The sequence below is a fragment of the Sminthopsis crassicaudata genome, chromosome 3, assembly GCF_048593235.1.
Source record: "Sminthopsis crassicaudata isolate SCR6 chromosome 3, ASM4859323v1, whole genome shotgun sequence".
Taxonomy (NCBI): domain Eukaryota; kingdom Metazoa; phylum Chordata; class Mammalia; order Dasyuromorphia; family Dasyuridae; genus Sminthopsis; species Sminthopsis crassicaudata.
Window position 1 is genome coordinate 450,914,527 of NC_133619.1, and position 72,089 is coordinate 450,986,615.

Genomic DNA, 72,089 nt, shown 5'->3' on the forward strand with positions numbered 1-72,089 from the left:
AGTTTCAACCTGAAGGAATGAATCTGTAATAGTGGCATTTTTGGCTCTGTGAAGGAAAGCAGAGATAAACAGAGGCATTCCTGCATTATACTGTAGGTATTCTCTAAAGAGGCAATTGAATTCTCATACTCACTAAATAATTTGGATCTCTCTTCTGCATTAACTGTTTGGTAGTGTAGCAGTGTATTATACTGAATAGAGTGCTCACCTTGGAGCTAAGGTAATGTGGGTTCAAATCCTGCCTCAGGTACTGAGTTATGATACATGGGACAAATAATTTAATATCACAGATACTCAATTTTCCTTTTCTGCAAAATGAGGTTAGTAATAGCCCCTTCTTCACAGAGTATTTGTAAAGAATAAATAAATATGCTCAAAACACTTTGTAAATTGTACATTTTACTGTGTAATTTGAGCTTTCAATGATAGTAACACAGGAGAAAAATTATTAGATCTTTTGCCTCAAATACCTTATCTCTGTCTCTAATCCTCAGATCCTGCTTTTCAATTAAAGTTTACATTGAGAAAATTGAATCAGATAGTTTTAGCAATCCAGGTATTTTGATGAGGTTACTTCAAAGAGAAAAACATTACTACTATATAATTAACAATGCATATGTATATAAATATATGCATAAATACATATATAGGCTCTTATGAGGTAAATGTTATAACTCTTATAAATTGCTAATTTTATTTAGATGTGCTAAAAATCCTAAATTATTTTAAATTATTTATCACAAAACAACTAAATGCATTACTATTATAATGGAATACTTATATTTGTTTAATTTTCTGTATTTAGGTATTTTGATCTAATCCATTGAGAAGAGATGACATCATTGGTATTTGTCAATATAGTTAAATTTTACAAGAGCAAGTGGCAGAGTTACTGGAGAAAAGTTCTAGACCAGAGTCACTCAGTTTGACTAATCAATCCTACATTAGTCCATCTAGACAATAGATGTGTGATATTCTTTTTTCCCATAGTTGCTTTCTGCAGAGATTCAAGGTGAGATTAAGGCTCTATCCTGAATGAATTCTATTCCTTGAGCTCTTTCTAGTACAATTCAGTTAGTTTCCTTCCTATAAATTGCCCTTTCTTAAACATTTTTTAACATCTGAAACTAATCTAGTTTTTTCAGGGAATCAAACTGTTGTTTTGCATACTTAGTGTGATGAGGAAACAATGTTAATATTAAAGAAAATTAAACTTTTTGAGACTTGTACTTTTCCTTTTAGGGCAGAAGGCATGGTGCCCACTAAGAATTTGTTATTAGTCTTTTGCCATTCAGTCATCACAAACTTTACCTTACAATGATAAGTTTATGTGGAAAATATCAATTTATATTAATAGTGATTATTATTAATATAGTAGCAATAGAGTATGGAATAGAAGAAAGAACTATGAACTGGGTTCTAGTTCCAACCTTGCCTTTCACTATTTGGGTGATCTTGAGCCTCATTTTCCTGATACTCAAAATGAAGGAATTATACTAAATAATACCTGAAATTGCTTTCCTTTTAAAAAATTGGTAGTTTCTTTTTTTGAGACTCTCTATTTCAAACACAATTTACCTCCTTCCAATTACTCTTTATGATCTGTCTTCTCCTCAGGAATCAGGGAATAAGGTAATCACTCATACTACACAAAACATTATTTAGGGCTTGTTTCTGATTGTGATCTTTTTCACATTCCCATGAAGTCTGGTTTGTTAAACTACCATTGTTTTGTATCATTAGGTTGCCATAAGTTTTTATTTCCTGTGGACTTTTATCAGTAGTAGAAAAGATTCTTCTTGTTATGGTTACAATATAGAAAGAATCAAAATATCTTCTACTAGAGAATTAAATAAGATAAAATGTGTCCAAAAATAACTTACTTGCTTAACAGTTACTGGCATGTGAATTGTAATTCATGTGTAGCTCACATATAATTTTTATATAGTTTATTAATGTATGTATCAGTAAGTGGGATTTAAGGAAAATCCATTAAATTTTCAACCAATAGAAAAAAAATTAAAGGTGGTGAGTTGTAAGGGGAACTCCTATTCTTTGGAGGATTGTAGCTCTCTTAACAGTGGGTTTAGGGAGTTAGTTAGCAGTGTTAATTGTTAAAAGTGGGGGAAGGAAGAGAGGAAGAATCTGACAGGGAATCATGAATCTTTCTGGGATCTAGGAAAGGAAGCTTAGAAGAACCTGTCTAGAGAGAAGAACAGAGTTCAAAAGAGGTGAAATCAATAGGCAATGAGATGGGGGGGGGAAGAGAACTTTATTTTAATAAATAAATATTTATTAAGTGCCTACTATTTCCTGTGTCTACAAATGTAAAGAAAGGAGTTAAATTTCAAGTTGTTTGAGATGTGTTTGATTTGTCTTAAAGGAAAATAGGGAGCAGAGATAAAATGGGAGTGAAGTAGTGCATTTCAGTTATGTGGGATGTGAAATTTAAAGTCTTGGAAAGGGAACATATAAAGTGTTTCTTGGGAAGAACAAAAAGAAGGTTGGCTTACTGGATAGCAAGAGTGCAGAAGTAATAATAATGTCTAGTAAAGCTGGAAAGATAGGCTGGATTTTAAAATCTAAACAAAGGAGTTCATATTTTATATTATGAACATTAGAAAATCATTGGAGGTAATTGAGTAGGACAATGATTAGATCAGAGTTGTATTTAAATAAAATGATTTGGTGAAATGCATTGTAATAGAATTGAGTGGGGAGTTGAGCCAGAGAGAGAATTAAGAAGCTGTTAAATTGATTGAGGTGAGAAGCAATGAAGACTCGAACTAAACTGATAGCTGTATGAATGAAGAGAAGGGATAACAAGGGAGAGGTATTGTGAAGATAGAAACAAAATTTGGTACCTGAATGGATACATGGGATGACAGAGACTGGGTATCCAATGTTAAGTTCATGAATCTAGGAGTCTATAAGGATGGTGATATCTTTGAAAGATATAGGGAAGTTTAAAAATTAGGCCTAGGTTTAGGGGGAAGCCAATAGTTTGGTTTGGGGCATGCTGATCATGTTGATGGTGAACCAACAAATGACATGGAGAAGGAAAGTTCAAAGAGGAGAAAACCAGAGAGAGAGTAAAAACATAAAAAGCACAAAAACAAAAGCAAGAGAGTGTTTAGGAAAAGTCATGAGGCAGTTGATAAAGTAGGATTGATGCTCACAGGAGAGATTGGAGTTGAATAAACAGATCTTGGAGCTATCTGCATTGAAATAATAAATACACTTATGGGAACTGATGAGTTTATTGAGAGAGAATGAGTATAAAGAGAGGAAAGAAGAGGGTTCCAGACAGAACTTTGAGTTAAACCTACAATTAAGAGGCATGATGTGGATGATGAATTAAAAAATGACATGGAGAAGGAGAGAGCAAAGAGGAAAAAAACAGGGAGAGAATAATGGTACAAACACATAAAAACAAGAGAGTATATAGGTAAAAGGGTACTCTTCAGTGTTAAATCAAGTTATGAATTATAGCATTGCCATGAGTTATGGCCATTAACATACCACTGTAAATTGTGGAGAGAGTAGTTTCCATTGAGTGATGAAGTCAGAAATCAGATTCCAAATGAAAAGGAGAGAAGTGATTGTAGAGAGTGTAAACATTTTTCCTCTAGAAGTTTGACTGAGAAAGGAAGAGCATACATGAAATAAGAACCTGAGAATGGAGGGAGCTGGTGAAGGTTTTTGAAGGATGGAGATAAGTGGAAATTTTTGAAGATTGAAAAGATACTACCAGTAGATAAGGAGAAGTTGAAAATTTGAAAATGAACAGAGGCCTGGTTCAGGACATAATCTGCTGAAGAAGACAGGTAACAATAAGATCAAGTATACATGGGTGAAGAGAGTTGCTTCATTCAGGAAGAATGGCTACATCTTTGTCAGAAATCAGTGAAAGGAGAATTCAGTAGAAACTGCTGTCAAGGGGTTTTGATACAGAGACTGAGAAAAGTGGCAACTCCTATTGAATGACCTCACTTTTCCCACTTAATTAAGAGTCAGGATTGTCACCAGGAAAGAAGGGAAAAAGGAATTTTAGAAGGTTTAAGGAAAGGAAAAGAAGGTATGGAATAACTTCTATGGAAAGGGAGATAAGGAATTATTTCATAAGGAATGAAAGGACAGCTTACTTAGTGAAGGTCCAGTCAAGTTCAGAAATCACTAATGTGTAGCATATACAGTCCACATGGTTATAAGACATCTAAAACATAAATGTGATCAAAAGAGGTAGATCATGGGACTAATCCAGACCTGAAGTTTGATAAGAGATGAAAAATGGTCAAGGGATTCAAGAACAAAAATAGTACAGAGTTGAAATGGCTAGCTACTGGTTTGAGACAGAAGAGAGAGGAAAGTAATTTTGGAACAAAATTAATAAATGGTTTGAGAAAGTGCTGAGGTCTGGAAGGAATAGAAGTCTCAATGAGAGTGTAGGATGGTTTTATGAGAGATGTGAAGAACAAAGAAAGGTGAAATGATAAGAAATTATGGCCAGATATGGAAATATCCATTTCTAATTCAGAACACTTTTGATTCTGAGGTGAGGGATATTGTGTGTCTCTGCAGCTGAAATGGAGTGAAGGAGTAGACCATGGGATTTAAGGAAACAGGAATGAGAAGTCAGGGAGATTGAAGGAATATATGTGGGGATATTAAAGTCTCTAAATACATGAATAGGAATTGGAAAGGAAAGAAAAATGATGTCAGGTGCTGAACTCCTTGAGAATGATGAAAAAATAATCTGGGAGTCAGTATATTGTGCTCACTATAATTTGGATCAGAAAATTTTCACTGAGTTATCTTCCAAAGAGGAAAGATTAATATATTAAGGAAATAAAAGAGAGTCTTGCAGGAGTTATGGGTTCAAAGCAAAGCAATGAAATAACTATTTAGCATTTCCTATATGCCAGTCACTATGTTTGGTTCTGAGGGTACAAATACAGACAAAAAGGGAAAGAAATTTCCTGTCCTCAAAGAGTTCACATTTTAATGAATTGGAAGACTGCACACAAAAAGAAAGTGAATATTTTATTATGGCAAAGAACTAGAAATTGAGGAGATGCCCATTATTTAGGGAGTAGCTTAAGAAGCTATGATATGTAAATGTGATTGCACTTGTATAATCTCTATCAGATTACATGCTATCTTGAGCCGGGGTTGGGCAGGAGGAGAGAAGAAAATTTTGGCACTCACAATCTTATAAAAAGGGAATGTCGAAAAATTTAAATAGCACTTACATGAAAGCTATATTACATATATGTGTGTCAATTTCATTATCAATTTAGACATCCCTAGAAACTATACTGCAAAAGTCAGAGAACTTATCCATAGCATTCAAAAGTTCACCATTTGCTGTAACTGATGATTCCAAATATGGATGATGTCATGCTAGCTGATGAAGAACCTGTGTTTTCTTAGTGTTAATGGTTAGACCAACATTATCACAAGCAGCAGAGAATTGATCCGTACTTTCTTGCATCTCAGCTTCAGAGGCTGCATTGAGTCATCAGCAAACAAAAATCATGAACCAACATTCTCTCCACTTTAGTTTTGGCGTGTAGCCTTTTTGAATTGAAGAATTTACCAGTGTTTGGGAGACTCCAAAGGAAAGCATGGGAGAGAATAGGTATTAGTAGATTGACTACCAAAATGAAGGTCAACAAGCTGTTTTGCTTATCTCATTGGTGTATACCTATCAAACCTGGATAGTATACCAGTGTCATGCCAGAAATTTGAATCATTTCCATTTGAATTGACTCAGGACAGTCTGAAGATCATCTGGCATGATAAGGTATCAGACCTTTGAGGTTTTTTTTTTTTTTTTTTTTTTTTTGGTAACTAAACTGCCAAGCATTCTAACTCTACTGCAGAGAGCACAACTCTGTTGGGTTGGTCACATTGTTTGAATGCCAAATATAGGCTTGCCAAAAAGATTATTTTATAAGGAACTCACACATGGCAAGAGCTAACAAGGTGGTCAGAAAAAGCAATACGAGGACACTCTCAAGATCTCTTTTAAGAACTTTAGAATCAATTGTATGACATGAGACACCAGCATGAGACTGTCTAGCATGGCAAGCCCTCATCAGAGAAGGTGCTCTTTTCTAGAAGCAAAGCAGAATTGAATTAACTCAGAAGAAACATAAGATGTGCAAAAGTTAGAAAGTCTATTCCAAATGCTCATTGGGACTATCTGTGTCCGACCTGTGAGAGCATTCCCAGCTCATATTGGTCTGAGTAGCTGTAGTCAGATGTACTGTAACTCAGCTCTAAGATGGTGATGCTATTTTGGTTGTCTTTCAGAATTAAGGATAAAAACAACATTATGTATATATGTAAAAGTAAAGGTAAGCAGTACATACGAGGTGTGCACTATCATGTGCAATTCTCTTTTTTTCTATTCTATTTTGTTATGGAAATGCTTGTTTTATTCTTTAATTTCAGAATTAAAAAAAAAAAAAGAAAAAAAAAGAGCTAAAGTGAGGGTACTTATGAAAGAGGATGGCATCGAGACTAGAAAGTCACAAACAGACAAAAGAAGAGAATGAAAGTTGATTGTCATGGATCCTTTTCTAAAATTGAATTCCTGGGAGGAATTCATCATTAGGAGAAGTGGGACCAGCACTGAGAATGGATGCTATGTTGTAAGAAGACTTCAGATGCTGAGGAAAACTCCCTCCTAGTGGAGAAGGCAGCAGAGACATGATGTTGAAGTATACAAAGTCAGAAGCACAGCTAAGAAGAGAATGGGGAGTAAAGAATATTCTAATTATCCTTCCAAGACTATTGTGTTAGGGGTATCAAAATAGGTATAGACAATGCTAAAATGTCACTGTGATCAGAGGGGAACCAGAAGTCAGTGAAATTTAACAGATGGAAAGACTGTGACAGAAAGAGATCTAGCATAAAGGGGATTTGGTTCATTATGGATCAGGATTTCAGAGGGCACAGTGGAAGTGATGGGCAGGTTTGGAGTGAGACATTGTGGGGAAGGGTTAAAAGGGATAGGAATGACAATATGGAAAGAGGGGGCTGGTGACAGTTCTCTCTTAAGTGACTGGTGATTGATTAGTATAGAGTTAAGGAGAGAAACAAGAGAATCCATAGAAGTAATAGCAGGTGGTAGATGAATAGTGAAGCTTATAATTGCCAAGGGATGTTGCTGAAGAGTCTTGTTGACCATCCTTGGTCTGGGTCAGGCTCTAGCCTTCAGGGTATTATTGCTCCTGCTTCTCCTTGTTAGATGTGGCAGAATATAACTTGAAAAGAGACAAACATGATCAATAAACAGAACCTGAATCTCTGATTCTAGAATTTGGAAGGGATAACTTTAAGCAAGTCTCTTGATCTCTTTGTGCCTCAATTTCCTTATGTAATTGAGAGGATTGGATTAGTCTCTAAGGTCCCTTCTAACATTTACATAGGTATCTTTCCAGTAATTCATCTTTTAGAAGAGGACTTTTTATTATGATCTCAATAGTTGCCTGAGCTGAAATCCTTGTATTCTAACAGAGAATTCCTTTGACTTATATAGATTATGGGAAGCTAGTAATTGGAAAAAATTAAATGTTATTTTAATTTAAAGCAAAATCATATTGGCAAGTTATTATCATTCCATAGTCTTCTGTATCATGATGTTATTTTGGAGTTTAATTTAGACTCTTTTATCCTTCCTTCTCTTTGTGATATCTGTATCTTTACATATAGCTCAGTCTTCATAAAAACACAAATATATGTATATATCCATATACATATGTAATATATATACAAATGTGTGTACACACTATTAACAAATGATCTTGAGGCTCATAAAGAGACTTGAAATGGAACAGACTGATACACCAGTTAAATGAATTTATTGTCTGAGAAAAAGACCTGTAGGGAAGACAAGTACCTGCTATGTATCAGGCACTATAGTAAATTCTAGGAATAAAAATGTGGGAAAAAAGATAACACCTGCCTTTAAGGAACTTGAAAGACAACACATAAAAGAAATCCCAAAGGGGAGAATGAAGAGTAGAATCCACAAAGAAGTCAATCAAAGAAGTCTCAAGGTAATGTAGCCAAATGACTGATGAGGAGACATCTGAGCTGAATGCTCAGTAGGAAGGGAGAGTTTTCAATTCCTCGTAGAGGAGTAGAAAATGGGCAAAATATAGCTTCTAGTGATTTTTGCACAGGGATTGGAGGTTAAAGGGAAGGACATCTGTAGATAAAGAATTCCAGACAGCAGGATGTTTAGCAAGTCCTACAAGATCTTGAGTCTATAGCTTCTGCTCAGTCTCACCCTTGAGTTAATCAAGGTTTCTGGCAGCTATAAGCACCTCCAAATTTGAATAGAGTTCACTTGCAAAGGATCACTGGTATGTCAAGCAGTTCTGAACTTTAGAAATTATTCTTCTTGGCTGGATGTTGTGTAACTACATTGTCTTGTTTCCCTGTAAAGAAGGGAAGCTCCAACACACAACAAGCTATGCTCATTACAAAGCTCATGTTCAACACACACACATACACACACACACACACACACACACACACACACACACGGTAAGGATTCAAAATTAGGTTATTTGATTCCAAGTCCATCTTGTTTATTTTCCAAACATTACATAGCTATACTTATAATATAGAAAGATGTTATTTTGAAAAATATCTTTCTGTCTCATTCTTTCCCCACATGTGCTTTATGCTTTTCTCCTGATTTTCATAATGCAAAAGTCATTTAAGCATCCTGCTAGCTTCCCTTTTTTTGGCACCATCCAACCCATCAGAGTTACACTAGTGTCATACAATATGCATATGCAGATGTTGCCTGAAGCATGCGTCATTCTTTTGCTCTACTTTCCTGATATGACTTGCTCCTTATACTCTTCTATAGCTTTTATAGTTTATAGATGGGGTTCTTTATTAGAGTTGTGAGAAATAGAGGCGTCAAGGGCCATGATTCAAATAACCTGTTGCCCATCAAGCCTTCTACTCCTAGAGGGCTATAAATAATTGGGAATGGGATGGGGGATGAACACTATCTTGAAGTATCTAAAGGGCTTTCATGGTAAAGAGACTTTGTTTAACTTGTATCTAGAGAGCAGAACTAGGAGTAGTAGGTGGAAGTTTACTAAGAGGCCTTCACATCCAAACGAGAAGTTTCCTCTGTAGAACTAACCACTACTAACATTGAATGACTATACGGGTGTCTTCCCCTTTATCATACATTTGAGCAACCTGTATTCATTAAGTCCTAAACTAGAAAGGAAGGAATTGAACCCCCCCAAATTGACTTCAAGTCAACCCCACAACCTTTATGACTTTCTCAAAAGATATTAGTAATAATCATTATATAACTTTGCCATAGTTAAATTACAGGTTTAAGCCCTGTATATCTTATCATACCTTATCCTATACAACTGGGCTTTCAAGATGCTACTTCTCCCATCATAGAAGAACTAAGACTTGATATCAGGAACAATTTCCCAAGAGCTGTGGTTACATAAGAGAAGAATGAAATAATTCAGAAGAAGTGGATTCCTCTTTATTGGAGGTCTAAAAAAACCCAAGATGACCACTTATCATGTACATTGTAGTAAGGATTCCTTTTCAGGTATGAAATAGTCAAGAGGACCACTTAAATTCCCTTAAATGCTGAGATATAGTGAGTATAAAAGAATTCCTTTTTCTACAATATCTGTATAGTAGGTGAGGCTACTATCCAGAAATATAAATAATATAATATAAGATGAAAGCAACATGTTGTTTTAAGAGTTCAATAATGCTGGTAGTAGCATCTTCTGAACAAAGGAAAGATCACATAATTAATTGATATGGAAAGGATCATCAGGATAAAAATTACTAAATTAATCACCTGTGACCAGGATGTATTTGATATAGAATGGATAGAGGATAGTGTGAGTTAAGGGGGCCTAGTTTTAAATCTTACTTCTGACATACACTAGGCCAATGACCATTGGCAAAATTCATTTAACATTTTTGGAATCCAGGCAACTTTCCAAAACCTTAAACTGCTTCCATCAGTAGAATAAGTTTCTTCATTGAGAATTGCCCATAATAATGAAATCACAAGTCTGATTGCAATAAATAATGCATACTTATTCTGTGCACATGTGTATCTAAATACTTTTATTTTTATTTTTCATTCTGAAAATTTCAAATATTTCAAGAAAATTAAATTCATTTTTACTTCTTTAGCATCCTTCAAAAGCAAAAGGGAAAAAAATAAAGGGACAGTCTCTGTCTGGGTATAATAATTTTAAAAGATATGATTTGTATTGTTCTTAACTCTGCTTGACCAGGAGGAAAAGTGAATTCCAGGGATAGAAAAATTCCCTGAAGTTCAAACCTGGGAACTATTAGTAGAAGTGCTGATCTTAGCTGTCCTAAGGATTCAGAGGGAGTAAGGTGTTTCTCAAATGCTAAATATAGATTTGCAGAACCCCATCAAATGGTGACGTTCAGCAGGAGTAGAGACAGGAAGCAGATATCTGGGGGAGGAAAGTGAGAGTTGAGGGGAAGACATTGTGCAAATGGAAAACATGCATGGGGTAGATTTGTGCATGGTATGAGTATACCTGCATCTGGGAAAAATGAATTACCATACAGTGTTTGTTTCCCACTCAGCACAGCATATTCTTCTGATCCTGAGTCAATTGAGATATGTATGTGTGTATGTGTGTGTTCCTCTACTAACATCACAAGGAATGAAAATGTATAAATGCTTTATTACCTTATCAGTGCCTGAAGTGGATGGTGCCCATTGCTTCGCTCCCTTATTCTCTTCTCCACTTCCTCTGGTCTCTTCTTCTCCCTCCCCCCTCCTGAATTTATGATTCAGAAATTATTCAAACTGACTTCAAGTCCTGTTTTTTCTTCATGGGTGTTTTATGCCTGTCCCCTGATTTTCATCTTGTCAATGGATTTAGAAGTAGTGATATATCATTACATTCAAACACCTTCCTCACTGAGTCTGTCAACATTGTTAACTAACTACTGAGTAGCACAGACCAGGCAGAGTTCCTGAGTAATCTACTGAATGGGCTCTGGCAAATGTTACTTCTATAATTCTTAGTTCTTAGAAAAGAACAGATGCCTCAATTAGGGAAAGGCTAGACCACTAACTTTGGAACCATTTGATTATTATCTATTCTCATATGCTAAACTATTGGATTGAGGGATTATTTTTAGGCAACCACCTTCTTCTCACTTAAAGCTGTTGTTTAATGTATAATCTGAGTATTATTACTCAACAGTTTTTTTTTTCTTGTTGGAGATAATGTAGCATAGCAGATAATTCAGTGGACCACTGGACTTAGAATCTGGAGAGATTTGGTTTTGAATCCCACTTCTGACACTTACTGAATGATGATAGGCAAGACACTAAACTCTCCAGGCATCAGTTTTCTCATCTCTAAAATTGGAGTAATTATGTCTGTAGTATAGTTATCCCTATTACATCAAGGGAATTAGGGGCATGGTCCCCCTGCAATCTGAAAAATCCACATAAAACTTTTTTGGCTCTCCTTTTGTTCTGGGGAAGTCTAAATTATTATGAAATTAAAAAACAAAATGTGTTGATACTATACAATACATATTATTTTTGCATTTCAGGGTTTCTAAACTTTTTCTGTATCATCTGCAGCTTCCACAAAACTCCCAAAACATTCTTAAGGAAATTAAATAAGACATACTGCGATAGAGAAAGTCATAATATGGAAGAGATAACTATTTCTCAGCATTGTTGGGAAGGTCAAATGAGCTAATATATATAATGCTCTTTGCAAAGTTTAAATAATGCCAAGTTTGTTATCGCCTTATCCCTTGTCCACTCATATTGCTTTTTTGGGGGCAAATTATGGACGTAGAAGAAAGATTGCTCAGGATATACATATCAATGTCCCTGAATCTTTGATTTTTTTGTATTAACATCCATGTTAAAGGAGGGCATCTGGCTCATCCCTAAACATCTGGACATATTCAAGTCTTGCATATATTCCTTCCATTATCATTTGTCTAGGGTTCCTGCAGATTTTGAATGTACACTCTTAAAGATAACTGACTTTTCTGAAGATAGGGACAATGATGATTAGCCAGCTGTGCCACTCTCTATGTTGAGTTTCCTGGCTCAGGCATTGAATGAAAAGATGTTCCTGGAGTGGCTTAGTAAAACAGTTTGCATAATACAGGTGGATATTAGAATTGCCTTCAATGTACTGAGACAATGTGGAATCGGTCTTCAGTACCCTGACACTTGCATACATTTCTGTACACAATATCTCTGGGAATGCATTACATAAATCTGAATTCTAAGCATAACTACGCAGACTTGCAAGCCGTTCTTCTCCAAACTCTATTATTTATAAGATTAAAACCCCTGAGGTTTAAAATGGCAGATTTATTGTCAAGTACAATGTACTTTTCATTCTGAATGGACAAAAGCTTTTGTGCCTTCCAGAGTCTGCAAGAAAACCTTCCCAAACTGGCACTATACCTGTTGAGACCAAGTGTTTTCTTTAGGGTGCTCTGTAGGGGCTTTACATGACACATCTATACAAAACTTGGAGAGAAACGATTTCCTCTTAATATTTTGCGGAAGGCATCATCAGAATCTGGAGATGTTTCTTGAGATCATTGAGGATATGATAGGGATAACTAGCTAAGCTCAGAAATAATTGTTTCTAGATTTTATGTTTTAATTTAAATAATATATAATTATATGTATAGAAATATATGCATATTATATATGTATATATAATATGCATATAGTATTCCTGTATCTAGAATGATCAAAATTAAGCATTTAAATGAATTTTCTTTTTTTTTTTTTTAGTCCATGCTGTTTTATTTTTTTGGCATCAACATCAGCACAGTGACATCACTTTGTTAGGATGGCCAACAGTTTCTTTGTTAGGTTAGATCATTTTTTGTTAGGTTAACATAAGTTATTCCGTGCTTACTTGCTTAGGATTGTATTGGGGTCCAAATTAAAAATTGGCATAATATTATAACAAAGTAGGAACTTAATGGAAAAAAGGAGTGTGGAAAGGAATTTAGTTATACTTCTACTGTCACTCTCACTCAACACTGTACTATCATCTTTCAGTGGCATCTTAGAAAACAAAGAAACATATTTCTCAAGTTCTTAATTATCTGTTCAATTGGAAGGGAATAGTGGTGTGAATAATCCTAAATTCTAAAGCCTAAAAGGTGTGGATTTTTTTTATAGAGATTTATCTTTCTAATTATATTTTTTGGGGTGATGTTATAATTATAGCAACGTGCATTTTTTGAATCAGTTTCCTTATAGAGAGGGAAAAGACCCTGACTATGCAAGATAGCAATGAAAGTCATCTAATATCGATAACTTGTCACATGTTTTACAAAGTGGGTTTAGATAATCTCTAAATTATCCAATTGACTATATTATAGCTAACTTTCATTTAACAAATTTAAGGTTTGATATGCTTTTTCTCATTGGATCTTCACAACTACCTCATACGATAGATGCTATTATTAGGTTTATTTTACAAGGAAATTATTGTAATACAATGTATATGCATACACATAATCTCATACACACATATATTATATATACAAAATTATTTTATTTCCCCTATTTTGTGGGGAATTGAAGCTGAAAAAGTTACCTGACTTGCAAAGGGTCACATAGATAATAAGGTACTGAAATCAGATTCAATTTCCGGTATTCTTGATTCCTATACTAGTGCTTTTATCATTGTACCAAATTGTTTTTTATATATACAGTACATGCTATTTTGTATATATTTTAATTTAATTTGGCAAATATACTAGAGTAATTTTCCATTTTTTTCTCCAGTTATTTTACAGATGAGAGAACTGAGGCAAATATTACCCAGGGTCACATAGCTAGCAAATGTCTGAGGCTAGATTTGAATTCAGAAAGATGAGTCTTTCTGACTCTAGGCCCAGCACTCTAACTACTATGCCACATAATTGCTCCATACAAAAATATTTACACACTATAATATCAAGCTGATTATCAGAAAAAGAATTTCAAGAATAAAAATGGACAGATAAAGGTATTTCAAAAAATTAGGTTGATAATTTCCCACATTTTTTGAATTATTTTTTTCCAATTTCAGGAACAGGTGACATAACCTTATAACCAACCATCAAGGTGGGCTTATTAGGAAAGGTAGTCTACCTGTCTTCCCCTTCCCAGCCTTCACAGCTCTCCCATTCATATGGTTGCTGAGTCATTCAAGAGCATTCCCAGGACTGGGCAGGAAAAAAAGTGACTTGGAGTCAATTAGCATGTGTCTTATTTCTGAAGCTATACTGCTGTCTCCAGGGCCAGCCTTAGGCATAAGCAGAATAGGAGATTGCCTAGTGGTGTGATTCCTGAGGTGTTGCAGAAAGGCCACTATTCACAATTATCTCTTCCACCAGCCTACCAAAGTCTTTTAAGTCATTTTCTTGCTTTTTAAAAGTGATTCTTTCCTTAAGGTTAAGAAATTTTACCTTAGAGTCCTCTTTTAAAATTCAAATTTATTTGATAGGAAAAGAATTCCCTGAAAGTAATTATCTTGCCAAAATCTTGTTTTAAGTCATCATTGTGAAACTTACATTGAAACTGGAATGCCCGGGTTATAGGACCCCATGGGTCCCCTTTACCATACCCAGGCTGGTTGCTGAGGATTAACACACCAGCCCTGAGGCAACTGCATAGTGCCTTTAAATAGTCCCATGAAAAACTGACACCTGTATGCTCCCTCACCCTTAGAAGCACAGCTATTCCTTCTATCCTGGCACCCTCAGTTTCTGACATCTGCCTTATAAACTTATCTCCCACAATTCCTCCTGTCATACCCCATATTCTAGCCAAATTGAGTTCCTCTCTCTTAATTGTGCCAAATGATTTCCACCTTCATGCCTAACATTGTTTGCTAATACTTTAGGGAAGATATTGAAAGAGGGGAAAAAGAATGCTTTAATAAATGATTGCTCCCTTCTGTCCCTTCTGCCCCCTTTCAAATAATTGTCATTTATTAAGTTTTTGCATTGTGTCAAATACTAGGCTTTGGAGATTGAAAGATGATAATTAAACAGTTCCTGCTCTTGGGAGAGATGACATGTACATAAATAAAAATATACATGTATCTCAGTGATAGAATTCAGTTCTAGATCATCACGATAATCATATAGATTTTTTGATTTCCAAGTGAATATAAAAGTTATGTTTACACAACACTTAATGTATTAAGTGTGTAATAGTATTATGTCTTTAAAATGTACATGTTAATAAAAATACTTTTATTGCTAAAAATGCTAACAGTAATCTGAGCTTTCATTTAACTTTAAGCTTTTTGCAGGTAGAGAGTCTTGCTTTGATGTTGACAGCTGCTGACTGATCAGGGTAATGATTGCTGAAGGCTGGGTTGGCTATGTCAACTTCTTAAAATTAAACAATGAAATTTGCCCCCAAATTGACTTTTTTTTTTGCTTGAATTTAGAGGCCATTGTATGGTTATTAATTGGCCTAATTTCAACATAATTGTGTCTAATAGGGAGGCTGACAAGAGATGAGAATGGACATTGGTGGAGCAGTCAGAACACAAATAACATTTATTGATTAAGTTTGCTGTCTTATATGGGTGAAGGTCATGACACTCCTAAACAATTACAATCACATTAAAAAAAAAAAAAAAAAAACACTTATCATAGATTGCTATAGCAGATATAATAATAGTGAAAAAATTTGAAATATTGTAAGAATTACCAAAATGTGATGCAAAGAAATGATGTAAGCACATACTATTGGTGCTGATAGGCTTGCTTAAGCAGGATTGCCCCAAACCTCAAATTGTTAAAAAAAAAAAAAAAAAACAACAACAACAAAAAAAAAAAAAAACCTCACAATATCTGAGAAGTGAAATAAAGTGAAGTGAAATAAATGCCTATATGCAAAATACATAAAAAATGCAAGATAATTATTCATGGGAGGAAGACACAAACAGCCAAGGGATCAGGAAAGGCTTCATAGCACCTAAAATGAGTTTGAAGCAAACTGCAAATTCTAAGAGGTTTTAGGCATGGATTAAAGCAGGTGAAATGGCACAGGGATGAGAGATGAATGGTCCTGTAGTTTAACTGGACTGCAGAGTGTAAAAAGGGGAGTATTTTATAATAAATCTGGAAAGATAGTTTGGAGCCAATTTATAAAGGCATTCAAACAGAGTTATGTGGATAAATATTCTAACAACCAGCATTTTCAGGGCTATGTGAGTAAATGTTCTATAACCAGTATTTCACTCCCTCAAAAAAAAAAAAAAGCAAACCTGATATACTTTTAAACTGAATCTGCATTAACATTTCTCCCATTACTTTAAATCTAGACAAAGCAAAACACTAAATCCAGTCTAGATTTGTAGTGTTTGAAGTAAACGCTTCCATAGAAAATTTTATACACTGAAAATTAAATAATTCACTCTCTTGAATCTCATGCTGACTTCAGAACATAACTTGTGCAAACCATAGTTAGGGGAATAAGTAATAATCTAACTTTGTTCTATTACAGAGCATATGGTGAAGAATAGTATGATATAAAGCTGCGACATTCCAAGAGTGGTACAAGATAGCATAGGGTCTCGAATATCAGGCTATTTTGAAATTTACTGAGTAAACAATAAGAACATGAAGATTAATCTACCAGTAATTTGAAAGACTACATATGGAGAAAGAAACAAAGGTGGGAAAATTTGTTAGAAGGGAATCACAATAGTATAGACAGGTAGTGATGGTGAACTGTAATAGGACAATGAAAATAGAGAAGAGGGAGGCAAGTTAATAAATTAATTATAAATGATGAGTTGCTGAATCTAGAAAAATATGGAAAGGTAATTATAAATATCTATATATATGTAAATATGAATGCATTTGTACATATATATGGATATATAATGTGCAAATATATATATAATATAAAATGTATATATATGTGTGTGAATATATATGTATATAAAAATTATTCACGTATAGTTGTACCTTCTTGGGGGAGTTGGAGAGGAGGAAAGAGGAAAAAATAATAAAGTAAAAAGTACACAGTACAGATCAAAAGAAAGCCTACAAGGAAGCAAAGAAAAAAATGAAGAGCTCTGAACACAATGTGTGGTATTTATTAAGTAGGCCTTCTTGAAATAAAAATTTGTGTTATATTTTGAATCCTCTCATGTTCTGCTCTGCACATGACAATGTGTTTTTTTTTCTTTTTCTAGTTTGTATTTGTTTTAAATAAATAAATAAAAAATTGAAAATTAGTTAATATGGAAGAATTAGCAGACTAGTTAACTAGGAAGGCCAAGAGCATGGAAGGAACAAGACAGAAGCACAGAAGGAAAGAAGAATAGGTTTGGAATATAGCCCTGGGCAAGACTTTTAAATTCTTTTAGCATCAGTTTCCTTATCTGAAAAATGGAGATAATGATAGCAGTTACCTCACAGAGTCCTTATAAGGATAAATTGAAACAATTAAATAAAGTACTTTGGAAACTTTAAAGTACAGTTTTAAGTTACCTACCTACCACCAGGCACTTTATTCGGTAAGAAATAGGATGGAGACTGTTTAATTGGATCTATCAAGCCAGATTGGGTTAACCCCTCTGGCAAGGAATCTGGAAGAAATTGGGAATAAGGGAATAATGAAGTTTTATTTTATATTAAGAAAATACATAAACCTTAGTTAAAGCAGAGATGTGGGGGATGCGTGGTGAAAATTAATCTCCAAAATTAAAGTTCTCATATTATAAGCTTATATTATTTTGTCTGCAAATTTCCTCCTTCAGCCCTCCAATCTCAGAAAAGGAAGAACACCAAATACTAAACTGAGAGAGATAGTCTAACAACAAATATATATGAAAAGCTAGAGATCACTTGTGTTAACAACTTCATTTCAGACCTTAATGTTGGCGCTTGGGCGTTCTTTATAAAAGGAAAACAAAACAAACTAGATAAAGATTGATAAGGAAGATTTTGAAACACATATTTCTGTGAATTTTAACTTAAAAATAAACAAAAAGCAAAGTGGGCTAATGAACAGAATGTTTGACCTAAAGTCAAAAAGTCCCAGGTTCAATTCAATAGGAAGTCACTGCAAGCCTTTATTTTTTCATCTTCAGAACGAGGATAGGAATACCCACATAAAAAGGTTGTTGTGAGGTTCCAATTAGATCATTTTTCATAAAGTGCTTTGTAAATTTTAAAGCATTATATAAATGTCAGTTTTTATTACTGAACTAATGTAAGGCATAAAACAATAGAGAACACAGGAGAAGGCATGTATAATAGTATTATCATTTTACTTTGGCTAGGAAAAAAAGACCTAGCAATTATTTTATTTGTTAAAGAATTATAGTTCCTTCACTTTCTTAGGGTATTGGTGGCAGACACACAGGCAACATGAGTTACTTGCCATGCTATACCAGTTTGCCATGAAGTACTATTGTTTCAATAAAACCTCCATGTCATTGGCACATTCTTCAACTATTCTCCTACAGCCTAGTGGTATTTCATGGTCCATCAGTCAATAACCCGGGTCCCCAGTCTAATTGCCAAAGGCCTATATCCTGACTCCTTGCTAGAGGTTGGCCTTGAGGAGTATAACATTGTGTTTGCTAAATGTAAGCCTCATAATCTCAGGATTGTGTTAGCAATAATCTTCCTGCCCATTGCACAAATTCCTCTTTGTAAATGCCAGTGATCATGGTGTAGACAGGCATTTGCTAGAAAATCCTGTGGTTTTCCCTGACAAAACTAAACTTCTCATTAACTTATGAACATTTCCTCCTCCCCAGTCCCTTTTAACTGTAGTTTTATTTTAGGGTGAGTGAAATTAGAAGTTCAAAAACAATCAACACATTATATATATATATATATATATATATATATATATATATATATATATATATATATATATATATATATATATATATATATAAGTGAGTATGTACAGATAAATTCAGTCACCATCATCTATGTTAGAAAAGAGATCATTTATTGACATATATTCAGATGGAAAACTTTCAAGAAGTTCCTTAAGATTGAAGCCCATGGAATTCATTTTGCATAACTGAGTTTTGAAACAAGATTGGAAGGTGAACTCTTCTTTGACTTTATTCAAAGGAGAAGTCTATTTGCATTGCATTTATTAAAATTCTCACTCATGGAATTTTTGAAATTAAAAATAGTATCCTCAATATTTCCAATTCCAATGACAATCTGTTTCAGTCAATCAGCAAGTATTTGTTAAGGGCTTACTTTCTGCTTGGTATTGTGTTAAGCTAAACAATCCTGCCCTCAAGAGCTTTACAATAGACCATGTTCTATTTAAGAGGAAAATATCTTTTCCTACTACAAGTCTATATTTTCCCCCATAAAGAGAGTATGAACTATCACTGATTAAGCAAAAGACAAGATCCTCACCAATAATCAGAATTTAAATAAAATGAGGACAAAGAATTAGAAAATATGCCTTTAATTGGCTTGGATGGCAAGGAATTAATTTTGTGGAATCAGAATCTCAGTATTTATCTAGTATAACTGGAGCCTGAACAGGTTTCTCCATTGGGAGTCTCTGTGACTATTACTATACAATATTTCAAGTTTGTCCAACATTATCTTGAAAACTTCAAATCACAGGAATTGGACAGATGTGAAAAAGCCAATTTTACTTTGAGATGATTGTAATTGTTAGGGAGGTATGGTGTTGTATTTTTAACTTTTACTGATTGTTCCTAGTTCTTTCCTCTGAGCAAGAAGAACAAGTCTAAAGCCTTTTTACTAATCAATGCAGAAGAACAAATAGTGTAATTATTTCCGTTCCCCTATATCTTTGATAGGATTGATTCCAGCTTGTTCAAGACAGACCTTACTAAATGTTTATTAGTTTAGTTAAAGTCATTCATTTGTGCTCAGAATACTTTTCTGAGTAATGTTGGAAACAATTCAGTTATATATTTACATCACTACCCAAAATTCTATTTTTTGTCCATATGGAATGAATAATATTTATTAGTCTATACTAATTGTTTGATCAGTGACTAAATAAAGAGAAACTTGGGGTAGGAGTCCATTATTAGCAATTGTCTCTATCTCTAAGTATATAAATGGCTGATATGTGGAAGATTGATTAATCCTCATATTCCCCCTTTCCCTGCTCCACTAACTAAATTTCCCCCAAATCATAGTTAAGGGAAAAAAAAAAAAAAAAAAAAAAAAACTCTTAACAAATCTCAAGCTATTTCAAAGTGGAATGGACTGGTTTTAAGTGAATATTATTTGGCCACTTACAAGGTTGGATAGAAATAGACACAAAGATAGAGTAAAAATTTCCTGCTCAAGTGGAACTAAATGATCTTTGAGATCTATTCCAACTGACATATTCTATAGTACTGTTAACTCTTGAATGTCTAAGCCAGGTCAAAGTATACAGCTTTTTTTTTTTAATTTTATTTAAAGGTACATTTTCCCCAGTCTTTTGTCTCACACCATTAAAAAAAAAAAAAAAAAAAAAGAATCAATCTAAGATGCTTAGGTTTAAACTTGCCCTGTCCATGGAGACTTTGGGTTTAACTGTAGCAGAGAATATAACGAATCTGTTCCACATATACTATTATGCCCAGAGTTTTGTTCTTTTTAATGACTGATAATCTTTTTTTCCATTAAAACATGTGACTTATTTAAGATATACAATAATGTCTACACATATATATGTGTATATATGCATGTATGTATGTTTGTATTCCTCCTCTAAAATGGAGCAATGTAACCAAGAATCATAGATTCTTAGAGCCTGAAAGAGAATTTATAAGTTATTAAGGCCATCGCCATTTGTAAGACCCAATTAGAATCATAAGATTTAGTGCTGAAGAAGATCTTAGAGATCATCTACTCTGGCCCCTCATTTGAAAAACGAGGAAATCTGAACTTGCCTGGTCCACAGTAAGGTGTATTTATTATTAATTGTTCTACTAACTCTTTCCTGCCAATGATAAAAGTATCAAAGAATAATGTGATGAGTAGAGCTTAGGCAGAGAATGGTTACCAGGAGGGTGAGGAAACTAGAAATCATATCATGTGAGGATCAGATAAATTCACTAGAGATGTTTAATGTAGAGCAGAGAAAACTTGATGTGGATATGCTAGTTGTCTTGATGAATTCAAGTCATTTGTCCCAGATGAGCCAAATGCTCAGACCCTGAAAGAAGTGGCAGATGTGATGCTAAGCCACTCTCAGTGATATTTATGGCCACAAGATTGGAGAAGGGCAAATGTTGACCTGTTATCCCCAAAAGGGAAGAGAACAGAATCTACTAACTAGGCCAGTGAGCATGACTTTGATTCCGGAGAAAAAATTTTAGAATAGATGATTAAAGTGTTGATTACCTCATCTAAAGGGAACCAGTTAGGAAGGGCAAAAACAGGTCATACCTAACTAGACTAAACTTATTTCTTTTTTGTAATAAGATTATTTAATTAATAGTTGAGAATATTGATGTAAACATAATTTACCTAGATTTTAAGAAAGTTTTTGATAGACTGTTACATATTATTTCAATAGTGTACTGGAGAGATTTCCATTGAATTGATGGTAATACCATCATATAGACTCAAAATGGATCATATGACAAGATTCTAAGAATAGTTGTTAATGATTGAATAGTTGTCAATGCATGAGAAAGTTGTCAGAGGAACACTCTAAGGATCTATGCTTGATCTTGTACTGTTAAAAATTTAATTTATTTTAATTTAAAAATATTCTGAGAAAGGGTCCATAGGGTTCTTCAGATTGCCAAAGAGGTGCCTAACAAACAAGATGAAGACCCTGAGTTTAATATGATAAATTTGATGATGATGATGAAATTCAATTAATGATAAATGTCAAGTCTTGTATTTTGGTACATAAAAGATCAACTTCACAAGCATAAGATGTAGGAAACATAGTTAAGCAGCAAGTTATGAAAAAGATTTAGGGTTTTAGTGGACTAAGGATTCTTTGTGAGTCAGAGTGATGAAGCTGGTGAAAGTGTCAATGAAGTTTTAAAGTTCCTTAAGAGAGACATAACTTCTAAAGTTTGGCCTAAAGTAGAAAAGAATTGGGCTAGAGATGATAGTTCTTTTCAAGAATTTCATGGGAGAATTTTTATGGGAGAGTTTTTAGATTTAGATTTATTTACTTTGGCCCAAAGAACAGAAGTAGGAGCAAACAATAAAAGACACAAACGTTTGCCTTTTGGTGATAGGTTGCCTATGGTAAGTTTGCCTATGGTGGTAGATTTGATGTCAAGAAAAACCCCCTAACAATTAGATATATCCCTAAGTGGAATAGGATGTTTTGGGAAAAGATATTTTCTTCTTTCAATCTTTATAAGCAGAGGATAGATACCATTTGTACCATTTGTTGTAGTAGGGGTTCATTTTATTTATATGTTGGATTAGACTTTTGAGGTTCTGTCCAACTATGCAATTTTGTCATCTTTCAAATACTTGGAGGACTTCCATTTGGAAGAATGATTAGAGTCACTGCATGTAGCTCCGGAGAGCAGAATTAGGAAGCTAATGTGAAAGCTATAGGGAGGCAGATTTTGGCTCAAATGTTAAGAAATAATTTCCCAGCACAACAAATTTTAAAGAAGTTTGTGTTGTTGTTGTTGAGGTATTTGTTTAAGTGATGGATTTGTTGTCAGTGGAGGTATACTAATAGATTCTGGTTATCCATTTATTGGGGATGCCATGTAAGGGATGCATACATTAGATAAGTGATTGGACTAAGTAACATTAAATTCCATATCAATTTCAAGCTTCTGTGAGCTTAACTTAATTACTAAAAGTTGTTGGACTTTTTCCTCCTCTTCTGGCTAGACCAAATTTTTGTAAACTATGGGTCATGATGCCTGATGGGATCATGTAAATAATGTGGGCATCAGAAAAAAAAATGACCAATATATCAAATATTTGGCCAAGATTTAATTCTTTATGTGAAAATATTTGCTTTTGTCTTTAATAAATGATAAAATTGTATGCATGCCAAAGAGTTGTTTTAAAATATATTTTTGTGATTCATTATCAGAAAATATTTGATTTGTATGCCTATTTTATGTACTCACATACACAAGGTGATAGAAAAATTTCCTGGGTGAAAAGGGGTCATTTGTGCAAAAATTTAAAAGAAGCCTTGAACTATACCACAATTTCCAACTTTTATTCTCTGAATTTACACAATTTACATATTTACTACCTGTCTGACTCTGGGCAAGTAACTTGACTCTATTTCCACTGGTTTCCTCATCTATAAAAGGAGCTGGAGAAGGAAATGACAAATCTTTCTAGTATCTTTATCAAAAAAACTCTAAATGCAGTTGTGAAGAGTTGGATACAACTTAAAAATGATTGAACTGAACAAAGGCTTTTAAATTTTTAAAAATTGTATCATCTCCCTCCCCCAAAGTAAAAGTCATTTCTTTTCTAGGCTAATAATGCTTAGTTCTTTCAACCTATCTGTTAGGTTCTTACTAAGTGCTAATGAGATAATGAAATATTTTTTAGATCTTTTGCCATCCTCTCATCAACCAAAATTTGTTCTCTTTTGGATGAGCTCTAATTTGTCAATGTCCCTAATAATATATGGTGTCTAGAAGTCAATAAAACACCCAAAATATCCTGAGAAGAACAAAGAAAAAAGGACTGTCACTTCCTTTGTTTTGTACACTATAGTTCTATTAACACTTTCCTTTTGCTTTAATTTTTTAAATAGTTATGTCATTCTTGATGCATATTGAACTCATGGTTAACTACAGGTTTTAGATTCTTCTTTGTTATAATTGCCATTTAGAGAAGCCTATACATCCTATATTTGTGCAGTTAATATATATTGAATTCAATGTTGGCTTTTATATATGTCTTACATTTATCTTATTTTTTAGTTCATGAATCTAATTTGTTGATATTGTTTGAGATCTGGACTGTCCCTCATTGTTGATACTAAATTGACTAACTAGCCAAAGAACTAGTTAATTCAATCCAACAGTTTCTTTTGACTATTTTGAAGTGAATTAATTGGTTTTTTTTTTTCTGGCATTATTTGGAATAAAGCATTCTCTTAGCAAGGTCATCCAGAGAGTCTTATTCTCTTATGGGAAATGAGCTACAGAATGCTTCTTGATGGCATTTGATGATTTTTATTCTCTGTATTTTGTATTCTCCTTCTTCCTTATAACCAATTACGTTTCCCTTAACAATGTTACCATACATATCACCACAGATTTACATCAGTCTTTGATTATTTTCTTTAAATGTCTTTTTTTGCCATATTTTTACAATCTTACGGGGAAGGGGGAAAACAACTTAAAAGGTTCAGGAGATTGGAGAATGAACTAAACTAACCAATTCTGGCAGTCCTGCCCCACACTAGGATACTTGACCCTCTTCTCACTTTCTTGAAAACACTATTTTTTTTTCCTGATCCCTTTAGAATACAATTTCAGAGAGCTGATCATGATACAAAAAGAGACTATCTAGTTTCTCAACGAGTTCAAATAATATTTTAAAATATTTTGTTTTCTTATCCTCTCTATAATAATCTGCCACAAATTATGTTGCCAAGATGAGTTTCTAAATACACCTATCTGTCCATGTTACTTCCCTTCTCAAAAACTTTTAGTGCCTCCCCATTGCTTTTAGAAAAAAAAAATTACTTAGACTGGCATTTAAAGACTTTCACAATCTTGTGGCCTTATTCTACTGTATTCTCCCTTCACATAGTCTACATTCTAGCTAAACTGGTTCTGCTAGATTGTAATCTGTTTAAAGAAGAGTACAGTAAAACTATTGCCTCAATCAACCTTCTATCTTTTGCTTCCATACTTTTGTGAAAGCCACCTCCCTAGTTTGGAATTCCCTGTTAAAATTTTTCTCTTCCCTGAAAGTTGAGTTCAGATTTTATCTTTGTGCTGTCTTATCTGATTCCCTCCCAAAAGGGAAATTCACCCCCCCCAAAAAAAAAATTCTCTTTCTCTTCAATATTTTTCTAGAGTCAATTGTCTGGATTTCTCCTTTCCCCTAATCCCCTGCATTTTATTTTATACTTTCTCTTGTATTATATGTATATATAGATATATATATGTGAACATTCCCCCTATCTCCAACTTCATTAAAACACAAACTCATTGGAAACAAGAACTGAGTCATTTTGCATCTTAATATCTTCAACACTTTTATATAAATGCTTAATCAATTTTCATTCTGTCAAGTATTTATTAAATGCATACTATGTGCCGAGGAATAAAGGCAAACATGAGTGAAAATACAACCTAGCACCCTCAAGGAGCTTATTTCCTCTTTTTAAAAATTATTGAGGGAAAGCCTCACAGGAACATGTAATTAAATACAAAATATATACAAAATAGATTCAAAGAAAACCAAAAAAGGAGAATATAGTACACTTGGGATTCCCTTCACCTTCCTGTAGATGCAATATCTAAGTTAAGCCTTGAAGAAATCCAGAAATTTCTTGAAGTGGTTTTTGGGAGGGAGCATTTCCAGATCTGTGGAGGATTATTGGCGTTAGGTATGTGGAAAGAAGCCAGTTTGGTGGTCATATAGAATTCCTAAAGGAGCCAGGAACTATAAACCTTGAAAATTAGACTGTCAGAGAAAGGCCTTGAATGTCAAGTAGAATAGAGTGTATTTTATCCTAGAGGTGCAAGGGGAGTGACATAGTCTTACACAATAGAAGTATCAATTTGGCAAATGCTTAGGGATGTTTTAGAGATGGAACAAGCTGGATAGAGGGAAACCAATTAGAAAACTCTTGCATTAATTCAGGTAGGAGGTGATAGGGAATTAACCAGTGTGTTATTCCTGTGAGCAGAAAGAGTCACATGTAAAATATGTTGTGGAGGCAGTATTGACAAAACTCAGCAAATGGTTGGATATGAAAATTAAGGGAGAGGTACGAGGTGAGAATGATTCTGATTTTGAGAACTTGAATGAATGGTGGCAACAGCAACAAGAAATAGAAAAGTTAGGAAGAAGAGAGTTTTTTTTTTCCCCTTTGAGGCAGTAGAATAAGATCTGTTTTAGATATGTTGCATATAGGAAATTCATGTAAAGATATTCTTGTGATATTGGACTTAAGTTCATAAGAGAGGCTTGGATGAATGAAAATAACTTGGTCAAAACATGAAAATCATTCTACTGATACTAGGGATGGAAGCATGTCATTAGGCACAGGTCTTTCCTCAAGTATTTTATAATTTAATAGGATGCAATAGACAAATATCTAAAATACAAAGCAAAAAATTATAAATGTGGAAAAATTATCAATAAATTGCTGAAATTTATTAAATTTATTAAAAGATGTTTCATCTGGGTGGTAGGGGTAGAATTAGAAAATTTAGAAAATGAAATATTTGAATGGAGCCCTAATTAAAAGGAGAAATATCAAAATTTAGATATGGGCCTTTTAATGGATAATCATTAAAATAACAGTAAAAGAAGTTTAAAAAAAATCAATGATTTGGTAAGTGAATACTTTAAGAACAGAAACTGAAAACTGTTACTTGTTTTAGTATTGACTGCATGAATTCCATAAGCCTATCCCTGATCCCTTAGTCAGTGATCACTTTCCCCCTGCTCAGACCTCACATAACACCCTTTAAAAATTACCCTCTTATAAATCCTTATTTATTATAAGTGTCTCTGTATATGTTGTGCTTCTTTATTTAGATTCTCTGTTCCATTAGTAGGAATTGTGTCTTATAGAAACATTGCCTTATCATCCATTGCCTAGCAAAATGCTTGTTAAGAGTAGGTGTTTAATAAATGTCAAACTTCAACTACCATCTCCCCCCAGATACCAGTGGAGATATAATTATATGATTATAATACATGGTATTATGATTGATTCTCCAGTTCTTTCTCTTCTCTTTGAATAACTAAGTTCCTGGAGGTAAAAAGACCTTAGTTCACATCCAACCTCAGATACTGATTAGCTGTGTGATGCTGAGCAAGTCACTCAGTTCCCTCAATTGTAAAATGGGAATATTAATGGTATTTTACCTCCCAGATTGTTGTGAGGACTAAATGAGTTTCTATCTATTTCTATATTTGTATAGAGATAGTTATAGATCTATATATACATTCTCATATACTTAAAGTGCCTGATACATAATAGATACTAAATAAATACCTTATAGTCCTTACTTCTCTCTTTTAGGAATATATGGGGTGTTCAAGGACTAGTACTTCTGTGGTGAGGGTTTGCTTTTCTGGGCTGCTCATCCACCTTTGGTGTCTACCTGCCACCCAACTCTCACCTGTGGCTTCAAGGAGATGCAGCATACACAATAGGTACATCCTGGTAAAACTATCTTGGCAGACAGGCTGAACCAGAATAAGGATAACCAACAGGCCTTAAACCTACCCACAGAGTTAGGGGGATGTCTACTGCAAGCATGTGAAGACTATCTAGTGGGATGAGGACATAACAATTTGTTCAATTGGCTATGAAGGCAGCTGAAGCTGGTGCTGGAGAGTGCTTAGAGCTTGGTCAGACAGGGCCATCACTAGTTGTTTTGATGTTTTTCTTTCCATTGAACTTCGGTGACTGCCTCACTTACAGCCAAATTCACTTGACTTCATGTGCAAATCAAAACAACACCCTATTCTAAAATAACAGATGAACAACTTATGTCTCTTTTTAAAAATTTTATTTCATTCTGAGCTTAAGAAATAAAACAAGAATGACATAGACTAGGAAAAACAAAAGATTTTACCTGAAACTGAAAAGCTATTATATACAACTTGTGGTTCCTTTAAAATATATAATAAAGTTGTCAGATAATTTTTTCCCTTTTTTTTTCTTCCCCCTCCCCCGACATCCCCAGAGAAGTTCTCTCTTTTAAAATGAAATCTACTCCTTTGGAAAATATTATTAAATAATAGAGATTCCTATCTCAGTAGAGGTAGTAATATGGCTTATAAGATCATAAAATTCTGTGGTTTTTCTAAACTTTTCAAAAATCTGAATTCCTTTTGATCATTAGAAAAAAAAATCCAAGGATTACCATAGAATAGTTGTACCCTTAGTATTCATTTATTGAGAAAAGAAATGGTCACAAAAATTTACTATGAATTTGTGATGCCTCTAAGCTGCTTTTTCACTCTTGGCTATAATGGGAGCGGTCTGTACTAGTGAATGAAATGTGGGATTTTCAGGTAGGAAATCCTGGCCTCAAGCCCCACTTCTGACATATACTAGCTGTATGACCCTAGAAGAGTCACTCTAAGCACCCCAGCAACTGCTAAGGATGTACCTGTTTAGTCATAGTCTATGATACACGCTGGTGAAAGAATATTATCCAGAGCCAGAGTTCTCCACACTAAGAAAATCACAGATTCTTTGGAGTGTCTAATCACAACAGCCTCTACACATATTTCAAAAATTGCTATTCATGGAAATGTGAGTCATATTATTTATTCAGTCAAAGAAGGTATGTTTTCTTATATATTCAACTCAAATTGCATGTTTTGTTGGAGCTAAGTAAGGATCAAAAATGACAATGGTTGGTACAAAAATGGATTTGTGAACCTTTTCACAATAACTCTGAAGTCCTCTAACAGTGTGTGGCCTGCAGGTTAGGAAGCACTGATCTAGTTCATCCTCCTGCTTCTAGGAAGGAGCACATCTATACTATTCCAGAGAGAGGGATATTTATTTGATCTTTTATCTTTTCTTCCCCACAGCTACTTTCTATTACCGTCTGATAGGTTTCATGGGAATCTGTGTTCATTGTGATGACATTCTAAAGGGAGGCTGTCTAAGATGAGCTGGGACCTATCTCATATGGCAGATATTTATGCACATATTTAAAAATCTAAATATAAAGGTTAGATCATGGGCCAATGTTCAGGAGACAGAGAACAATTTCTTATTTTATCAAAATCAGTTCTCCCAGCTCTTTGCAACTAACTGTAGAAAAGATGATTTTTCTATTGGCATGTCAGTGGCAAGATTTGGGCTTTTTGGTTGTCTTATAATGATTCCAGAGGGAAAGCTTTTTTGTATATTTTAGCACTGACAGGCTAATCGTTAGGTGCAATGTATTTTAATATTAAATGCCTTGCTACCAAAATGAAGTAATGAATCTGTTATCAACGAAGCATTTCTAGAGTCTGTGTTATCATAAAACCTGGGTTAAACCCAGGAAGTTTGCATAAGAGAAACCACTAACCTGTTTGAGAATTTTCAAGTGACTCATTTGTTTGCTTCTCTGTATGGTTTGCTCATCATTAAAATAAGATTTCAATTAACCACTCTAGGCTTTTGACTTCTAGATAGTTATAATAAACTTTTATTTTGCAAAGAAGTCTTTTAAAAACAAATGCTTACTTGTAGGGTCTGGTTTATTTAGGGTGTCCCAAATTTAAACCAGGAAATATTCTCAAAGGACAGCAAAGGGAGATTACTGTTTTATTGAGCACATGTAATTAAATTTATTAAACAAAACTTTGAAATTAATACCATTTGTGCCAGTGGTGGGGAAGATTCATTATGTTTTTCATAAAAATGCAGAGTAAACATCCCCCATCAATGGCAAAAAGGGTGAGATCAGTTTTTGAAGGAGAAAGATACTGGCTATCATTTAATATTGGCCTAGCCATTTCATTTCTTAGAAAAAATTTAAAGTATGACAGTGCATTCAGAAATATCAAATAAAGTTCAAACTGTTTAAACTTAATTTACATCATATTACATCAGATCAAATTTCTAGTTATTTCTTCTATCAGGGTTTATTATATGACTGCCTTTTAATAAAGACTTGAGAAATAGAATGATGCCTTGGTTTTGCTGCAAATGGAGCACATATCTATATTGCAAATATGTGCAAAGCAATCATTCGACAAAGATGCATGTCAGTCAAACAGATGTCACCATATTAATGCTCTTTTTCTAATTGAGAAATGGAGTTAAGGTGGCATTTCTATCATGATGTCCACTATGATTGACATGTGTCTGCAGGAGTTCTCTGTACACACTCTTGGAGTAAATAGGATCATTTCTTTTTTAGAAATGGTCTTTCAGAACACAGTTTTTTTTTTTTTACATGTAAAGGGAAAGAAAATCCAAGCAATGTTTTTCATAGCATCCTTTATGAAAATATTTGAAATATTAAAAATGCTGAAATTGTTAGAAGAATTCAAGTTTGGAAACTAATTTCTTTTTCATTCATCATGATTAGAAATATGTGGTTTAGATTATATTTGAAATATAATAGTAATAAAATACTTATGTTAAAAAGCAACTGCTTACTAAGAACTCATTATTTTCCTCTTGTTCTCTTCCCCTTAAAAGAAAAGATAAATACATCTTCAATTCATGTTCAAGTTCTGAAAAGGCCCTAGTTTTCATTAATTTGATGGCTTCAGAAAACAAAGCAGTCTACAAATGACATATTTGAGACTCTTTAAATACATTTCTCTGCAAACAGCATGTTCAGACATCTTCTGAAATAATTACTAATAAATAAAAGGGGCTTTGGTATTTAGGGACCTACAGAATATATCCTTTGGCTTTAATCTTTCCTTAATTTTATTTGAGTTATTTTTTTTAATGTAGGAAAGGAAATAATAGCTATACTCTGAATTTACAAGGTAAATTAATGCTGTAGATTATGCAAATGATATTGTTGAATGTTTAACTTCTAAGTAGTCTATTCCACAGGGGGGAAATATCTGATAGTAGGAATACATCCTGTGTTCCCATAAAATGGTGATAAGAATAATATTCACACTCTTATTCATCTTTCAACCATAAATCACTTTGTTTTGAAACATGAACTTGCATGCTATGTATTTTAAAGTACAGTGAAGAAAACATCAAAACAGGCTGCCTTTTGAAGCTAATTAATAGTAAAAGTGAAGGAGGCAAATGTCCACTGATTTGCTACTAAGCACTAGTTTCTTGAAGTTCTAAATGCTGGACTTTAATACATGCATACACATATGTATTATATATGTGTGTGTGTATACTACACACACACACACACACACACACACACACACACACATATATATATAAAGTATATTGGAAAAAAAGGATGGAGGAAAATGAAAGGAGAAATTGGATGTATAAAGCAACTGATATAAAGATGGAGAGACTTAGCTGTAGAAACTGGTCACATAAATAGTCATGAAATGAAAAGTTTCAGATTTGTATTGAAGTAAAAAAAAAAAAAAAAAAAAACTACTTAGAGAAAGGCCAACAGGCCAGACTAAATAATCCTCGACTTAACGTCCAATTCTGAATCACATATTAGCTGCAGAGATTTTAATGTAAATATGCCATTACACTGTCATTACAGTGATCAGGCTTCATGGCTCACAGGTCACATCTCAGCCACTGTTAATTTTGCAGGCAAAAGCTTTTTTTCTCTTGAAATGTTAATAACTTTCTATTAGTTAATGTAGCGTGACTAAAATTCAGATTAGATATAATTCATTTTAATATCTGTGACTGGCTATCCTGATCATTTAGCAATGGTTTCCAGCTGAATACAAGATGCTAAATTGGACTCATTTGCATAGCCCTGTTAAAGCAAAGCCATTCTCTAAATGTAGGCATCTTCAAATTAATTTAAAAGATTTTTTTCCCCGGTTTTGCTACCAGGATAAAATCTTTGCTAGCAACTAATTGAAGTTCCTATGAGCTGAATGTACATCCTCTTCTCTACCCACCCACCCACCCACCTCCAAAGACAAACAACCAGGCAGTTATTGTATTAATTGGTAAGGAAAGAGAGCTGTAGTGCTTTAGAACACAGGGATGGCTCAATTTAGAAACTGTAATGTTGGTAGACCAACCTGAACTCTTGATATGATCTATGACAACCGTGTCCTGAAAAGCATGCAGCTCTCTGCCAATCAGAAGTTACCTTCCTAAGTGATCCATAAAAAGTTAATGAATAATTAATTGCATACCTAGTACATTAAACATACTTCCTTATCTAGCATACCTACATATAGCAGCTCTGCCCAACTAGACAGCATAAGCCTTCCCCAGGAAGAGTAGACCAACTAAACAGGAAAACATTGTTGTTATTAATCACTAAAGAGGCCTGTTCTTTCCTTGCTTTGCATATGTAACACACATTAATGCTAATGGAAGATACAGGAGGTACATTCATGTAACAAGGGGAGACCAGACCCTTAAGAGATCTATGCCTGTGTATATCCAGATTCCCATGTACATTTCCATAAAGGTCTCCATGTAAGCAACTTCTTAGATGGTTATTAAGTCCTATTTTAAATACTGTGGATTTTATTTTTCATTTCAATTGAATGTAAATAGTTCTAATATGTCAGTAATTTTACATGGATTCATATGATATATATCTGGTATATGCCATAGTAATGGACTTATGCCTTCAGGAAAGCACTGCATTTAGAATACAAAGAAGGTGCTCAGACTGATCTAAAAAGAAGTAAACTAATTGTGTTTGATTTGTCATGAACTCAGTAGCTTAAAATCAACATTTGAAACTTACTCATTATCCTAATAAGTTGTCTAATCATTAATTATTCTATTACACAAAGAGGTTTGGCTTTTGGAAGAACAAATTGATCATTACTCTATTTTGGTGCATGATTTCTAGAGACAGGAATATAAATATTTTAATCAAAAAACTGAGTAATAGGCCTAAGCTCCAGACAACTGATGTTTGCCAAGGGCTGCTTTCATTGAGCTTGATTGTCTCCAATGCACCAGGGAAAACAGGTTCAACAGTCACAGGGGAAAAAAGCCTCTCTTCAATTCCCCTCCCATATTCTCCTTTTGGCCTGAGCAGAAAATCACTGGGTCCATTTAGTGGCATTAGTGCTGACACAAGCTCTCTGAGATGTGACAGGGAGAGGCTAAGGACTATTCTTCTCCCCCAGCCCCCCACATAATTCCCATTAGGAGTTCAGTGTCTTCATTTCCTAGGCATTGTGGGAATGTAGTTGAATGGCTTCACAGAGATGAGTGATAACAATTTTCTGTAAAGAATTTTAATAAACCTATGGGTAAGAGAATTATACTAATTTTGTTTAAAAATCAATAAACAGTTTTGGGGAAGTACAGTTTTTGATAAGAACTGATCACTTTGGTGAGAGCTATAGGAGACCAATAAAACTGAAATAAGTGATGTTTGATATTGACTTCCATAATAATAGCAACAAATAGCCAAATTGGCTACCGGAAACATTTACTTTTTTTCAGATAGACTTAGGAGTTGATGGTCAAGCCAGGTTAACAGCTTTACAGAATAAAAATTATTTTGATAGTCCCCTCACTGCTTTCAACTGTTGGCCCAGTGGAAGTCCTTTTTTAAAACTACATCTTAACATTTCACTTCTCTCTCAGCCTGGCCTGAGTACTTGTATGTTTAGGGAATCAAACCTACCAAGAACCTATGAAGATTTTAAACTTTAGAAATTTGGTTATAGGAGACTACAGTGATCTTGAGCATCTTATATTATGTTTTGCCTTTCCTGTAGTACCTTTTCCCTTCCATTCATATAAGATCCCCAAGAAATTCTATCAGTGGTTCAAGATTTTCTATGGGAGGACACTCACTCAAAACTATAGCTCATGAGGCCTTAGGATGTATTTATTTTTATCAGGCAATCAGAAAACAGATTATTTCAAAACAAAGGACATTCAATTTGATAGCACCCTAAGGATACTTTTTGTTGTCACCCTCCACACCAAGGTCTATAAGCAGAAAACACATATAATTTGAGAATAAAGGTACAACACATAGGAATCAAATACAAGTAGACTGGAAGAAGCCTCTCCAGGAATCCATGTGACCAAGGCACTCCCATGGAGGGTACATATATTAGGATCCTGTGGCCAAGGCAAACATGTAGAATAGATTCTCAGGATGCACATTTATCTGGGACAACTGACATTTTTGATGTTACAGAGATTGTAATGTCCTCTGCTGATATAATTGTGCCCTTCACTGCTGGGGGTCACATTTCTATTCTCCATTGCTTTTCTGCTGCTGAGCATCTTGGCTGTTTTTCTGATCATCTGGTCTGATATGTTCTGCTGCTCTCTTTGTCCATTTGATAAGGCAGTCGTTCTAAAACTGAATGGTCTTAAGACTCTTTTACACTTTTAATTCATTATCATTATCTCCTATTTCTTCATCTTTCCACCATCTCCCTTCTTCCTAGCTTCAAAGACAGCTAATATAATAGTAGGCCTGGAATCAGGAAGCCCTGAATTCAAATCTGGCCTCAGATATGTGCTAGTTGTGTGATTCTGGTTATCAACCCCTGTTTGTCTCAGTTTTCTCAAATGTAAGATGGGGATAACAATAACAGCCACCTTATAGCATTATTGTGAGGATCAAATAAAAGATTTGTAAAAAAGTGCTTGGCAAGTAATATGTACTCTGTAAATGCAAATTCTCTTTCCCTTTCTTCCACCCACAAATTCCCTATTACTATTTAGGCTATTACCATCTTCTTAGTCACCTATACTTAGTAGATTGTAAGGTTGTACTTAATAGATTATGCTTACTAGATTGTACTTACTGGATACCCTAGAGTGCATGTCATCCTCTAGGATTAATCTTGATTTGAAATTTGCATTCAACAGGCATAGTCTTATAGAGACTAGGTACAAGTTTATTACTACTTAGAACCTTGATTTAAATAAGATATAAGATAAGAGGAAACTTATAGAACAAAAGTAATAGACAATCAACAAACACAGTGATCACTATAACAAAGAAACAACATAAAACATACATCACCACCACTCTGAGGAAGCACCAACATCTGAATTCTTTGGCTGGGAGGATGGTCACAGCTATTCAGAGTCTAGAGTGGGAGCCATTGCTAGGGAAGTTTGTATAAGACTTCCTAGCCCAAATCCTCAAAGTCCCTTTTCACTAAGGTGTTTTTATATGCTGAGAACAAAGAAAAAAATGCTCTAAATCACTATTGATTAGATATATGAAGATTAAAAAATTTCTGAGGTGCCATCTCATTCATACCTATCAAATTGGCTAAGATTACAGAAAAAGAAAATGATAAATGTTGGAGGGGATATATGAAAACTGGGATACTAATGTTAGTGGAATTGTGAACTGATGCAACCATTCTGGAGAACAATTTGGAACTGTGCCCAAAGGGCTATAAAACTGGTAATACCCTTTGATCCAATAATTCTACAACTGGATCTGTATCCCAAAGAAATCATAAAAAAGGAAAAAGGAATCATATGGAAAAAATATTTGTAGCAGATCTTTTTGAGTTGGGAAGGATTTGGAAATTGAAGGCATGCCTATCAATTGGGGAATGACAATGTGATGGTAAATTAATGTAATGAAATACTATTGTGTTATAAGAAATAATCAACAGACTGATTTCAGAAAAATCTGAAAAGACTTACATGAACTGATGCTAACTGAAGTGAGCAGAACCAGGAGAACATTATAAACATAATAGCAAGACTGTATGATGATCACCTATGATAGATTTAGCTCTTCTCAGCACACAGTGATTCAAGACAATTCTAGTAGACTTAGGATGGAAAATGCCATCTACCTCCAGAGAAAGAACTTTGGAGAAAAAATGCAGATTGAAGCAAACTATTTTCACTTTTTTAGTTTTTTTTTCCCTTTCTTATGGTTTTTCCCTTTTGTTCTGATTTTTCTTTCACAACATAACTAATATAAAAATATGTTTAACATGGTTGTACATGTGTAACCTTTAGTAGATTGCTTGCTGTTTCAAGGAACAGGGAGATAAAGGATGGAGAGAGAAAAATTTTGAACTCAAAATCTTATAAAAATGGATGTTAAAAACTATCATATGTAATTGGAAAAAAAAATACTATTAAGTGAAAAAAAAAGAATGAAAGACAAAGAACAACAACAATATCTTACCTTTTACAGGAAAACCTTTCCCTATTCCTCCTTAATTCTGATGCTATCCTTTTGTTGATTATTTATAATTTATAATGACAAATATTTTGTTTGTACATTCTTGTATGTTATCATACAAAAATTTCTTAAAAGTATGGGCTATCTTTTTCACTTTTTGTATACCTCAGTGCTTAGCACATTGTAGGTCTTAAATAAATGTTTATTGTTTGACTATTGTAAAGTTTTTGTTTATGTATTTACTGTTTGTCTATTCATATTTTACATTTTAGAAATTAAAATGAATGATTTAAAATATTTTAAAAGTCATGTAAAGTAACAATAACAAGCTTGTTTATTAATATAAATAATATTTTGATAAAAAACCAAGCTGACATGTTTTCTCAACTAAAAATATAGTAAAAAGAGTAGCTTAAAAAAAAACAAACATAGTTTTGCAAATCTCTTCTGGCTCTTGTCTGGCTTGATTAAAAAAAGAAAACAGCTAGATTTTCTTATCTTCATTGAATGTATTAAAACACACACACATATGTATATATAATTTGTAGTAGTATATGAAGTAAACTAGTATATGAAAAAAACTGAGCCTATATAAATATGTAGTTTGGGTAGGGGAGGAATATTTTAATATGTAAACAATTTTTTACTATTATCATTAAAAATTTTGACCTCATAGATTTCAGAGATCTCAGGGACCTCAGGATGGCTTTATTAGTTAGCCACATTTTGAGAACCCTGGTATTATGGTATTGGGACTGGAGAGCCTCTTCCTCCAAGGACTGAATGATTCCCTTTTGGAATACTATTGAGATTTGAAATTCCCACGCGTAGAAAGGGAGAGAGAATCCCAAATTAAATCTGAATTTTTTTATTACCATTTCTCTAGTGATGATTCAGGGTCCAGATAACCAGTCAACTCTCTGATTTGGGGTCAGAAAATTTCTGTAATTCTTATCTCTCTGATATGGGGTCAGAAAATTCCTGTAATTTTTGTTTAATTTTGGCTAGTTTAATCAGATTATCAGGAGGTATCCCCCAAAGTAATCTCAGGGATTTTTTTTCCTCTAAAAAAATGGGTGGAGAAGAGAGAGACAGAAACCGAGACAGAAACCAACCTAAAGAGAGGAAGAGTTTTGATTCTTTTTGTTCTTTATTCCAACTAACCAACATTTACATGATTTTTTTTTTTTTTATGATCAAATCCTCAGAATTTTTTTTTTTTTTTATATTTTTTAAAATAGGTATGGACTCAAAGCAAAATTTCCCTTAAATGGGATATATGATTTTTTAAAAAATTCATTTTCATTTAATTTATAAAGAAGACATTAGGGTGTTTACTTAGGGTCCTATTTGATAGTGTCTTTTCCCTCTCTTAGTTTATTCTATGTAGTAAGAGGATATTGACACATCAAAAGAAAAAAAAAAACTTAGCTAACTGTCACCTGACTCAGTTTCTGATACAGCTATTTTTGGAAAAGTCACCTTGTAGGACAAAAGTATCTTTAAAAGCTGATAGCCTTTTTTTTTTTTTTTTTTTTGACTGTTTCTGTGAGGCTGTGATTTCACTAGTGTAAAGAATTTCCCAGGAAACTGCCTCACCTAAAGCAGATTAGCAACTCCTCTGAAAATTATAGTTTTAGAGAGTTGCCTGGGGCAATGAGGGGTTAAGTGACTTGCCCAGGATCTCACAGTCAGTCTGTGTCTGAAGTAGAATTTGAAAGCAGGTCTTCTTTACTGTGGAGATGACTCTTTGTCTATTTTTCTGCTCTACTTCCCAGCTTACTTTTAAGGATTTAAAAGTAATTGAGAGCTCTGGGTTGACATTTTCCTTGTGGTGTCTTACACATTCACTAAAATAAAATGTTCAGCAAGCTGTAAGGCACAATAGTATTTTGAAAAAGCATTGAACTGGGAATCTTAGGCCTGGGTTCATTTTCTACTGGCATTGCCAACTAGCTGTGTGAACCTGGGTAAATCACTTCACCTCTGTACAATTCAATGTCTTTCTCTGAAAATGGCATGGTTGAATCAGCTGCTCTCTCAGGTCTCTGTTCTATGATTCTATTCATTAAGAAAACTTCATCTATAACTCAGTAGTTATGCAAATAGTAGTTATATAGGAAATCATGAATGAGTCAAGAAACTAACATTTTATCCCTTCATCTAAAAATTAGCACCATTGGATGTAAAAGCAACACACAAAGAAGAGAGTCTCTGGAAAGGGAATCCACAATTCTGGACTTCCTATTATTCTGGTTTAGCTGCAAGCCAATTAGTTTGCCCAAGCTAGGGACTAAGTGAGAGAAATTCAGTCAAATAGAAAATGGACTATTTTAATGAGGCTTAAGTCATTTAATTTTGGTTAAAAAAGGAAAGATAGAAAAAAACAATAATTCATTCAAGTCAGGGAAAATCCATTCATAAATTCATTTTGGTCATCAAGACAAGGTACCAGATTGTCAATTCACTTGAATGTTAAGGTTTCATCATTAAAGCATAAATATATCTGTTGATACCTTTGTCAAATTATTTTTCTACTTCCTTTGCCAGAGTCTGAATAAAAAAATGAAGAGACTATATATAAATTTCTTTAACTCTCCATTCATGTATATTTAATAACAGTGATATAGCAGTTAACAATTTATAAAATGTTTTCACAGATCAACTCTTTTACATTTTCCACAATTGACCAGTGACTTAGGTAGAACACGTATTAACATCTTTTTGTTTTATAGATAAAGAAATATAAACTCACAGGTTTGAGTGGTTAGACCATTTCCACAATGAAAACCAGAATTCGAACTGAATTGTTGTGATTCATAGTTCTGATTGGCTTTTTCATCATCAAAGATGCTAGGATTCCATTTGTTCAGTTGCTTAATCAATTAAGATAGAGAATAATGATGAGGCATCATATGGGGAATTCATAAATGAGGAAACAGCTTTTGAGCAATGCAGTAATGTTACCTTCCCTTTGAGATATTGTGTGTGTGTGTGTATGAGAGAGAGAGACAGAGAGAGAGAGAGAGAGGATCAAATCAAAATCAGAGAGAGAAGATCATAGATGAATTATTTTGACTTTTTTAAAAAAAGTTGTGTTTTTTGCACAAAAGTTTTATTATTTTTAAAGGGAAACATTCATTGATATATGATTCCAGAGGACTGATGATATTAGTAACAATAATTTCTAACATTTGTGTAGAAATATCTGTGCACTAATAAGCAATTTACAATGATTATTTCATTTGATTCTCACAACAACCTTGTTAGGTAGGTGCTACTGATGAGTTCAGCTCAGAGCAGGGAGTTGTGGGAACCCCATTCTGGTCAGCACAGGTCCTTTGTAAATGAATTAATGAACCCGAAAAGTTAAACTGGCAAAAGAAGTTTATTATTAGAACTGAGAAGTGAGCTTTTGCAGGCTGAATTCCTTAGTGGCAGGGTCCCAGAGAAGTAAAGATCTAGCAGAGAAATCTTCTAGCAGAGGTTTCTTGCAAAGAAATCCTGACAGAGCGGTGAATAAGGTCCTGTTAGGGAAATAGGTGAGGGAGAGAAAGAGGGAGTAATGCTGAAAAGAGAATGTCTTTTCAGGAGGCAGAGGGTCGCAGTTATGCCAAGGGGAGAGAGAGGTTCCTTGGCATAATTCCTGTTTTTGGCCCTCTGCAAGGAATTGGGCTGGAGGAAGCTTGTTATATGGGTAGCTTTTGATGGTGGCTGGGAGCAATTTGAGTTGAGATCAGACAGAGATTTTTGGAACTGAATAGAAATTTTCCATTTGAATGAGTGTCCCTGGACTAATCTCTAACTCAATAGAGTTGGATAGAAATCTGGATCTCCGGCTTGGGCTAAGTAAGAGTGATCCTGAACTCAACTAGTCCCACCCAGATAACAGAATGAAACCACTTTATCTTGATTCCCTGGGGAGGGTCTTTCAGGGGAGGGCTTCTCTTAGGGAGTTTAAAACAAAAGCTTTCCCCCCAAGGTCTGAAAGAGTGAGAGGGAGTGTTTCAAGGCTCCCCTCATCACTACTAATTATCTCAATATTTCAGAGGAGGAAACAAATAAAAAAGGGTTAAGTGACTTGCCCAAGATCATAAAGCTCATAAGTATTTGAGACTAGATTTAAATCCAGCTCTTCCAGTTCTAGTCCTGGCATTTTATACTCCACATCACTTAATTACCTTCAATGAAGCTTTATAATGAAGCATACTATCCATTTCCTGAAACAGATGATGGATTCAGGGTGCAGAATGAGACCTCTTTTTTTTTGAACCTAGAGAATAAAATAATTTATTTTGCTTGATTATGTATAATTCCTATAAAGAATTTGTTTTGATTTGATTTGATTTTTTTTATTCCAGGGGAAGTGGGATGGGAAGTAAAGAAAAAAAAATTACTGTTAAATTTTTGAATATTAATGAGGAGGAGAGAGATAGACACAGAGACAGACAGAGAGACACAAACAGAGACAGAGAAAGACAGGCAGAAAGAGACTTGTCCAGCATTACATAGCTGGTCCAGAAACCTTGCAGACTTCCAGGCCAACCCTCTATAAATTTCATTTCACTGCCTTCACAATGACCACAATGAGACTAAGTTTGGTCAACAAAGAAATCAACACAGAAAATAGAATTGGAGAAATAGTAATAAAATTATATCTCTGAAATGCTGTACTTTGTGATAGGATTTTTTTTTTTTTTATAGGACAGGATAGCCTTAAATCTGAAAGTCTGCACCAGAGAGAATCCTGAAGATTGGATGGTCACAAGAATAAGATATTAAAAAATAAAAATTAACTAAGTGCTTATTCTTTGCCTTAAGGTAGCAAAGTGTGATTAGGGTAGTAGAGGACAGGCTTGGAGTCAGCAAGATCTTAGTTCAAGTTTTAACTCAAATACTTACTGCTGCAGTGATCTTTAACAAGTCATTTAACCTTGGTTGACCCAATTTCTTAATCTGCAAAATGAACTGGAAAAATAAATGACAAAACTTCTAGTATATTTGACAAGAAACCCTTAACTTGCATCATGAAAAGTTGGACACAACTGAAGTAATTGAACAATAACAACTAATTTCCTTGCCTTTTGTTAGATCAGGTAGTGTTAATAACCATCTTACTAAAGAATAGAATGACAAAAATGTATGATATGAAGTTTATGATTTAATTAGGGCAACAAACCCAAAACATGAAACAGAGAAACATATAGTCTTAATTTTAGAAGACATACAAACACCTTCTTAGCCAACCAGGATCTGGATCAGAATCTCTTCTACAACACAGTTGACAACTGACCCAACATTTGTTTGAAGAGCTCTAGTGAGAGGGAAGCCACTACTCCATGTAATATTCCCCTCTCTTTTTGGATGGAGCTAATTATTAGGAAATTTCACATTTTATCAAGACTTTGGACTGTTTTCCCTACTTCTGTCTTTGTGCAAAAGCCTCACTTCTCTCTCTCTCTCTTTCTCTCTCTCTCTCTCTCTCTCTCTCTCTCTCTCTCTCTCTCTCTCTCTCTCTCTTCTCTCTCTCTCTCTCTCTCTCTCTCTCTCTCTCTCTCTCTCTCTCTCTCTTTCTCTCTCTCTCTCTCTCCCCCTCTTTCTCCTTCTTTCTCTTTTTTCTCCCTCTTTCTCCCTTCCTCCCCCCTCTCTCTTCCTCTCTCCTTCTCTCCCTTTCTCTTCCTCTCTCCCCCTTCTCTTTTCTCTTTTTCCATGTGTGTTATATGTATGTATGTGTAAACATATTAAGGTGAAGAACAGAGAGAGTTAAGTTCAGTATGCACTAAAGTAACAGGTGAAAAACAAGCCTTTTCTCTGCAAAGAACAGTGAGAAAATAGCTAGGAAAGTACAGTGATGCCATACTCAAAAGCCAAGATAGACACGTTTAACTGATGAAATAGGCAATAAGAAACCATTACAGACCTTTAAATTGATGAATATGAGTACCATAATGAAACTAATGTTTTAACAAGAAATGAATTGTGGAGAGCTTCAGCCAAAGGAATCTTCATATTTGGGATTGTACTAGAAATGGTCATTGAGTACTTAAGGGTCCTAAAAGCTTCTATTTTGTTTGCCTTGTTTGTGTATGTAATTTGTAAATTGGATATTTCTAAAAAGTAGGGTGACAATGCAAAGATAAAATCTCAACTTAACTAAGGAGAACAATTTCATCCAGACAAGACCCATTCTCAACAGATTCTAGAATATCAAGTCCAGGGACATGATAGACTCAGGTTCTCCTGCATACCACCATTCCAAAGTCCTTTTCCATATCTTCTTTGGAGATTTTTTTTCAGTTTTCCAAAGATGACTGGAACCAACAGAAGTTAAGTCCCTTACAAAAATTATGTAGTCTTGTTTTCAGTATTCTTTCCACTAACTAAAGCTTCAAGTCTTGCTTCTATGTACACTGGACATAGTACAGAGCTAACTCTATTCAATCTTACATGGTTGGAAATCAGTTTACAGGTAAGTTGTCAATTGTTTTGTTTTAATCCTTATCTTTCTTGACTTCTCTGTAGCATTCATCATTGTGGATCACTTTATATTCTTGGAAATACTCTCCCCTCTAGGTTTTCATAACATTGCTCTCTACTGATTGTATTCCTACCTCTTTGGCTGCTTACTTTCCTTGTATTTTCTTGGTTCATGCTATGGAAATGATTGTTCTATTCCATAAATTAAAAATAAAACTTAAAAACACATAGATATGTCAACCATGTTTATTGTATGAAGAATCTCAGATATACTCTAGGGGATTTTTAAAAGCTTCATTTAGCTTGCAAGCCCCTATAGTTACACAAGAGAGGAGAGGAAATGAAACTACATTGGCACCAAGCAGTCACTTGGTCAAAAAGCATTTGTTAAAAACTTGATGTGCCAGGAATTTTGTTAAGTGTTAGGACAAAAGAAAGGAAGAATGTTTCCTCCCCTCAAACAGTGTGAAGTCTAATATGGGAGAAAACATACAAATAACAAAGTCTAAACGGGATATATTTTGAATAGTTGAGAAATATTCAATTGAGGAAGACACTTGCATTATGGGAACCCAGGAAATGTCTCTTGTATAAAGTGGGATTTGGGCTAAATCTTAAAGGAAGTCAAGGAAAATAAAAAGCAAAAGTAAGGTAACAGCATTCATGGCATGAGGGACCACAATTGCAAAGACCAATGGACCAATATGGCTGGATCCAGGTTATAAAGGGAAATAAGGTGAAAAGTGACTAGAAAGGTAAAAAGGGTTCAAGACCATAATGAGCTTTAGATATCAAACACAAGACTTTATATTTCATCTTGGAAGAAACAGGGAGGCAGTAGAATTTAAATAGAGATGATGACATCATTTAGGAAAATCATTTTAGCAGTTGAGTCTCAAGGATGGATGGAAATGGTGAAGCAGGGAGATCAAATGTGAAAGCTTTTCAAATCAGCTAGGTGAGAGCTGATAAGTTCCTGAATTACAGTGGTGATTGTGAAGGTAAAGAGAAGGGGAGCATGCACAAGAGATATTTAAAACAACAGAACTTGGCAGCAGATTGGATATGTTTAATAAGTTCAAATGAAAACTTGAAATGACAGCAAAGGTGAGACTTGGATGCCTGAGAGTGCTATTACCATCTATGAATGTTAAGAGGAGGAAAGAGGTAGCAGAGAAAGAAAATAAGTTCTGGTTTGGATCTAATACATTTTAATTTGCTTACAGGATTTGCTTACTTAATTTGAGATGTCCATAGAATATTTGATGTGAGATTGCAGAGATATAGTGATTGAACTGATAAAAGCTCATGAGATAAGCACATAAATTAGAATGGAGGGGAAACAAGGAAAAGGACCCAGGAAGGAACAAAACCCACAGTTCACAGACATGAAATAGGTGAAGAACCAAGAAAATACAGGGAAAGTAAGCAGCCAGAAATTGCAAATCTACTATGCATAACTTGCTATTACTTTTAAATATACCACAAAATCATGTAAATTTCTTTTTTTTTTTCTTTTCCTCTACCCTCCACATATTGTATGGAAATAGGTATATATATATATATATATATATATATATATATATATATATATATATATATATATATATATATATATATATATATATATATATATATATATATATATATATGTAAAACTATTCTCTATCTATTTGTATTTCTCAGTTCTTTTTCTGGATGCAGATATAGTCTGTCTCCAAATTTGTGCATTTACACTAGAGATAATGATAATATGTAATAATTATATAATAGACATTGTAGTAGACATGTGATATTTCCTCAAGAACATTCTGAAAATAATACAGATTACAGAAACATAGTTCCATAAACAAGGGAGTTGATACTACATTTGAACTGTGTGATAATCATTTTATATCTAGATCATTATGTGCAAATTTTCAATATCACACATATATACAGAATATAATACCAACTAACATATCCATTTTAATCTCACTTTATATTTAGCAGCAATTGAAAATAATTAAAAGTTACAAAAATGAGGCAACTACTTGAGCCAGTGGCTAGAGTACTGGATTTGGAGGCAGAAAGATCTAAATTTAAATACTATCCCAGACATTTACTAGCTGTTTGACCCTGGGCAAATAATTGAAATTCTTTTAGCCTAAGCTTCCTCATCTACAAAAAAATGGAACTAAGATTTGCACTCATTTCCCAAAGTTGTAAAGAGCAAATGAGATTAACTATGTTACAGCTGTGTAAATTGTGAAACATTATATAAAGACAAGCTATTATTTTTATGAAACTACAAGGAGATGCTCAGTCAATTCTAGAAAAATAGGAGTGGAGACAGTTGGTTCTTTCATGATGCAAATAGCCATAAGGGCCCAAGGTCATTGAGAAAACTATAATGCTCACCACTAAGAGCCAGATGATTAAATATTATCCATCTCTGTAGGGCAAGTGTTATTGTTCTTATTTTACAGTAAAAGAAATTGAGAACTAGAGACTCTAAGTGATTAACCCAAGGTAATAGAATAAGTCAGTATACTTAGTAGGGGAAAAGGGAGGAGACAATGATAAACATGGATTTGGATGCTCACTTTCTAAACTGAACAGAATAGTTTTTTAGTCTCATTTTGTCAGAAAACTATTTGAAAGACTAACACAAAGCACTCAAAGATTCATATGGATCTATAATTTCATCAATGCACCTATTTCATCCAAAGATAGATAGTGGCCCAGACATGCTTGTTCAATCAGAGCTACTCTTGGCCATGTCTAACTATAAATCTATCCCATGGCAGTCATCCAATGTGGCCTTCATCCTGTTATTTCAGTATTGTGAAGATGTCAATGGAGCACAAAGGCTGTTCATCAGCCCATCTTCTTTTTCTATTCCTACATTTATTTGATGATGACCTTTCTTCTGTTCCTTTGTAATTACTAGTCTATATTGTAGGTTAATTTTCTCTCTGGTCAGTCAAGTAACATTTTTAAAGCACCTGCTATGTATCAGGTACCATTTTAAGTGTTGGAGTTAAAAAAGATAGTCAAACATTTTTTTTTTTCTCTTAAGGAGCAAAAGATGTAGATCTTATAGGGAAGACAATATATAACCAACTAGATATAAATTTTATAAATAAATAAATATATATATATAATAAATTGGGTAGTCTCAGAGAAAAGGCACTAGCATTAAAATGGAATCATGAAAGGCTTCTTACAGAAGGTGGGATTTTATCTGAGATTTAAAGTAATCTAAGGAATACAGCAGACAAAGTGGAAGACAGAGAGTGTTATAGCTACTGGAAATATCAAGTCAGGAAATGGAAAACTGTATGGGAAGAAATAGCAAGGACGCCTGTGTCACTGGATAGCAGAGCACACTGAAGGAAGTAAGGCATAAGAAGACTAGAAAAGTAGGACAGGTAGGACAGGGAACATTTGTGAAGGACTTTTCTTTGAAAGAATTTATATTTGATCTTTTAGATCACTGGTGTTTGTGAAACAGAGGTGGTGGTACTGAGGTGGCCATTGCTATATTTCAGAAAGATCACTGACAACTGAATGGGAAGCAGTAGGCAATTATAATACATCTAGGTACATCTCTTCTGTCCTTTTGGTGATTCTCCATTTAAATTCCTTTATTACCTTAGTGTTCCATGACATATCCACATAACATTATACATAACCAGCATATGGTGCCATCAGAAATTTGAAAAAGCATATGATAGCAATATTTTATTAGCTTTTTTGAAGTGGCAAGAGTGGAAGTAAGGAAGCAGCATCTTATAGTTGATATGATGCTGGAGTAATTTAAGAGGACTTGGAGTCAAATCTTATCTCTGACATTATTAGCTTTGTGATCCTGCTCAAGTAACTTAGCCTTTCTATGTCAGTAATATTCTCTAGGATTTATCTACTAAGTTAAAAATAATTGTGATCTAATTTGTGGAGGTAGCTCTTTTAGAAGGAATTCTCCCACATTGCTAAAATTAAAAAAAATCCTTTACTAATTTGTATATAAGAAGAGTAAATATCAGGGGATAAATTCCTACATCCCTAGAACATTCCATAATCTTTAAGAAACAAAACTCTTGAGTTATGAAATATCAATTCATCTATGATCTCCCTCACCAAATTATTTGGGCATAGACTTTCATCAAAAGATGCTACTTACACTATATCTTACAAGGTAAGCATGTGTTCCTCAAGCTGGGAATAGCATTTATCCCAGTACCAGAGGTAAATAGAAATATTTGTACTACCTACTTATATTCAGGACCAAAGAAATACTGACTTCTTGTATAAGAAATATGAATGAGAATATGAAATAATTTTCAGCTGTTAGTAAGGGATAATCTATTGTGGAAATGTTGCTCAGTTAAAGCACCTGTCTAGCTATGGAGAGGATTGAAAATGAGAATATATCTGTATACAATAAGGGGGAAGAGGATATATTGAAGAAAAATGTTTTTATCCTAAATTGGTCTAAGTGCAAGAATTAGCAAGTTTTATCTCTTTCCTTCTAGGCTTTTTTTTTTTTTTTTTTCCTCTTCCATAACTTTCACAAGGCTGAAGTAAAATACCTTTTCTCTCAGATCAAAGTCATTTTGCTTAGGAACTAAGGTTCAGTTTAAAGCATTGTCTGTTAAGTGAAGGTCAATGGTTTATCCATTATAGCACCCAACCCCAAATTATTTTTGCAATTAATTATATTTATATCTGTTTTTATAGTGTAAAAGAATAAAGAAATGACAGTCAGCAGTTTCAAGAAATACAAGTTAAAGGTGTCCTATCATTTAAAATGATATATTGAGTTGGAAAGGAAACTTAAAAGCTGGCATATGCAATCTAAAATTAAATACAGATTTTGAATTTCAGGCTGTGAAGCTAAAAAGATCAAAGGAAACTCTTTACAGTTCTTTGGAATTTGGTATAATACTTCCCGGGAGGTCATTTACTTCCATAATTTAGTCTGACTTATTTTGGCTTCAGATCCATTAAAAGGATGTAGCAAAAAAAGGGCCTCTCTTTACTTTAATTTTTAACAGCAACCTGTCAGTAAAAAAGAAAGGTGACTAGAAGAGGATCATATACTAGAGTACTAATAGCTTTCAAATCTTTTGATTTTTCAAGTCTGATAGGGAGAGAAACTTATCTGGAAATGTCTGTATTTTAACCCATTCCAGGCAATAGGCAAAACCAGCAGTTCTCTAAGTATGGTCCACCAACTCTTGGGGCCAATTTAGGGTATCTTCAAGATTAAAAAAAATATTTTCATAATGATACTAAGATATTATTTATCTATTAAAATATTTTTACCTTTTCCAACTACATATCTATGTAAAGCTGGATTTTCTTTAAATATTTCAACCAGAACAATATATTATAAGAGATTGGATGCAGAAACAGATTTAAGAATCTATCAGTTTTTTATTAAGCCAGACAGTAAAGAGATTTGCAAATCTATGCAAAGTGATATATTAAATTTTTATATTTTGAAAAATATAGTTATTTTTCATAATATGTTATTTATGCAATGAGTTTATTTATTATTATTTTAAATGAATGCATATTTTTAAAGTTGATCAGTTTTAATTTCTACTATGGAAAATATATAGCTTATATAAACAAAAGTTTCTTGGGGAAAGTTTAATAATTTTTTTAACTATAAAGAGGATCTGAAACAAAAAGATTTGATAACAGCAGGGCTAAACTATATATTGAGATTTAAACATTGTTAATTATATTTCTATTTGCTTCTGAGATGTGATCATTTATTAAAACCCTCAGAAATAAATCTTCAACAAATAATGACACCCTTTAGAATATATCATGGTTCCAGTGGTGAAGCCTTATAAATCTACTGGATATGTTAGAGTTTTATTTCACTAGCTTGTGCCATTCATATTCCTTTGTACTTGGTTTTTGAATATAACAAAAGTTAGAGAGAATGCTTTCTAAATCTTGAGAGGCACTAAGAACGCTCTGTGAAATTTAAAAGTAATATATATTACAGTTGGAAACTGTTTTATGTAGTGGAGTAAGGAACCATTTGGCTTGACTTTAATTATTCATAGAATTGTGAGCTTTCATCTTAATCTTGCAACCAGTTTTTTAATGAGTCCAATGATAACAAGTTTCCAAGAAATAGAGAGGAAAACAAGTAGAAAGATCAATGAACAAAAAGTCAAGGTAACTGGATAACCAACAGCCATTGATACAAATTTTCCTGTTTGATTTTTAGTTTTTTTTTACAATCTGGTCCCAACAAACCTTTGCTACTTTCCCACAAATTTTCAGGACTAGAAATGCCAGCTTCCCATCTTTGTTACCTTAAGATTTGGGGAGCTTTCTGGATGCTATCTTTGTATACAAAAGTTAGATGTAAATGTTGCAGCTAAGTAGAATTAGATAGAATAGCTAGCCTGGAGTCAGGATGACCTGAGTTCAAATCTAGCCTCAGATGCTTATCAGCTATGTGATCCTGAGCAACTCACTTAATCTGTTTTCATCACCTTTCTCATCTGTAAGGGGAAAAAAAAAAAAAAAAAAAAGAGGATAATAGCATTTCCTTCCCAGAATTTTTGTGAGGATCAAAAGTGATAATGATTTTAAAGTACTTATCATAGTGTTTGGCACATAGTAAGAGCTATATAAATGTATATATATATATATATGTATATATATATATAAAATATAAAAATACAAATATAAATATTATCATTAGCTATCATTAAAAATATTTGGATGAGACAAGTGGTAGAAAAAGAGCATAAATCCTTGATTACATTGTTTGTTGTGAGTCTGATTATTTGCTTGAATTTTATTCCTGAAAGTTATAAGGGTTCTTAACTTTTTCTTCACATGTCACATTCCATCTCCTATCTTTACAGAGAGTTTCTTTTGTTCCTGGAATATATTCCTTCATATTTAGTTCTTGTTTTTTTCAAAACTCAACTCAAGTGCCACCTATTACATTAAGCCTTTCCTAATCTACTCAGCTACTGGTTAGCTACCTTCCCTTATCATTTTGTCTTTGTTAAGTATCTATCTATCTATCTATCTATCTATCTTTCTATATTCATGATGATTCTTCCAATAGACTAAGTTCCATGAGGAATGGAGTTTCATTTTTTTTCTTGTGCCTGAAAGTACTTAATAAATGCTTAGAAATTAACTGATTACTTATTTGAATATGGATAATTGCTTTAATTTCTTAATTTATACTTTAAATTATTCTTAAAATCATGAACTTTACCATATAACATCTACTTCTTTCTTACTCTATCATTCTTCCTATCATTTCCAAAACATTCCATGTGGAAAAATCACAATTTAATTCCAAATGAATATCTATAACATTGCCAGCTGCAAGATTAGAGATAAATAAATGATGCTATGATGTTTTATCTAAAATTATAATTACGGTTGCTCCAAATTACATAGACAAGTATCAATTCTTTCCTTTGTTTTAGCCCTATAAAACTATCCATAGGATTTGTTAATCTGTACTTGGATAGCTCTGTCAAATTTTTGATAAATTTTTAACTTCAAATAATTCAACACTTAGTGTTTTGCCAATTATGTGTAAAACACTAAATTTGAGATAGAAAGCACATATGCATACCTATAATTTACCTTCATGTATACATATTAATAGTCACTGAAAAGATTTCCCAATTTAAAGATATCAATAGATTTTCTTTACTGGTGAGTTCAACAATAGTTATTACTATTATTGACTTGGGAAATACATTAATTACTAAATCTGCTAAATCAGGGCAGCTAGGTGGCGCAGTGGATAAAGCACCAGTCTTGAATTCAGGAGGACCGGAGTTCAAGTTTGGTCTCAGACACTTAACACTTCCTAGCTGTGTGACTCTGGGCAAGTCTCTTAACCCCAGCCTCAAAAAAAAAAAAAAAAAAGCGAAAAAAAAATAAATCTGCTAGATCAAGGATTATTAGTCTGAAGTCTATGAATATTGTGGGGAAATACTGTATTTCAGTAAATGGATTTCTTTAGTTGTCATGTATTTTATTTTATGTGTCTAAAAACATTCTAAAAAGTAATCCATAAACTTCACTATACTGCATGGGGTTCAGAATACAAAAGAGATATAAGAATTTTTTTTTTTACTAGGAATGAGATCAATTATAATTCTAAAAATTTCAAATTGTTTAATTCCTATTACTTATGTTGTGCTGAAGTTCCCTTTTAATGTCCAGACTCAGTTTCCTTAATTGTCCTCAGTTACTCTGCCTCAGGCTATAACCATTCCCTCTTAATCATTAGAATGATAGGATAAAGGTCTTATATTTTAGACATCATTAAAATATCAGGAGCCTTTCCCCATCTCTGGTACCTCCCTCCATTAGGTCCTCATTCTTGTTACCCTATAAAAGAATCTTTGTATCTGCCAGTTGTTGCTGGATTCTTGGAGATGATGGTCTCATTCAGCCCTGGGACCAAACCATGGATCTATTTGGTCCCAGTAAATCTCTCCCTTTCACACAAAATATTAAATACTCTCTAATTGCTATCTTGCCTCAGTTTTTCCAGCATTACACTTTAAAGTTATGTGTCTTCTCCTGTACTTTATAAACCCTTGGCTAACTCAATGAGGTTCTTCAAAAAATTATACCTCAAGTTCAAGATACTCTTTGGGTCAACATCTACTCATAACCATAGCTCATAAGCCCCTAACTGCTATTCTGCTTTGTCAGACCAAATCAAATTAAGCAAAAATAATTTAATTAAATATAATAATGAGATTCATAACAGGATATATCTCACTCTACATATACAAAGACAGAATCTCCCACGGATCTTCATCTACATTTGGGAGAAAGAAAACTTTTCCAAAGAAAATATAATTTGCTGGGATTGTACTAGAATGTTCTAGGGTATCTTTGTGCTTTTATAGCTATTGTTAGGTTACTTCTCTACTGAGCTTCTGTTATCTGCTGCTTCTCTGTTGGGAATGGTTCCAGTTCTTTGGCAAGTGGTCCCATTCTTTGGATTATTTTGGCTTTTTGTGAGGCAGAACTACAGTCTTGATTAATCAATGAAGAAAGTCCCTCAGGGCACATCTGGCTTCTGATAACTCAGTTCTTCTATGGGATCTCTCCAAAACTCACTTCATATTTAGGTTGTTCTGAGTAAATGCTTTTCAATACTCATCATACCCCTGGCAGATAATGTTAGCGCTATAAAATTACTCTGGGATTTCACTTTTTTAAAAGCACTAGAGAACTACAATTGAGCTAGATATTTTTGTTCTTCATTCTGAAAGCTATACACATAGACACACACAGTAGCTATGTATATACATATATGTATGTATATACATACATATATGTATATATATGTATGATAGATACAAAAATTTATACACATACATAAATACACATTTTCACAGGAATTAATAGATATATAAACTTTTTATCATTTTATATAATAAAATTCTTATTATCTTCCTTATTAGGATGTTTGGTACATAATAGGTTTTTAATAAATAATTATTGATTGATTATTCATGTTGAGATAATTCAAATGTTTTTGTCCCATAGCTAAACAAGCCTTTACCTAAGCCCTCCATTGAGATTAACATCTGGGTCAAATGACTCAGATGGGTCAAACAATGAAAACCAAGCAAAAATTGGAGATAGAATCAAATGAAACACACAGTTCTCTGGAATACTTCCTAACACTTGCCAGATGAAAATTAAAACAGAAAGCAAAAGCTAAAATTCATTTATCCTAAAGAGATACATCCTGTTATACTGGGACTAAACTCACAATCCAATCAATTGAATAGAGCTCATAAAAGTAATTTAAATATCATATTGGCCAGTTTTAAACTAAGACTTGATAAGTTTTCCTTGATTTATAGAGATGGACCATGATGGAGAGAAGGAAATGACAAACCATTCCATTATCTTTGCCAAGAAAACCCTAAATGGATTCACAAAAGTCAGATATGACCAAAATGACTGAACAATCATAATAATGTATCTTGCTCTCAAGCTAATAATAAAAAAATTATTAAATAATTGCCATGTGTTTGTAGACAATATAAGACTGTGCATGGAGAGCTAGCTTCAATATCAGGAACCTAATTTTAAGTCCCACCCTTGCCATTACTACCTGTGTGATATTTGAAAAGTCATTTAACCTTTCTGTCCACAGTGGGAATCTCCAACACTAGGAATTGTAGAGTACTGTTGATCTGCTAAGGTAAAGTAATTTCCTTATCAGAAATTCTCCATATCAATAAAATCTAAGCTACAGCTCCATTTCATTCATATATACAGTGCTATGCTATGTATTGTGGAGAATACCAACTTTACATAAGACTGTGTCAAGAGATGTGACCTATATACAAATAAATAGTTATATAAACATATTGTTATACAAATAACAATATAATACATGAAAAGTACCAGATTATTAATTAAGAATATCAGTATAAGCTTCATGAAGAAGGTAATAATATCTGAACTGACTTTAAGAAGTTAATAGCCAGAGAATGAAGTTTAAAAATATTATGTAAAGGGAATGTTGTATGAATAAAGGTATTGTGCCACAGTGCCCTTTTAATGTCCTGACCCAGTTTCCCTAATTGTCCTATTCAGTTACTCTGCCTCTGGTTATAACCATTCCCTCTTAATGTTTGATAGGAAAAAGGTCTTATATTTTACACCTTAGGTTATAGTCAATCCCTCTTAGTGTTTGATAGGATAAAGATCTTATATTTTAGACCTTAGGCTATAATCATTCCCTCTTAATGTTTGATGAAATAAAGGTCTTTATCCATTTTAGACATTAGAACATCAGGAGCCTCTCCAGTACCTCCCTCCATTATGCCTGCCTCCATTATGTCATCCTCATCCTAGATTCCTCCCCTTACTAGATCATCCCCATCCAGGTACCTACCTCATTATGTCATAGTTCTTAAAACCCTATAAAAGAATCTTGTTATCTGACATTCACTGTTGGAATCTTTGAGATGAAAATCTCATTCAGTCCTGGGACCAAACCATGGGTCCATTTGGTCCCAGTAAATCTCTCCCATTTAATAAATTACTAAATACTCTCTAATCTCTGTCTTGTTAAATTTCTCAGGCATTACAAGGCATGGAAGAGAGTGTATAGTAAATAATACTTCAGTTTGGTTAAAACAAAGAGGAGCATTGAAGGAAAGGAGCATTTCAACATTAAACAAAAAAATTATTCAATTGTTGTTTGGCTTTCTGAGAAAAGATTGGGATTTTACTGCAAATTCCTAATGACTGCAGACCTAAATGTGAGATGCCTGGATAGGACACTTATCTTAGAATTATACTTGAACTAGAAGATTGTGTTGCATAATATTACCCCAAAAAAGTATCCCAAAACTTGTTTTGGTCACAAAACACAACTTTCAGGATGATACAGAAACAGATATTTTAGTTTTCCATGTCCTTACTTCTTCCTCTACTCAAGGAGCATCTATTATGCCTATAGTTACTTTTTGTTATATAGCTTTGCTTTGTTTTTTGATCATTTAGTTTTATCATCTCTTTCTAAAAAAGAAAAAAAAATACTTTCCTGATCAAAGAGGTGATGTGATCCCATAATTTCCTTTGAATCATGGATTCTGCTATTTCAGATAAGAAACAGGCCTGTATGATGCTATGGGGGAAATTCTAAATCTGACGGGAAATTCTAAATCTGACTCTTTATCCTAGTACTTAAATCTCAATTCTAGGTTGACTCATCTCTATTTGCAATAGGCAGAACTTTCCCTGTTAGAAATCAATTCCTAGAAACTGGAAGTTGAATGGATGTCCATCAATTGGAGAATGGTTGGGTAAATTATGGTATATGAAGGTTATGGAATATTATTGTTCTGTAAGAAATGACCAGCAGGAGGAATACAGAGAGGCTTGGAGAGACTTACATCAACTGATGCTGAGTGAAATGAATAGAACCAGAAGATCGCTGTACACTTCAATGCTGTATGAGGATGTATTCTGATGGAAGTGGATATCTTCAACATAAAGAAGAGCCAACTCACTTCCAGTTGATCAATGATGGACAGAAATAACTACACCCAGAGATGGAACACTGGGAAGTGAATGTAAATTGTTAGCACTACTGTCTGTCTGCCCAGGTTACTTATACCTTCGGAATCTAATGCTTAATGAGCAACAAGAAAGTGGTATTTACACACATATATTGTATCTAGGTTTTATTGTGACACATGTAAAATGTATGGAATTGCCTGTCATCGGGGGGAGGGAATGGAGGGAGGGGGGGATAATTTGGAAAAATGAATATAAGGGATAATATTATAAAAAAAAATTACTCATGCATATGTACTGTGAAAAAAATTCTAAATAAAATAAAATTTAAAAAAAAGAGAGAGAAAAAAAAAAAAAGAAATCAATTCCTAGAGAAGCTGTTGGAACTCTGCTTCAGTAGTGATTCCCCATAACAGTTCTCATTATATTGTTCTTCTTTTATTAGGTAGGATTGAGAATAAAAGACTGGAATTGAAAATAGAGTAGAAAAAAAAATACGAATAAAATGAGCTGACATTGCCCTCCTTCAGCAGATGAGTTGGAAGTGCATGGGAGTGAATTATATCCTGATTTTGAAATAGTCTTGCAGTTGTAGTGGCTAATCTTTTCCCCTTCTGTATTCATACAAGTGGTCAAATCACTCTCAAATCTTCAGGAAATGAAAGGATAGTTCACTATCCTCACTAATCATCCTCTGCATACTTCACTTTAGTATTTCATTCAGCATTGATAGAAGATTAATATGGGTGATATTATAAAAGGGCACTGCTACAATTGTACTCAGTGGGCCATGTGTAAAATATGAAAGTACCTCTTCTCTGTGGGTAATATGCAAGTTTCAGTTGTTAGTGTGAAGAATGAATGTTAAACTTGATTCTTCTAGCTACTCAATCAAAAACATTTACCGAGTGTCTTCAATATGCAGAGCGCTACTATATTGCTATAGCCTAAGCTATTCTTGGTTGGAGGTCAGACTTCTTTGGAAACTTCATTCATTACTTCTTTTAGACCTAGATGAAATAAAGAAATTGATAGAGACATTGAAGTAGTAACTTCCTAATATTCTCATCAGAGGATCATAAATTTTGAGCTGCAAGGGACCTAACAGGCAATACAATGTAATGTTTTTATCTTATATAGATGAGGAGACTGAACAGAAGTGTTAACTGACTTGCTCAAGGTCACAGAGCTAGCATCTGAGGCAGGATTCAAAATGGGATCTTCATATTACATTGCCTCTATTAGTCTAATAGTTTAAAAATGTTAGTGCAATTCTGAAATCCCAAAGAGTTGCAATTTAGAAGTGGTTAGGTTTTAGTCCAGAGATTCTTAGCCCTTTATTTATTTATGTCATGGACATCCATGGGCTCATTTTTAGAAAAATGTTTTAAAAAACATAAAATGAACCAATTATATTGGAATGAAGTTGTCAAGATATTTTATAAACAAACTAGTTCACAAAAGGAAGGAGTCAAGATAGTTAGTGGAAAAAAGCCAAGAAGTTGCCTAAGTTCTCCCCACTTTTGCATGGAAACAATTCTAAATAATGCCTCTAACTGGATTTTAGGGAGACAGAACTCACAAAAGGACAGAGTGAGACAATTTTCCAGCTTAAGATAATTTAGAAGAACTTCAAGAAAGGTCTGTCTCACTTGGATAAAAGGGGAGCAAAGCTCAGGATAGACATAGTACAGGCAGTCAAGCAAGAGGTTCTTAACTGCAACACAGATAAGTAACAGGCTTCTTGCTCATGGCTTAGCATGTCAGTGGCACAGCAGAAAGCAAATGGCACAACAAAAGGCATAGCACAACAGGTATGACTAGACTGGGGCAACATGATGCACAGGGCAAACTTCCAGCACCTCCAGCTCCATCATGGAAAACCAGTGATGAGGCCTTGTTCCCCAGCAAAAGAAGTTGGGAACAGTGTCCCCCTGCCCTAGGAGTAGAGTTAAATTTTTAAAAATAAGCAAAAAAAATTTAAAAAGAGCCCTGACTGTAGGAAGTTACTCTGGCAACAGGGAATATCAGAACACAAATTCAAAAGAAGATAGTAGTAGCAAAATGCTTATAATGTGAAGCCTCAAGGGAAATATGAATTAGTCTCAAGCTCAAAAAAATCTCTTGGGAAAGTTCAAAAAAGAATTTCAAGCAAGAGAGGTAGAAGAAAAAAAAAAGAAAATAAATGAGAGTTGTGTAGGAGAATTGTAAAAAAAAAAAAAAAAAGGTCAACAGATTGGGGAAAAACACAAAAATTGATTGAAGAAAGCAACTGCTGAAAAATAAAATTGGTCAAAAGGTGAAAATCCACTAAATAAAATGACTCCTTTTTTAAAGTAGATTTGATAAAATAGGGGGAAAAAATCCACTGGCCAAATAGAAAAGGAAATTAAAAAAAAAAAAGTTTACTGAAGAAAATAATTCATTAGAAATTAAAATTGGGCAAATGGAAGTTGATGATTCTATGAGACATCAAGAATCAATAAAAACCACAAAAAATTGAAGAAATGGAATAAAATGGAAAATACTTAATTGGAAAATACATCTAGGAGAGAGAATTTAAGAATTATTGGACTACTTGAAAACTATTACCAAAAAAAAAGAGTCTAGAGAACATCTTTTTAAAAATTATTAAAGAAAACTTTCCTGATAGTTTTAGAACCAGAGGGTAAAATAGTAATTGAAAGAATCCACCAATTACCTCCTGAAAGAGATCTCAAAAAGAAAACTTTAAATAATATTGTAGCTAAATTCTAGAATTATCAGGTCAAGAAGAAAGTACTGCAGGAAGCCAGAAAGAAATAATTCAAATGCCAAGGAGCCACATGGTTTACACAGGACTTAGCAGCTTCTACATTAAAGGATTTTTAGTATATTATTTTCTTTAGTTACCTTTTTTAGCTCTTTTTGTATTTGGCCAATTGAATTGTTTTGTTCATTGCATTTTTTTTTCCATTTCACAAATTCCATTTTTCAATAAATTGGTTATCTTTTTTATATCTCTTTTGTAAGGAGTTATATGCTTTTCCCATTTCATCAAATCTATTTTTAAGGCATTTTCTTCGGATAATTTCTGCTTTTTCTTTTCCATACCCTCTTGCAAAGATTCCATTTCCTTTCTCTTATGGGCCAGAACTCTGAACTTGAAACAAAAGGATTCTTACAAGGTACTAAGTCAGTGGAATTGATAGAGACAATAGTTATCTAATTTAGCATGGTTCAGTATGATTACTTTAATCCTACAAGGAGATGTTATGGGCCAGAACTTGAAACAAGTACTAAGTGGAATTGAGGAGAAAATCGTTAAATCTAATTTAGCATTGATTTAATCCTACAACAAATAATGATTTCCTAGTGATATAATAATTGGTTTGTACTCAGTGTACAGCATATAAACAAGAAGCTCTCAGGGCCAGAGAGGACAAGCACACTAGAAGCTCTCAGAGTCTGAGACAGATTCAGTTCCATCTTCCACCTGTGGTGGCTGCAGGCTAAAGCACAAACCTTTGGATTTGGAGAGATTGAGAAGCTAGAGAAGGCAGGCAGGAGCTCAAACTCTTGGAAGCAAGCCTCCAGAAAGTTAACCAGGCCCCAGGAAAGGAGACAAGACTTTGAAAGAGATAATGAAGGATTTGGACTTTAACCCCTGGCTACTTGTATGGTGATTACTGAACTTAAAAGAAGGCTGCTCCCAGATACCCCCAAAAAACTCAACAGAGAACATTGCATTTTAGGGAGAATATTACATTTTGGCATCAGAATGTGAGACCAAAAATTTTCATCTGTGACCCGGAAATTAGGATGAGTACAAAAATAGATAAGTAAACTTTGTTAAAGGACTAAAGTAGTATTTCAGCTAAAATGGGACAGATGCTTAGAAAACAGCCTTCTTTTCCTCTTCAAGGAAAATCTGTCAAAAACTTGGTCAGACTGATAAAAAATCAAGGTTTAATTGTAACTTGGGAGCAGATCATCGAACTTTTAAAAACTGTACAGTACACATCTCCTTGGTTCTCTAAGGAAAAAGAATTGAATCCAGACGAGTGGAAATTAGTAGGAGAGCAACTATGTTAATTCTACAATGATAATGGACCTGACTCAATTTCCAAAGATACACTTTATACATATAATTTAATTCAACTGGCTTTAGGAAATTAGGAAAATTTAGGCTTTAGGAAATTTAGGAAATTTAGGAAAAGAGCAAGAGGAGGAGGATCCAGATAAAATAGGTGAAAAGGATGAAGAATCAGATAAGAATGCAGTTAAGTACAATTTTGAGGGTGGTACTTCACAGCAGGAGCATTTCCCCATCCCCAGACCTACTTTCCTTAATTAACCCTTCACGGGTGGAGGGAGAAGGAGGAGGGGGGAGGCAGTAACACAATCAGCACCACCTATGAAGCAGCCTATGACAAGATTACAAAAAGCATTGGTTAAGGCAAAGGAATAAGGACAGGATATATCTGATTTAATAAATGCATACCCTTGTGATTAAAGAGCTCCATTCTTCAGGTCAACAAAGAAGAAGATACACTTCTTCTGATCTGGAAAAAATTAAGGATTTGAAAAAGGGTTGCACTCTTTATGGGGCTACACTGTCTTATGGTAAGAAGTTACTTGATAATTTGGCTTATGACATTTTAACCCCCAGTAATTGAAAATCCATAGCAAGGACATGTTTAGGACCTGGACAAAACTTGTGGCTTTCGGAGTATCATGAATTATGTAGGATTCAAGACTAATACAATCAGCAAACTGGAGTTAACTTACAAGTCACCTTTGACCAACTAGCAAGTGAAGGTCAGTATGAAGAAAATTCAACACAGATTAATTACCCCATAACAGCATATGAGCAAATTGCTACTGCTGCAACAAAAGCTTGGGGTTCCCTCCCAGGGAAAGATCAAGGGGAATCCTTCACAAACATAGAGTAAGGTCCCAACGAACCCTTTGCTGATTTTGTGGGACGTTTGCAAACAGCTGACACAAGAACCATTAGAGAAAATGCTACTACAGAAATAATGACCAGATATGTGGCTAAGGAAAATGCTAATGAGGTTTTCAGAAGAATTATATGGGGACTACACAAAGATGCTTCTTTAGAGGAGATCATAAGATGCTTATTATACCCAGAGTATGATGAACATGGGAAGACAGTGTCCCTCTTGGCAAGGGTCTTCTAGAGAGACTTGTTGATATTTTCATTGTGCAAAAATAGGACATTTGAGAGCCCAATGTATGTATAGAGATAGAGTGAGAGGACAGGGTGAGAGAAGACCCAAAACTCTATGTCCAAAATGCAACTGAGGCTTCCACTGAACCTCAGAATGTAGATTGACCCAGGGAAATGAGAGGCAGGGCCCAGCTCCAAGATATCAATCAAAAGACAGGTGGGGCATGATGGCAGCCGAGGTTACACCTTCATAAGTTCAGGACTCTGATGTGATCAATCAGCAAAAAAGCATTCAGATGGCAGAAAGGGATTACATGATCTATCAACAAAAAAGCAATCAGATGGCAGAAAGGGATTATATGATCAATCAGCCAAAAAGCAACCATATGAGAGAAAGGGATTACAATTGGGGACAATACAGGCTTTTTTAACCCAACAGAAGGGCAGTATCCAGTGGGAGCAGCGCTAATGTAATTGCCAGGTGATGAGAAGAAATCTAGAAAGTGGTAAATAGAAGGGACTTCATAGGTTAACTACTTGGGAGAAAGGATTTCTCTACAGATGGAGAAGGAATCAGATGGGTGTCAAGGAGCACCTGAAGAGAGACAGAAAAAAGAGAAAAACCTCGATACAAAGGAAAAGAACTAAGAAATATCTAACACTGAAACAGCATGGCTGATAATGAGACTGTTAAAGGACTTTAAAACTAACAGGTGGGAGCTCAAACTCTTGGAAGCAAGGAGAGAGATAGGCCTCCAGAAAGCTAACTGGGCCCCAGGAAAGGAGACAAGACTTTGAAAGAGATAATAAAGGTTTGGATTTTAACCCTGGCTACTTGTATGGTGATTACTGAATTGAAATGAAGGCTGCTCCCAGAGACCCAACAGAGAACATTACATTTGAGAGAGAATATTACACCTTTCCCCATTTTTCTTCTTACTTTCTTTTAAAATACTTTTTGAAATCTTCCAAGAAATCCTTGTTAAATGGGAATCAGCTCATATCTCCCTTTGAGGCTTCATTTGGAGTTTATTTGCTTTTAGGAAGCTCAGGATTTGAGATCTGTTCACCCTCTCCATAAAAGCTATCTATGGTCAGAGATATTTTTGATTTTTTGCTCATTTTTTTTTAGGGTTGAGATCTGTTCTTAAGACAAAGGTATGGCATCTGCTTTAGTTTGCTCTGGGTTAGTGTTTCTGACTGACTTCCAGTGCTGGGTAATTTTGGCCAGGTCCTGAGTTCTTCTGGAGCTCTGTGGTTTACAATTTGCCTTTTTTATTTGCTTTTGGGTATTTTACAGCAAATATAATAAGCCATCCACTTGCAACCAGGACAGAGTAGCCTAAGAGCCTTACAGAAGATTCCCCAAATCACAGACACAACAACACTCTGACTCCCCACCCCAGCTCCTTGTCCCAAGTTCTGTACACTGTGGTCTGGGCTTGGCAGACTGTCCCCCTGCCTGATTGAAATAGACCTATTCTGAAGTTCTTTTAAAATATCTTTTTTTCTGGAAATGTGTTTTTACTCCATATATTTGTTGGTTTTGTCACTCCAAAACCAGTTCAGCAGCTTAATCTGCTGATGATTTGAGAGAATGTCAGAGGAAGTCATAAAAAGTTATGTCTACTCTCTGCCATTTTGGTTCCATCCTTCCCACAGTTAATAATCTTAACTGTGAATGGGAATGGAATGCGCTCTCCTATAAAAAGGAAGCAGATAGCACAATGGATTAAAAGTCAAAATATATTGTTTCCAATACATTTGAAGCAGCAAGACACACATTGAATAAAGATAAAAGATTCTGCTTCAGCCAAAATATGAAAAAAGGAGGGTTAGCAACCCTGATTTTAGACAAAACAAAAGCAAAAATAGATCTTATTAAAAGAGATAAGAAAATGGTACCACAGGCAATGAAATAATTTCAACACTGAACATATATGTACCAAATGTTATAGCATTCAGATTCCTAGAAGAGAATAGGAAAAAATAGACAGCAAAATTGTAGTACTGGGGGATCTCAATGTCCATTTCTCAGAATTAGAGAAACCTAATCACAAAATAAACAAAAAAAGAAGCTATGGATGTGTATGGAATTTAAAAAAAATTAGATAAGTTAGATAAGAAAACTTCTGAGAAAATTGAATGAGGGTATAAAGGAATATAACCTTTTCTCAGTGATACATGGAAACAAAAATTGACCATATAATAGGGCATAAAAACCTCACTATTAAATACAGGAAGACAGAAATATCAAATGCATGTATTTCAGATTGTGATACAATAAAAATTATGTGTAATAGTGAGTTGTGGAAAGATAGACCCAAAATTTATTGGAAATTAATTAATCTAATCTTAAAGAAGAAGTGGGTAAAATGACAAGTTATAGAAATGATCAAAAATTTAATTCAAGAGAATTACAACAATGAGACAATATACCAAAACTTATGAGATGCAACCAAAGTGATTCATAGGGGAAATTTTTTATCTCTAAATGCTTATGTAAATCAAATAGAGAAAGAGATAAATTAATACAACTAAAAAAAAACTAAAATAAGGAAAAAAAATGAAAATCTCTAATTTAGAGAGGTTTCTGGAAAGATGGAAGAGTAGGTTAGAAAATTCCAGGTTCAAAGAGACTTTTACTTGTGGAGTATCCAGATATGCAAAGAAAATGCAGGATTCATAGGTATGACTATGAGAAGTACAACAAAGTTTGCAACAAGAGTTTCCCATAGAAGAACCCACACAGGAAAAAAAATCCTACAAATGCACATGGAACGCTGTACGTGGAGATTCGTTCAGTCTGTGAACACACAAGGCATTTTTGCAAACACACTGGGATTAAACCTTTCAAGTGCCCAAATTGTGACCCATCATTCTGATCACTTTGCTCTACATAGGAACCATAATATGCTAGTTTGAATTCATCCAGCTCCCATATCTGCTCCCTTCTCTTCTACCTCTGTCATTTCCCTTCCTTTCTCTAACTTTTTTTTTTTTTTTTTTGCATGTACATTTTAATTTTGATTCAGCTGGTCTGAATCACTGAGTTTATACTATTAAAAACTTCCATATGGTCAGTTAAAAAAAAAATAAAAAGAAAATTCCAGGCTCTCCAGATCTCCCTTCCATTCCCCTTTAGAAAACAATAAAATTGTAACTCAGGGAGAACTTAGGTGAAAAACAAAAAAGATGTGGGGCATAACAGGTGGCTTGTCTTAGGATAGAACAGGGCTCCTCCAGGAATGACCCCAGAAGAAAGATCCTAGAATTGGAGTTTTGTCAGTGTAAAGTGTAAACATTTCCAAGCTAGCTTCACAGAAACAGGAGGAGAGTCCTGGGGCTATCTGGATTCAAAGACAGCCTTAACCACAGGAACTTTCACCTTCCTGGTAGTGTGGGGAATCAGAGGTCTGAGTCTAGGAAGACTGAGAGAACCTTGGATGATTAGGAACCTCAGACCCAGCTGTGTTATAGCCATGTGGCCCTGGGTGAGAAGGAACTAGCACATCCAGTCAATGCAGAAACAGTGGGGCAGGGACTCTGATGGCTTCAGCATTTGCAGGAGGGTAGAGTTTTAGGTATGAGGTTCTAGGTCAGAAGGGAAGGCTGATGTGAAGCTAGAAGCATCATCTCTTTATCCCTGGATTAGAGGTGCTTACACTAATATTCTCATTAAAAAAAAAAAAAAGTGAACAGGTAAAGAAGAAAGAACCTAACAATAGAAACTTACTTACTATTTATGAAGGGTTTACTACCCTTTGAGGAATAAGATATGGAAGAGTGTGTAGATATGGATATGTATGTGTGTGTTGGGATGAGTATGAATATATATGCATGCATGTATATGAGCATGTTTGTATATATAAATATATCTATGCTTAGCTGTAGTTTGTTTAGTGAAGATGGGGAGGAGGTGAAAGTGGAAAAAAAAATAAAGTAAAAGTGCATAACAGAGAAAAAATTACCTGTAAGGAAGTAAAGTCATGAGTATATAATCTCTTCCATTATTATATGTGCTTTCTTGAAATGGAAATTTGATGTGACATATTTTGAATCCTCCCTGATGTTCTGCTGGACACATGACAATGTTTTGTTTCTGGCTTCTTTTTTATTTTTCTTTGTCTTTCTTTTTCTATTTTCTTTTTTATTTATCATGTATTTGGTTTTAAATAAATAAATATAAATTAAAAAATCCCTAATTTAATACAAAGTTAGAAACTCTGAAAATCAAAGGAGAGATTAATAAAATTGTAAGAAAAGTATTGAACTTATAAATAAAGCTGAGTTGGTTTTTATGAAAAAAATAAAGACAAACATTTAGTTAATTTGATTAGAAAAAAGAATGCCAAGTTACCAGTATCAAAAAGTAAAAGCATGAATTCACCACCAATGAAGGGAATATTAAAGCAATAATTATGAGTTATTTTGCTCAGATGTATGTCAATAAATCTGGTAGTCTAATTGAAATGAAAAATATTTATAAAAATATATATTGTTCATATTAACAGAAGAGGAAATGTTTAGGATATAAAATAAACCCACATAAATCATCAGCATTTCCATGTTACCAACAAAGTTCAGCAGCAAGAAATAAAAAGAGAAATTCCATTTAAAGTAACTGTGGACAATATAAAATACTTGGAAATCTAATGGCCAAGACAAAACCAGGAACTATATATACACAATTATAAAACACTTTTCACAGAAATCAATTTATATCAAAACTGTTAGAAAAATATTAATTGCTATGAATAGGTTGAGCTAATATAATAATAATGACAATTTTTCCAAAACTAATCTATTTCTTCAATGCTATGCCAATCAAACTGCCAAAACAATTTTAAAGAGAGAAAAAAAAATAATAAAAATATTTATCTGGAAAAAAAAAATATCAAGGGAATTAATGGGGAAAAGGTACAAAGGAAGGTATGACCCAGCTGCATTCAAAACTAAAACTGTATTGCAAAGTTACAATCATCAAGTCCCCGTGGTACTAGTTAATAGAATGGCCAAACAAGACACTGTAATGAATGACTATAGTAATCTGTTTGATAAACCCAGACTCAAGTTTCTAGTATAAGAACCCACTATTTGATAAAAATTGCTGGTAACAAAAATCTCATACTCTATACATGAAATGGGTTCATGATTTAGACATAAAGGATGATACTATAAGCAAATTGGGAGACCAAGGAATAATTTATCTGTCAGATCTTTGGGAAAGAGATGAAGATATGAACAAACAACAAGTAGAAAAGATCAAAAAATGCAAAATGGCTGATTTTAATTACATTAAATTAAAATGTTTTTGCTTAAATAAAATCTTGCAGCCAAGATTAGAAAAGAAGCAGAAAGCTGAGAAACAATATTTATAGCCAGTTCTCTGATAAAGGCTTCATTTCTCAAATCTGTAGAGAGAAATTAGTCAAATTTGTAAGAATACAAGTCATTTCCCAATTGATAAACTGTGAAAGAAAGTTTTTGGATGAAGAAATTATAGCTATCTATAGTCAGTCATATGCAAAAAAAGATCTAAATCTCAACTAATTAGAAAAATGAAATTTAAACAACTCTGAGATACTACCTCACACCTATGAGATTGATTAGAATGACAGAAAAAGAAAAAAGATAAATGTTGGAAGGGATGTGGGAAAACTGGGACATTAATTCATTGTGAGTAGAGTTACAAACTCCATATTTCTGTAAAGCAATTTGGAAGTATGCCCAAAGGGCTATAAAACTGGGCATTCCTTTTGATCTATCTACTACTACTAAATCTGTATCATAAAAAGATCATAAAAAAGGGGGAAAATTTACATTTGCAAAAATATTTGTAGCAGCTCTTTTTGTGGTGGCAAGGAATTGAAAATTGAATGTATGATCCTTAATTGGGGAACATCTGAACAAGTTGTGATTATGTAAATGTAATGGGATATTATTATTCTCTAAGAAATGATGTGATTTCAGAAAAACCTGGAAAGACTTACTTGAACTGATGTAAAGTAAAGTGAGAAGAACCAGGACAATATTGTATATGATAACAGCAAGATTATATAATAATTAACTATGACAGATTTAGCTCTTCTTTGCAATATAGTGATCCAAGACAATTTCAATAGATTTGGAATAGAAAATGCCAACCACACCTAGAGAAAGAATTATGGAGAACTAATGCAAATCAAAATATACTATTTTTTACTTTCTTTGTTAAACAAAATGACTAATATAGAAATATGTTTAATGTGATTATATATGTATAACTTTTATCAGATTGCTTGCTGTCTTGGTGAGGGGAGAGAAAAAGGGAGAAAGAGAGAAGTGAATGTTGAAAACTATCTTTATATGTAATGGGAAAAACACAATAACATTAAGTGAGAAAAAAAAATTTAAAAACTAGTTCACAGACTCCAGGTTGAGAATTTTTGCTCTGGGCCTATCGATTATCTTGACCTTTCAGAGAATTCATGGTTTTCTTTCTGTGTTTTGTGTGTCACACGCTGCCTTTGCTGAAGTGCTCAGTTATCAGGGTTCTCTTCCCTCATAAAATATTTTGTATAAATTTCATATTTACATGTCTAAATGTTGCAATTTCTGCTCCCTTTGTCTTGATTAGAATGTAAAATATCTTGAGGGGTAGGGAATATTTTCTTAGTCATTTCATCATCATTTCATAGTATATTTGGGGGGGGAACAAACATACTACAGTGGTTTACCATTTCCTTTTTCAATTCATCTTACAGATGAAGAAACTGAGGCAGAATTAAGTGACTTTTCCAGGGTCACACAGATAATAATGACTAACTAAGATCAGATTTGAACACAGGAAAATGAATCTTCATGAATTCAAATCAGGGTCTATTAGATCTATCATCTATCTATCTATCTATCTATCTATCTATCTATCTATCTATCTATCTTTGTCAAATTGAATTATTTGAAGAGAAAAAAGAAGGCATCTTATTTGTTACATTTGGCACAAATTTTTCCCCATTTTCAATTTACGCAGAGAGGTGACACTGCATTAGTTCTGAATTTTGTATTCAGAGGTTTTCACACAAGGAAAATGTTCTTTATAGTCATGTTAGTCATGTCCTAAAAAAATTGACTATTTTGTATAAATCTTTCCTTGAGATCAAACCAAAAATATCCTGTAGAAAGTTATTTCCTTGATGGTAAAAGTATGCTGAAATTATGTTTTCTCTGCTTTTTGTTTTATTGGATATTAGATAGATATGGGTTACCAGAAGAAAGGCAGGAATTACTAATATCAGCTAAGGCCTCAAGGGTATAGTGGATATACTTCCCAGAAAGGTATTAAGCAGTCCAGACTATATAAAGCATTACATTTTAGCTTTCACTTTTGATAAACTTGTTAGTAACTATAGTGGTGGCGGGGATACATTTTGAGGGAGATGACAATGTTTTTGTCTTCTCCTAAAATATCCTTAAAACCACACGATCTCCAAGAGGTGTGGGGGACATAAACATTTAAGCTTGACAAAGTGTCAAGGTTGTAGCAGAAATTTGTGATGTGGTGAAATGAAGTTTTTGCCAGAAGGATACATGTGTGTTCTGCAGTTAGAGACATAGACATAGAAAAGAAAAGCCCACCCCTGGATTTTCATGTCAAGGCTAAACCATTGACAAAGTGCAGTAATGAAGATACAAGTGGAGAAGAGAAAAAATGATGTCTGACTGGCAGGTCATGATTTAACGAGTTGAAATTAGTGCTCACCCTACTTGCTGTTATGCCACATGGATGAGACAGTCTTGTTGAACCTATAAACTGAAAAAGAAGTTGACCTTTCTATTATTATATAGAAAGACATATTCCTTATATATAGTGTTTGCATTTCAAATCTGTTATTGTGATCTAGTTGAATGAACTGTAGTATTTTATAGATTTATGCAAAAACTACACATACAAATACTTCCTTGAAAAAGCAGTTAAATCTCTCAGAGTTAATACAAGTTCTTCAGTTCTTTGCATATTTCTTTTCCCAAATGTCTAAAATGTTTTTAGAGGTATGAAAAAGCCATTTAAAATGAATGAGTGGACTATGATAGAAGACAAAAATATCAATACTTTTGAAAAGAGTAGGCTAATGTTTTGAAAAAAGACAATCACAACTTAAAAAAAAAAGATGATACATGCATATTGAATAAAAACTGCTGATATATTGCCAGAGAAAATTTTTGTATGTCATTTAATCAATTAATTAACAAATATTTATTAAACATTTATTTATTTATTAAACAGGCATACAAAAGCATAGACAGGGAAAAAATAAAAGTAGACTTTAAAAATAAAAAATACTATACAGCTGCCTTTATTAGTCATTTATTTTTGTATAATTATAAGATCTATATTAATCTTTTTTAATCCACATATATTTCCTTTCTGTAGTATCTTGGAAGATTATGTGTGTTTCTTGCTGTGTAAAGTAGTAAAGCAGTTAATTCTTAAATTCAACTCACTTAATTTTCAAAAGCTAATTTCTCATCCTAAAATTTTGGAATTTGTTGAATAAATCCATTTTTACTTTACCTATACAAGTAGTAATCTTATAAATATCAAATATCTGCCTTCTTAGGGTTAACATTTTTAGATGAAGAACTCAAGTTTTTAAATTCTGTTCTCTTATAAAGTAGCCCCTTCAAACTTTCAATAATTTTATTAGTTGTACTTTTCTAGATTTTAAGTTCATTTCAGTTCTTCCTAAAGTAAATGGTATAGTAGAAAAAAGAGTGCCTTTTAAATGTGATATTATGGTTGGACAATCATTTTCCAGCTATTTCTGACTCTTTGTTATCCCATTTGGAATTTTCTTGGCAAACTGGGTTGATTTGTCATTTCCTTCTCCTGCTCATTTTACAAATGAGGCAAACAGGGTTAAGTCACTTGACCGGAGTCACACAACCAGTAAGTGGCTGGGGCCAGACTCTAAAGATGAGTCTTTCTGATTCTAGACCTGGCACTCTAACCATGATCCTACTACCTTCCATTTTAAAGTGAGATAACCTGACTTTGAATTCCAGCATCTCTATTTAACAGTTGTTTGATCTTATATGTGAGTTGCTTAAATTTTTTTTGTGCCCAAATTCCCTCATCTTTAAAATAAATGAATCAAATTGGATTATCTCTAAGGCTTTTTTAACCTCAAAGTGCTACAACCTTATCCATATAGCCATGAATAAGTAAATCATTTATTCTTTCAGCACCTTAATTTCCTCATCCTTCAAGTTGAGTGAGTTAGATTAGATGCTCTGACATAAGATCCTAGATATAAAGTGAAAAGGGGACTTAATGATGTTATATTTACTCAAGGTCAAATAGTGAGTAAATGATCAAGACAGTATTTGAACCCAGATGCATCCTCTAATTACTTCAGGGCTATTGCTTTTTTTAGCCACACTATGCATTTTTGTTGAGACTGGGATTGTGACGCATCATAGTTTGAAATGCTTTTAATACAGCTTTACATTTTAGTATTTTAAAGATTTGTGATTATATAGATGTGAGTGTTCTCTCAAGTTATGTGGTTCATGAAAACTTTATCATTCTATGGCCAACCTAGTGATAATATTCTCTGAATTTAACCAAGCTATTCAATGAACGGATATATAAAGCTTATTAATCAGATAATAATCAACTCACATGCTATTATTAAACTCTTATCATTGCCATATGTGATGGCATTAGCCTTTTTATATTGATAAAGACTGCCAGACATTTTGTTCCTCTTATTAATCTTGAAGAGCCAAGTATCATTTCTAAACAGCATTTTAGAGGGCTTTTGTGGAGGATAGTTTCACATAGGACCAGCCTGATACTTTTAATTTTTCTTCAATAATCTTTTTGAATGACTAATATTTTCTTGGCTCTTTTCTGGCTACCTCACCTCAGGACACTGAAAAATTATGGTTGTGGTTGATTGGTTGATTATTGTCCTTTGTTCTTGAAGAGGATCAAAATGACATCATCCTACTGTGGCTGATGAGACAATACAAGCTTGAAATGCTTTGCCACAGTTGGATACAAATAGTCCATATAAGCATTTGGAATAGCTTCTCTGATTTTGTTTGTCTTGCATTTCTTTGGGGCAAATTCAATTCTGCTTTGCTCATAGAGCACAGCACCTTCTCTAATAAGGGTGTGCCATGCTAGGTGGTCCTGTGCCAATGTCTTCCATGTCATACAATCTATATTTTCTCCCAGATCTTTTTCCTGATCATGTCTGAGATAACTCAGAGGTCATTTTTTAAAATGAACAGTTTATATATATATTTTTAAACCTCTGTAAATGCCACTCATCTTTTATGTTTCTGCCCATTTTTTGTGGGTGGGTAAACTCTTATCTCTATCAGCTTGACCCTTCAATTGGTAGAAAAGCTTGCAGATTTCACTTTTCACTCTATTCCAGAGTCCTTAGAAAATGTTAAATAAAATCAACACAATCCCAACCTCTTATGAATTCTGTGTTTAATATTTCTTCACTTACCCTTTATTTCTTATTTCTAAGAGTATTCCTTATCCATGTTAAAATAGTTTCTCAGTCTCCCATAGTGACAAAGTTTTTCAAAAAAGTCTTTTAGTGGAGAATCCTATCAAATACTCTTTGAAGTTGATATAAGCTATATTTACTGCTCCACTATAGATGGATATTTATTTAAAAATTGTTAGACATAATCTAGAGGCTAGAGTCCCATCTCTTCTACTTTTAAATTGCATGATCATAATGTCATAATCTTTTTGGAGCTTAGTTTCCTCATTGTTATCTGTAAAACAACTGGGTTGAACTACATAAGCTTTAAAAACTTTTTTTAATACCTCTAATAACTTACAAATTTATGCTCCACAGACCACACTACTTCCCTGCACCCTCTTTTCTCTGCTCCTCCCAAAACAGTTCTCCTACGTTAGTCAGGCAATGATTTCTTCTTAGAGAAACGATGTTGCTCTCAACATGTGTAAATGAAATATTTAGTGTTCTATTCCCTTATCAAGCTTTCTCCAGTATGCCCAGTATAGAAGTATTTATTCCTCTGACATTTCCCATCTTCTAAAATGTACTTAAATATATAACAAGTAATCTTTTAAGTCTTGCATACAAAGTTTTAGCAGTCTTCTTATTCACTAATTTTTAATTTTTTTTTGGATCATTGCATATTTTGGTCAAGAGTTTTCAAACTTCATTTTTACTCTTCTTCATACAAACATGAATGCCATCTAGTCATAGTGCTAAATATATTTGCTTTGTCAGCTTGATTTATAATATCTTGAGTATTGGGTATTATTTGATCCAGCATTTCCAACCCACCCTTTCCAGGAGTAATTTGGGAGGAAGAATCATGCCATTATAATTTTCAGTAAATATGAAAAGATTATTTTTTATCATGCATAATAATTTAATACTACAAAAAAGATACTATACCACAGCAAAGTTTCTCTTTCTCATACACTTTAAAAAATAGTTCTTATGAAATTTCCTAAGTTTGTTTGTCAAGGTGGCAGCCTGAAAAGTCTGAGATATATCCTAGACACCTCTAGTTTCCTTTATTCCTACAATATGATTTTTAAAAATAGTTTTTTAAAATTAATTTTAAAAATATGATTTAAAATATCGATACAATGTTTTCTGATTACAGAGCATTCTTCCCAGTTGAAAGAAACTTGCACAGAGGCTTTTAGTTCTATTTTTCACATTTGAAAAATTAGGATGGTTTGGAATGGAGTTCTTTAAAATTTACATTTGGAAGACCATTTCTGGAAAAATAAAGCTGAATTTGAGTCATACCACACGCAGCATTATAATATTAAATAAATATTAAGGATGAGGTTAGGGAATGCAAAAATTTTACTTAATGTTACTTACTTGAAGAGTTATTGGATCTTTTGACCAATCTTGACAGTAGGAGGTAATTCAGGCACTGAATTAATTCTGCTAATTCATTCAGTTCACTGAATTAGTTCATGGGGTAATGTAACTTTAAATATTAACAATTTGTGTAGAAGCATTCTCCAAATGTTGGGGAACTGAGTTGTTTTAACACAAGACTACACAGTATTGGATCTCCTTTCGAGCTCTGGATTCTCTTCACCAGTAATCATCATTTTGCCATCATTTTAGAGTATTGCTTCTTGCAGGGCAGGAAGGGGATTCTTGAATTATATGTCTAGTATCTTTTAAAACATATATAAATATGAGAAAAATAATGTTGATTTTTAAATGAATTACATATGAATTTGAACTTAAGAATTTTCTTCCACAGAATGAGAAAATAATTTTTAATTTAATTGGGATGGGGAAGACCTAGGCCTTTACATGCAAAGTCCTCCCAATTTATTCTGTCACCAGGTACACCACAATACAATT